Raw genomic sequence first — 72,089 nt, forward strand, 5'->3', positions numbered from 1 at the left:
AGAGGCTCGCAGCCCACTTGAAGGCGGCAAGTCAAATGATAAGTGATCTCATCCACGAAAGATAAGATAAAGATAACTAACTTATCTCAAAGAAGGTCACTCTACACTACTATAAATATACTGGAGCACTCAGGTATAACTCATACTCTGATTCTACACAAAAAACCCGCCTAAAGCCCATGCTAACTTAAGCATCAGAGTCTCTTGTAGGTACCACCACCCTTCGGTGATTGAAGATCAACAAGCACCTCAAGATCCAGCAAATCAGACACAACAACTCTGATCACATCAGTAGATCTCATCCGAGATCGACCTTCAGTTTCAGGTAACCCTCGGAACACTCAGTAAGACAATTATATCACATTCGTGCAGATTGCTCCAGGCCATATAAAGATCTTTGTAAGTTGACTGAGTATAACCCCTATGAATGTTCATTGGATGATTTAGATATCTTTCATCCTTCAGGGACTTTCATGTAGATATCACGATCTAATGATCCATATAAGTAGGCTGTTACCACATCCATTAAATGCATATATAGTTCATGGTATGCGGATAAACTTCTCTGACCAAATAATGTTATTGCATCCACTACAGGAGAATATATTTCTTCATAATCTATACCCAGCCTTGGTGAAAAACCTTATGCCACAAGTCGAGCTTTGTAGCGTACAACTTCATTTTTCTCATTTTTTCTCACAAATACCCATCTGTATCCAACAAGTTTTACATCTTCTGGTGTACGGACTACAAGTCCAAAGACTTCACATTTTGCAAGTGAATCTAACTCAGCCTTTATAGCTTTCCATTTTGGCCAATCATTCCTTTGTCAACATTCTTTGACTGTTCTTGGCTCAAGATCCTTATTTTCATGCATGATATTTAATGCCACATTATATGCAAATATTTCATTGACAATTATCTTATTTTGATTCCATTTTTCTCCTGTAAAGACATAATTTATTGAGATCTCGTCATTTTCACAATTTTTAGTTACCTGAACGTCTTCTGGCGTCAAAACTATATCAGAATTTTGGACAACTGCAAGTGTCTTTACTATGTATTTATCTTTTTCAACAGGAATAGTATTTACCTCTTTTCTTTTTCGAAGATTTTTGTTTTTGAAACTGACAGGCCTACCACGCTTCTGACATGAATTTGTTTCGGTGGCCATTTGTCCGACTGGGACATCAATTCGAATTGGAGCATTTTCAGCTGGTATATAGGATTTAGTTATCTTTTTCGTATCAGAAAATGCATTATGCAATTCATTTGCTATTCTTTGCAAATGTATAATCTTTTGAACTTCCAAAGAAAATAAATATAAAATAAAGAAATGTAAATAAATAAATCTAGTATTATTGTTCACCACAATTAATATCTCAATATAATAGAAATAATTCATATATATATTACTAATATATGTAGTAACGTATATATAAAAGAGAGAGAAGAGTGTTTATATATTATCGTAGCATGTAAAGAAAGAGAATAGTGCTTTGTTATTGTTGTGTAAATTACATCAGATCGTACTCCTATTTATATATGTATAAAGTCCTCATTTTTCACCTTCATTAAATGTGATTTCTTTTGGTAACATGGCATTTCACCATGAAAAAGTTGAGCCACCCATGTTAAATGGGCATCCATCTCATATTTATCACAACACTTTGATAGATTTTTATTCAAAATGCAGAAATTTAAAAGATATATGAAAGATTTTTTTAGTCTCCACAGAAACTAGACAATATTTCCTTAATTGTAATCTTTGTAGCCGTTGCTTAAAATGGTGGAAAAGAATTGAGTTTGAAAATTTAGAACGGGGTAATATTAAAAGAAATAATTTAAAAATTTTGGATAATATTTTAGTATTTTGATAGTTTTATCCAATATAATTTATTTTTTGTGAGCATTCTAAACTTTCGTAAACAGAAATAATAATTTAATCTTAAGCGAATTAATATTATCTCTTTCTAATTAATAATGTTATTTTTATTATATGTTACTATCACAAAAATAATTTTTTGTAAAAAGAAAATAAAGAATAATTAAAAAAATTCACACAAAAAATAAGTAACAATACAATAATAACATTAAAGTACATTTAGTTTGTATTTTTATTATTAATTTTTTAAAATGAAAATAAAAAATAAAAAATCTTATTATTTATTATTTTATTTTAAAAATTTAAAAAATTTTCAAAAATAAAAAATTAAAACAAATATAAAATAGTAAGTAGAGTCAACCATGACATTTTGATGTCGGTACAATGATCAACGTAGTACTTCAGCATCTTTGTCTTTTACATTATGGTGTTTATTTTTATAAAATTAAAAAAAAATGTTTTGGACTAATACTCATTTTTTAGTAAAATTAGTTAATGCTTTGGGTTAATATTTTTTCAATACTATTAAAATTTAAGACTTAAAATATAAAATTTAATATAAAAATATTTTTTAACTAGATGTTGTCAAAAAATAATAGATTTATTAGTTATATAACTGTTGCGGCCCGGCTCGGCTGGTTTCATAACCGATCCGACCGGTACGCGCTTTTGCCGGGTCCGGACGACCACCCTGCGGGGCACCACGCGCCCGATCCTTGACCCGGGCACCTTTCCTCCTGGGTGCCAGCTCACCTAGCAACAGCTAGCAAGAGGAAGCTTCGCAAAAGATGGGTCGGCCCGTGCGGGGTCCACCTTTAACACAGTATATATGGGGGGTCCTACTCCTCCCCCAAGGTATGTCACTAATAGAAGAGAATTTTTGCTAATTCGAAAAACTAGATAAAGTAATTCCGTTGTGAGTATAGTCCAAACCAGCAATGAATCCTCTCAATCAAAATTCAATTCAAGATAATGTCACAATTCAAAGCAAATGTAAACCGAGTATTTCGACTCCCGGGTCGTTCTCCTTAGGAACTAGTGACAACAAGTGCACAATTTTGGTTGCAAGAACAAAGGGGGTTTTCAATGATAAGGGAGCAAACAAATAAAGAGATAAAAGAACGAGACAAAATTGCAATTAATAAACTAATAAAGGAATAAAAGAACTATGTATGTAATATAAACAAGTAAGGCTAAAAAGTAATGGAAAAGTGGTTCAAAACATAAATGAAACCTTGACTTGGGATGAGTTATGAAATCCCTTCCTTGCCATAACCACAACTATGATAATTATGATGGATTAGTCTCACTAAGTCAACCCTCACATCGGAGAGTAAGTCAAGTGAGCATAATTGTTATCAATCCACAAGTCCTAGCTAACTTACTAATTACCTTAGTAAAAAGCTAGCGTTAGTGGAAACAATAACAACTAACAACCCAAGAATTATCACTAAATGTTGGACATTATGGCTCTAGTAGTCCATACACTTATTTTTCCCAAGGCAAGGGGTGGAAATTACCCCAAAACTAAGATTGGCATTTCATCAAACACCTAATAGGCATTGGTGCACGAAATTGCAATCACACTTTTGCAATCCCGCACAACTAACCAGCAAGTGCACTGGGTCGTCCAAGTAATACCTTACGTGAGTAAGGGTCGATCCCACGGAGATTGTCGGCTTGAAGCAAGCTATGGTTATCTTGTAACTCTTAGTCAGGATATCAAAAATTATCAGGATTGATTGTGAAAAGCAAAAGAACATGAAATAATTACTTGTTTTGCAGTAATGGAGAATAGGTTGAGGTTTTGGAGATGCTCTGTCTTCTGAACCTCTGCTTTCCTACTGTCTTCTTCTTCAAACACGCAAGGCTCCTTCCATGGCAAGCTGTATATAGGGTTTCACCGTTGTCAATGGCTACCTCCCATCCTCTCAGTGGAAATGTTCAACGCACCCTGTCACGGCACGGCTATCCAGCTGTCGGTTCTCGATCATGTCGGAATAGAATCCAGTGATTCTTTTGCGTCTGTCACTAACGCCCCACAATCGGGAGTTTGAAGCTCGTCACAGTCATTCAATCATTGAATCCTACTCAGAATACCACAGACAAGGTTTAGACCTTCCAGCTTCTCTTGAATGCCGCCATCAATTCTAGCTTATACCATGAAGATTCTGATTAAGGAATCCAAGAGATATCTACTCAATCTAAGGTAGAACGGAGGTGGTTGTCAGGCACGCGTTCATAGTTGAGAATATGATGAGTGTCACGGATCATCACATTCATCCGGGTTAAGAACAAGTGATATCTTAGAACGGAAGCAAGCATGATTGAATAAGAAACAGTAGTAATTGCATTAATCCATCAAGACACAACAGAGCTCCTCACCCCCAACCATGGGGTTTAGAGACTCATGCTGTAGAAGATACAATGAGAAACGTGTAAAGTGTCATAAGGTACAGATACAATGTCAAAAGATCCTATTAATAGTGAACTAGTAACCTAGGGTTTACAGAATTGAGTAAATGACAGAAAAATCCACTTCCGGGCCCACTTGGTGTGTGCTTGGGCTGAGCATTGAAGCATTTTCGTGTAGAGACTCTTTCTGGAGTTAAACGCCAGCTTTTATGCCAGTTTGGGCGTTTAACTCCAATTTTTATGCCAGTTCCAGCGTTAAACGCTGGGAATTCTGAAGCTGATTTGTAACGCCAGTTTGGGCCATCAAATCTCGAGCAAAGTATGGACTATTATACATTTCTGGAAAGCCCAGAATGTCTACTTTCCAACGCCGTTGAGAGCGCACCAATTGGGCTTCTGTAGCTCTAGAAAATCCACTTCCAGTGCAGGGAGGTCAGAATCCAACAGCATCTGTAGTCCTTTTCAGCCTCTAAATCAGATTTTTGCTCAGGACCCTCAATTTCAGCCAGAAAATACCTGAAATCACAGAAAAACACACAAACTCATAGTAAAGTCTAGAAAAGTGAATTTTAACTAAAAACTAGTAAAAATATACTAAAAACTAACTAAATCATACTAAAAACATACTATAAACAATGCCAAAAAGCGTATAAATTATCCGCTCATCACAACACCAAACTTAAATTGTTGCTTGTCCCCAAGCAACTGAAAATCAAAATAGAATAAAAAGAAGAGAATATACTATAGACTCCAAAATATCAAAGAAACTTAATTCCAATTAGATGAGCGGGACTAGTAGCTTTTTGCTTCCGAACAGTTTTGGCATCTCACTTTATCCTTTGAGGTTCAGAATGATTGGCATCTATAGGAACTCAGAATTTAGATAGTGTTATTGATTCTCCTAGTTAGGTATGATGATTCTTGAACACAGCTACTTTATGAGTCTTGGCCGTGGCCCAAAGCACTCTGTCTTCCAGTATTACCACCGGATACATACATGCCACAGACACATGATTGGGTGAACCTTTTCAGATTGTGACTCAGCTTTGCTAGAGTCCCCAATTAGAGGTGTCCAGGGTTCTTAAGCACACTCTTTTGCCTTGGATCACAACTTTATTTCTACCCTTGCCTTTTGGTTTAAAGGGCTATTGGCTTTTTCTGCTTGCTTTTTCTTTTTTTCTCTTCTATTTTTTTGTTTTTTTCTTTTTCTTTTTTTTTTTGAATCACTGCTTTTTCTTGCTTCAAGAATCAATTGATGATTTTTCAGATCCTCAATAACAGTTCTCCTTTTCCATCATTCTTTCAAGAGCCAACAATTTTAACATTCTTAAAACAACAAATTCAAAAGACATATGCACTGTTCAAGCATTCATTCAGAAAACAAAAAGTATTGTCACCACATCAAACTAATTCAACTAGTTTCAGAGATAAATTCGAAATCCTGTACTTCTTGTTCTTTTGTGATTAAAGCATTTTTCATTTAAGAGAGGTGATGGATTCATATGACATTCATAACTTTAAGGCATAGACACTAAGACACTAATGATCACAAGACACAAACATGGATAAACATAAGCATGAAATTCGAAAAACAAGAAAATAAAGAACAAGGAAATTAAAGAACGGGTCCACCTTAGTGATGGCGGCTTGTTCTTCCTCTTGAAGATCTTATGGAGTGCTTGAGCTCCTCAATGTCTCTTCCTTGCTTTTGTTGCTCCTCTCTCATGATTCTATGATCTTCTTTAATTTCATGGAGGAGGATGGAATGTTCTTGGTGCTCCACCCTTAGTTGTCCCATGTTGGAACTCAATTCTCCTAGGGAGGTGTTAATTTGCTCCCAATAGTTTTGTGGAGGAAAGTGCATCTCTTGAGATGAATTTCTCCATCTCCCATGGCTCGGAGATGGAAGCTTTTGGCTTCCCTTTCCTCTTTCTAGAGGTTTCTCCGGCCTTAGGTGCCATAAATGGTTATGGAGAAACAAAAAGCAACGCTTTTACCACACCAAACTTAGAAGGTTTGCTCGTCCTCGAGCAAAAGAGGAACGAAGAGAGAGAGTGGTGGGGTAGGTGGGGATCCTGTGGGATCCACAGATCCTGAGGTGTCAAGGATAATTCATCCCTGCACCAAGTGGCGAGCAAAAATGCTCTTTCTGCCAATTCTGGCGTTAAACGCCGGGCTGGTGCCCATTTCTGGCGTTTAACGCCAGCTTGGTGCCCATTCCTGGCGTTTAACGCCAGTCTGGTGCCCCTTTCTGGCGTTAAACGCCCAGAATGGTGCCAGACTGGGCGTTAAACGCCCATTTGCTGTCCTTACTGGCGTTTAAACGCCAGCAAGTTTTCCTCCAGGGTGTGCTATTTTTCTTTTTGTTTTTCATTCTGTTTCTGCTTTTTCAATTGAATTTGTGACTTCCCATGATCATCAACCTATAGAAAACATAAAATAACAAAGGAAAATAATAAATATAACATTGGGTTGCCTCCCAACAAGCGCTTCTTTAATGTCAGTAGCTTGACAGTGGGCTCTCATGGAGCCTCACAGATGTTCAGAGCAATGTTGGAACCTCCCAACACCAAACTTAGAGTTTGAATGTGGGGGTTCAACACCAAACTTAGAAGTTGGTGGCCTCCCAACACCAAACTTAGAGTTTGACTGTGGGGGCTCTGTTTGACTCTGATTTGAGAGAAGATCTTCATGCTTCCTCTCCATGGTTACAGAAGGAGAACCTTGAGTCTTATAGTTTGCACTGTCTGCAAGCCACGGAGCTTCCTGAATAGCAAACAATTGCTCATCCGGAAAGGTTTCAGAGATCTCAGTAGGAGGGAGGGATGCTCCTGCTACTGGTTCTCTCCAGGACAGGTGATCAGCCACTTGATTCTCTGTCCCTTTTCTGTCTCTTATTTCTATATCAAACTCCTGCAGAAGCAACACCCATCTTATGAGCCTGGGTTTTGAATCCTGCTTTGTGAGTAGATATTTAAGAGCAGCATGGTCAGTGTACACAATCACTTTTGATCCTACTAAATAAGATCTAAACTTGTCAATGGCATAAACCACTGCAAGTAACTCCTTTTCTGTGGTTGTGTAGTTCTTCTGTGCATCATTTAGAATACGGCTGCCATAATAAATGACGTGCAGAAGTTTACCATGTCTTTGTCCCAGTACTGCACCAATGGCATGGTCACTAGCATCACACATTAGTTCAAAGGGTAATGTCCAGTCTAGTGCAGAGATGACTGGTGCTGTGACCAGCTTAGCTTTCAGAGTTTCAAACGCCTACAGACACTCATTATCAAGAATAAATGGAGTGTCAGTAGCTAGCAGATTACTCAGAGGTTTGGCAATTTTTGAAAAATCCTTTATAAACCTTCTGTAGAATCCTGCATGCCCCAGAAAGCTTCTGATTGCCTTAACATTGGTAGGTGGTGGTAATTTTTCAATTACTTCAACTTTAGCTTGATCCACCTCTATTCCTTTGTTTGAAATTTTATGCCCAAGGACAATTCCTTCAGTCACCATAAAGTGACATTTTCCCAATTTAAAACTAGGTTGGTCTCTTGGCATCTTTTCAGAACAAGTGCTAGATGGTTAAGGCAGGAGCTGAATGAGTCTCCAAATACTGAAAAGTCATCCATGAAGACTTCCAAAAATTTCTCTACCATATCTGAGAAGATAGAGAGCATGCACCTCTGAAAGGTTGCAGGTGCATTACACAGACCAAAAGGCATCCTTCTGTAGGCAAATACTCCAGAAGGACATGTAAATGCTGTTTTCTCTTGGTCCTGAGGATCTACTACAATTTGGTTGTAACCTGAGTAGCCGTCCAAAAAGCAGTAGTATTCATGACCTGCTAGTCTCTCTAGCATCTGGTCTATGAATGGTAAAGGAAAATGATCCTTTCTGGTGACTGTATTGAGCCTTCTGTAGTCAATACACATGCGCCACCCTGTAACTGTTCTTGTAGGAACTAGTTCATTCTTTTCATTATGAACCACTGTCATGCCTCCCTTCTTAGGGACAACGTGGACAGGGCTCACCCAGGGGCTATCAGAAATAGGATAAATAATCCCAGCCTCTAGTAACTTAGTGACCTCTTTCTGCACCACCTCCTTCATGGCTGGATTTAGCCACCTTTGTGGTTGAACCACTGGCTTAGCATGATCCCCCAATAGGATCTTGTGCATGCATCTTGCTGGGCTAATGCCCTTAAGATCACTTATGGACCACCCAAGAGCTGTCTTGTGTGTCCTTAGCACTTGAATTAGTGCTTCCTCTTCCTGTGGATTTAGAGCAGAGCTTATGATCACCGGAAAAGTGTCACCTTCTCCCAGAAATGCATATTTCAGGGATGGTGGTAATGGTTTGAGCTCTGGTTTAGGAGGCTTATCTTCTTCCTGAGGAATTTTCAGAATTTCTTTTATTTCCTTTAGTTCCTCCAGATCAGGCTGAATATCTTTAAAGATGTCATCTAGCTCTGATTCAAGACTTTCAGTCATATTGACCTCCTCCACCAAAGAGTCAATAATATCAATGCTCATGCATTCATTTGATGTATCTGGATGCTGCATAGCTTTGACAACATTCAACTTGAACTCATCCTCATTGACTCTCAGGGTTATTTCCCCTTTTTGTACATCAATGAGTGTTCGTCCAATTGCTAGGAAAGGTCTTCCTAGAATAAGGGTTGCACTCTTGTGCTCCTCCATTTCCAGCACTACAAAGTCAGTTGGAAAGGCAAATGGCCCAACCTTGACAATCATGTCCTCAATTATGCCTGATGGATATTTAATAGAGCCATCAGCAAGTTGGAGGCATATCCGGGTTGGTTTAACTTCTTCAGTCAACCCAAGCTTTCTGATAGTAGATGCAGGTATTAGGTTGATGCTTGCTCCAAGGTCACACAGGGCTGTCTTGGTGCAAGCACCTTCTAATGTGCATGGTATCATAAAGCTTCCTGGATCTTGAAGCTTTTCTGGTAAGCTTTTCAGAATGACTGCACTGCATTCTTCAGTGAGAAATACTTTTTCAGTTTCTCTCCAATCCTTCTTATGACTTAAGATCTCTTTCATGAACTTAGCATAAGAAGGTATTTGCTCAAGTGCCTCTGCAAACGGAATATTTATTTCAAGAGTCCTTAGGTAGTCTGCAAAGCGGGCAAATTGCTTATCCTGCTCCGCTTGGCGGAGTTTCTGAGGATAAGGCATCTTGGCTTTATATTCTTCAACCTTAGTTGCTGCAGGTTTATTCCTTACAGAAGTGGTTGGAGAAGCCTTTTTAGAGGGGTTACTATCAGCACTCTCAGGTGTCTGATTCCCTATTGGCATTTGAACGCCAGGATTGGGTGGAAAATGGGCGTTTAACGCCAACTTTTCCCCCTTTTCTGGCATTTGAACGCCAGAACTGGGCAGGGAATGGGCGTTTAACGCCAGCTTTCCCCCCTTTTCTGGCGTTTGAACGCCAAGAGTATTCCTCTCTGGGCTCTTACTGTCCTCAGAGGGATTTTGGATAGTGGTTTGGCTATCCTCTGTCAATTGTTCCTTTATTGGCTTTTTGCTACTTTGAGCAGTGTTATGCAATGTCTTCCCACTCCTCAGTTAAACCGCTTGGCATTCTTCTGTTATCTGTTTAGATAGCTGCTGTTTTGCCTGATTCAACTGTGATTCTATGTTCTTGTTAGCAATTTTAGTTTCTTGGAGCATCTCTTTAAATTCTGCTAACTGTTTTGTCATCAGGTGTAATTGCTGATTAAGCTCAATCATCTGTTCTTGAGGACTAGGATCAGTGGCTACTGCCATAAATTCTTCTTTTGTAGAGGGCTCACTGCTAGAGTACAAATGTTGATTTCTAGCAACAGTATCTATGAGCTCTTGAGCCTCTTCAATTGTCTTTCTCATATGTATAGATCCACCAGCTGAGTGGTCTAGAGACATCTGAGCTTTTTCTGTAAGCCCATAGTAGAAGATGTCTAACTGTACCCACTCTGAAAACATTTCAGAGGGGCATTTTCTTAGCATACCTCTATACCTCTCCCAGGCATTATAAAGGGATTCATTATCCTCTTGTTTAAAGCCTTGGATGTCAAGCCTTAGCTGTGTCATCCTTTTTGGAGGGTAAAATTGATTCAAGAATTTGTCTGATAACTGTTTCCATGTCTTTATGCTTGCTGTAGGTTGGTTATTCAACCACCTCTTAGCTTGATCTTTTACAGCAAATGGAAACAGTAATAATCTGTAGACATCCTGATCCACCTCTTTATCACGTACTGTGTCAGCAAGTTGTAAGAATTGTGCCAGAAACTCAGTAGGTTCTTCTTGTGGAAGACCGGAATACTGGCAATTTCGCTGCACAATGATAATGAGTTGAGGATTTAGCTCAAAGCTACTTGCTTTAATGGGAGGTATACAGATGCTACTCCCATATGCAGCTGTAATGGGGTTAGCATATGACCCCAGAGTCCTTCTGGACTGCTCAATTCCACTTAGATCCATGATGGAGAAAGGGAGATGATGTGGATATTATTTTTTTTTTATTAAAAGTGACCGAAAGAAAAAAAAATAAAATAAAATAAATGGAAGTTAAAATAAAATTTCGAAAATTAACAGAAAATAAAATCAAAGAAAATTGAAAATTGAATTAATTAGTTAATTAAAAAGATATGATTGAGAATTATTTTGAAAAAGATATGATTGAGAAGATATGATTGCAAATAAAAATGATTGAAAAGATATGATTTTGAAAATCTTTGACTAATTTAATGCAAAATTTCGAAAATTATGAGTAAAACAAGGAAAGGATATTTTTTTATTTTTAAATTTTAATGAGGAAAGAGAAAAACGACACTAAACTTAGAAATTTTAGATCAAAACAAAGAGAACAAACAAGAAAACTTTGAATGTCAAGATGAACACCAAGAACACTTTGAAGATCAAGATGAACACCAAGAACAAATTTTTGAAAAATTTTTAAGTGAATAAAAGCACAAAAGACACCAAACTTAAAATTTTTAGAAAATCAAACACAAATTTTTGAAAACTTAAAGGAAAACACAAAGAAGACACCAAACTTAAAATATAAAACTAAACTCAAATAAAAGACTCTAAACCAACAAAAATAAAACAGTCCTAATCTAAGCAACAAGATAAACCGTCAATTGTCCAAACTCGAACAATTCCCGGCAACGGCGCCAAAAACTTGGTGCACGAAATTGCAATCACACTTTTGCAATCCCGCACAACTAACCAGCAAGTGCACTGGGTCGTCCAAGTAATACCTTACGTGAGTAAGGGTCGATCCCACAGAGATTGTCGGCTTGAAGCAAGCTATGGTTATCTTGTAACTCTTAGTCATGATATCAAAAATTATCAGGATTGATTGTGAAAAGCAAAAGAACATGAAATAATTACTTGTTTTGCAGTAATGGAGAATAGGTTGAGGTTTTGGAGATGCTCTGTCTTCTGAACCTCTGCTTTCCTACTGTCTTCTTCTTCAAATATGCAAGGCTCCTTCCATGGCAAGCTGTATATAGGGTTTCACCGTTGTCAATGGCTACCTCCCATCCTCTCAGTGGAAATGTTCAACGCACCCTGTCACGGCACGGCTATCCAGCTGTCAGTTCTCGATCATGTCGGAATAGAATCCAGTGATTCTTTTGCGTCTGTCACTAACGCCCCACAATCGCGAGTTTGAAGCTCGTCACAGTCATTCAATCATTGAATCCTACTCAGAATACCACAGACAAGGTTTAGACCTTCCGGATTCTCTTGAATGCCGCCATCAATTCTAGCTTATACCACGAAGATTCTGATTAAGGAATCCAAGAGATATCTACTCAATCTAAGGTAGAACGGAGGTGGTTGTCAGGCACGCGTTCATAGTTGAGAATATGATGACTGTCACGGATCATCACATTCATCCAGGTTAAGAACAAGTGATATCTTAGAACGGAAGCAAGCATGATTGAATAAGAAACAGTAGTAATTGCATTAATCCATCAAGACACAGCAGAGCTCCTCACCCCCAACCATGGGGTTTAGAGACTCATGCTATAGAAGATACAATGAGAAACGTGTAAAGTGTCATAAGGTACAGATACAATGTCAAAAGATCCTATTAATAGTGAACTAGTAACCTAGGGTTTACAGAATTGAGTAAATGATAGAAAAATCCACTTCCGGGCCCACTTGGTGTGTGCTTGGGCTGAGCATTGAAGCATTTTCATGTAGAGACTCTTTCTGGAGTTAAATGCCAGCTTTTATGCCAGTTTGGGCGTTTAACTCCAATTTTTATGCCAGTTCCAGCGTTAAACGCTGGGAATTCTGAAGCTGATTTGCAACGCCGGTTTGGGCCATCAAATCTCAGGCAAAGTATGGACTATTATACATTTCTGGAAAGCCCAGGATGTCTACTTTCCAACACCGTTGAGAGCGCGCCAATTGGACTTCTGTAGCTCCAGAAAATCCACTTCCAGTGCAGAAAGGTCAGAATCCAACAGCATCTGCAGTCCTTTTCAGCCTCTAAATCAGATTTTTGCTCAGGACCCTCAATTTCAGCCAGAAAATACCTGAAATCACAGAAAAACACACAAACTCATAGTAAAGTCCAGAAAAGTAAATTTTAACTAAAAACTAACTAAATCATACTAAAAACATACTAAAAACAATGCCAAAAAGCGTATAAATTATCCGCTCATCAGGCATAATCATAAAACATGGTAAAATTAGTAAATTAATGAAAGCTATGAACCATAAATGATCAAAAAAATAAAAGCAACTCAACAAACATATGAAAGCCTTCAAACATCAAGTTAAATAACTAGAAATCCAAAATTGCAAAGCAAAGTAAATATTGACAAGAGAAATGGAAATAAAGGGAAGTGTAGAACAAGTGGTATAATAAAAGAGGAATTAAAGAAGTACTTACAATGAGATAGCAAAATCCAAGAACAAAATTGAAGTATAAAATGCTACATTGAAATCCTAATTAAAAACCCTAAGAGAGAATTGAGAGAAAACCTAAGCTAATTACCCTAAAACAACTCCTAAAATGTCTTTTTCCTATTCTAAGATGGCTCCCTTAATAAGTGTTGAATTTCCCTTGATATAGCACTCTAATTCAGCCTTCAAGTCTTCCAAAATGGGCCAAGAGGCCTCCGAAATCGCGAAGCACATGTTTCATTAATAAAATCACTTGCAGAGACCACACTTGGCTGAAAATCCTCCTGTGCGTACGCACGGGTACTTGTGCGCACGCACACGTCGCTGTATGTGCTTTTCCTTGTTTTCTTCATGTGTTCTCTCTTGTACATACTTTCTTCCACTTTTGTCCATCCATTCTTGCCTCTAAGGCCTGAAATCACTCAACAAACATTGCATGGCATCAAATGGAATAAAAGTGGAATTAAATTTCTCATTTCACGCACAAAATTGCATGTTTTCACATTTAAGATCAAATTAGGGACCAAACACAAAAGTATGCTATTTGGGTGCTTAAGTGTAGGTTTATGTGATGAAATCCATCCAAATTGAGTCAAAATATATCGGAAAATATGGACTCATCAATTCTCCCACACTTAAACAATAGCATGTCCTCATGCTAAACTAACAAGGAGAATAATCAAAAGGGAAACAACTTATTGAATGCAACTATCTATATGCATGCAAATGTATATATACTATCTATACTTATATATCTATCTATAGTTTCCTATGAAATTGGTGAAAACAAACAAACAAATTCCCAAGCGAGTATATAGATATATAGGGCTAAGCAAAGAAATAATCCAATGCACTCAAAATCTAAAGAATTGATTTACTCATCAAAATGAAGCAACTTGCAAGAATGCATGATAAGAAGTATGGAAACATAGAGTTGAGTGATCGAACCCTCACTAGGTGTGTATACACTCTCAACGCTCGGTGTTTTAGGGTCTAATCACTCAAGTCTCCTCCTAATCATGCTTTCAAGGTTTTACTTTTCAACTAACAATCAACAAATATGTGATGCATGAGTGCAAGTATCATGAGGTCTTTGGAGGGTTGTAATGGGGTTAGGGTTAAGGTAGGATAAATATGGCCAAGTGGACTGAGGAATTGGATCTTTGATTAGCTCTAGTTGCTCCACTCAACCTATAACAAAATATGCAACATAACTTCCTATAATCATACTTTTTATACACATTCATGCATTTTTTTCATCCAAATACACATATACAATTCTTATTCATCATCATTTTTTTTTTCTTTTTTTCTTGGGGCAACCTTTGTTCCTTCTTATTATTTTTTTCATATATTATTTTTTTCTATTTCTTTTTCTTTTTATGACAAATGCATATGGTTAAAGCAAATTGATACATGAATGTGTACCCATTTTCTATATTTTTTCTTTTTCAATGTATACCCAATACAAACTTTTTCATTCACTACCAATGTTTTCCAAAATTTCCCCCCACACTTAAATGACACACACACTTCAACCTAAGCTAACCAAAGGTGCAATTCAAGGTACTTTATGGTTTTTCGCTTAGGGTTGTGATGTGCTAACAATTAAAACAAAGGGGCTTAAGAGGCTCAAAAGGGGTTAACAAAGGTAGATGCAAGGGTAGGTCCATATTGGTGAGTGAGTTTAATACAAAAATGGCCTCAATCATGCTAAATGCATTCAAAACATCAAATATTGGAAATAAATAATCAAGCAAAACGAAGATTACAATCATAGAAAGAGCATAGCACTCAATGAACAAAAATAGTGGTTAAAATGTGTAACCACTCATTATAGGCTCAACAACTCACAAGGTTGTTTTGTTCTATCTCTCTTCTATGTTCCATAAAAATCATTCAAGCAAGTTTTAAAAATAATTTTCCAAATCAATTCAATAGAATGCCCTTGAAACAAAATTATTGGAAAATTCTTGTTGTTTTTCACCAAAATTATTTTCTATATGTATGTATGTATGTGATGGATGCAATTTTTAAAATTTTTCCTAGTTCTCTCCTAATTTTCAACAAACAAAAAGTAACATGAACAATTAGGACAAAATTGAACTAGGCACTATGATATTCACATTATCCAATCACAACTTTTATCTATACAATATATACCATACAAAAGATGCAAAATGCAATAGATATAAACTATGAAGAAAATGCAATGCAATGCAACAATTACAAATACTAACAAATATCTACAAGAAACATAATAAAAGAAAACAAAAATAAAAGTGCAAAGTGTTTGAGAAAAGAAAGTTTACTCCCCAAAATGGCGAATCTTCTCCCACACTTAAGCTTTGCACGGTCCTCCGTGTACGAACACAATCTGGGGAGAATAGCTCTACTCTCCTCCACCTTCAGCTGATGTATGCGGGGGCTTAGGTTGTGGCAAAATCTTCAAGTCCAATGCGGGCTTGGCATCCCCATCTTTGGTGTCCTCCTCCTCTCCTGGCTCCTTGCCGTTATGTGTCATCCTCAAAAAGAGTGAATAAGGTATAATTAGGAATCATAGGGCAAGTAGCATAAAAGGGTAAAGGGGTAAGTAAATAGGCATCTAATTGAGGAAGCTTTCATAAAGGTGTGGTATGATAAAAAAATGAGCCATGTGTGCATTCCAATTATGTGCGCAGTTGGAACACACATAACGGCCAGTTAAAACAGCATCCACATGATCAAAAAGGTAAACATGAGTTCCTCAATTAGATGGTTTAAGTTGCAAGCAATAGATGAACATCAATTAAGGACAAGCATACTTAGGCAACTACCAGAAGAGTGAATTGAGTTTAGGAATTATTGGATGTTGAAGTTGTGCATGTGAAAGCGCAAAATTGGTATAGAACAGCACAATAAACAATAACCAATCCAATAATGAGTAGAAAACTCCTTATTCATCATGAAACATAGTGAAATGGTCACATGGTAAAATACTTGTTACAAAAAGTGACAAGCTTGATAAGAATCAAGTTGAGTCACTCAAACAAATGCAAAGCATTAACAAGGAATAAGTATTGGACATGTGATGCATGTAATATGAAAATCATGATGAACAAGTAATTTCCAACTTAAATCACTTGATTCAATGCACCTACATAATTGTCCTAGTGGTACAATTAAAACATGAGTTATCAAACACACTAGATACTAGTAGATTAAGGCAAAGTATAAGTGCATTAATGAAATTCAATCAACAAGCAACCCAATCAAACATCAAACAAACACTTGTAATTTATTTAAGTAGCAACAAGTAAACCAAAACTAATATAACTACTAAAATGAAAATGAAATGCAATAAAGACTAAGTAAAACAAGTAGAAAAACATAGAAAAGCAAGAAAAGAGAGGGGTGGAGAGGGCGAAAGTGTGTTAGCGCTCAAAGAAAAGTGCAATAAAAATTTTGCCCAAAACAGCACTTGTGCGTACGCACAAGTATGTGTGCGTACGCACACTAGGTAAAAAGGGAAGGGGTGCGTCCGCACGAATCGTGCGAATGCTCCGGACAGAAGGCTGTGTAAGAGGTGTGCGCGCGTACAAGGATGTGCACACGCATAGGATTCCTTTTTTTTGTGAAGGATCATGTGTGCGTGCGTACATAGGTCTGTGCACACGCACAAGGGCAAAAAGGTGTAGGGGTGCATGCGCACAGGGCATGCGAGTGCTCCCACAAGAGTGGGTGTAAAGACGTGTGTGTACGTACAAAGGAGTGCGCACGCACAGAGCGCAAAACAGAGGGAGATGCACGCGCACATAGCATGCGAGCGCTCTCAACAAAGGGCGTATAGGCTAGTGTGCGTACGCACAATGTGCATAGTATTGTTGTTGTGTGCATACGCACAAGGGTGTGCGCACGCACAGATGCCATATTTTCCAAAAATTTTCCTTTAAAATCTAAGGTGCCAAGCCTTAGCTCATCCAAAATTCAACCCCAAAACATCCAAAAATCCATAAATGCATGATCCATATGATAATTAACCGACCAACTCAAAATTAAATTAACCTAAGCTAAACCAAGATAAGATAAAATGCAAGAAATCAAAACTATAAACAAAGAGAAAAGGGCAGGAAAGATGTTACCATGGTGGGGTGTCTCCCACCTAGCACTTTAATTTATAGTCCTTAAGTTGGACTTGTTGAGGAGACTCTTGCTAGGGTGGCTTGTATTTCCATTTCTCCTTGAATCTCCACCCAAGCTTGCACTTCATAGGTCCTCCGGATCCCATCTTCTAGTTTCCCGGTCACCTTCTTATTGATCTTTATGCTTCAAGTCGGATGGACAAGCTCTCAAATGAACCTTGAAGTACCCTAACATTTTCCAAAAATCACCCAATTGTGCTCTACACCCCACTTGAACTCCAAGTCTTGAATTGACTTTCTTGAAAAGCCTTGGACTCATTTGGCAACCAACACTCCTTTCTCCACCATGTACCAACCCAAGAAGGACCTTGAGTTGGTAATCCGTCTCCAAGATAGCATATTGGTGAGGGCCAATGAAGCTCAATGGTGAAATTGCCACCCACTCAATGTGTTCTTGGAGCAGAGTTACTTCCTCACCAACTTCCTCTTCCCCATCACTCAAATCATAACAAGGAGGTTGTGAGAAGTCTACCTCCATGTCTCTTTCAAACTCAATTGGAATAAGCTCATTAGGATTATCAAGGGGATTGATCAAGGAGGACAAAAAATCATGAATGATGGAATCCTCATCTTGATTAACCTCCCTCAATTCCTCATTTCTCTCCTCCGGTTCACATACTTCCCTTTCTTCATCTAGTTGTACTTCAAGCTCTAACCCTTCTTCTCTCCCTTGAGGCCCCACATTCTCCTCTTTACTCCACTCTTTAGTTGATCCTTCATATTCTTCAAGAGAAGTGTCTTGATTGGATGAGCATAGGAGGACTAAGCAGTTCACCGCTTCGGCTATGGTTGCCACGAATTGCCCTTGTGTCCTTCGAAATCCTTCTTGCTCTTAGAAAAAGGCTTGGAAGTCTTGATGGCCTTGGGTCAAGGGTGGGAAATGTTCACATTGGTGTGAAAGTTGAGGTTCATAATTTGGGAGAAAGGTTGTATGTGTGGGAGGTGATTCATGTTGGTAAGTGCTTAGAGGTGGTATGTATGGATGTGGTTGTTGGTAGTGGTGTGGTGTTTGAAAATGTGGTAATTGAGGGTTTTGTTGAGGGTAGGGATCATAGGTATATGGTGGTGGAGGTGTATAATCATAGTGAAATCCACCATATTCTTGGGTTGGGTATGCATATTGGGGAGGGTATGGTTCATTATAATATGGAGGAGGTTGCTCCTCCCAAAATTGATGCTCCAATCCCATAATGCAATCCAAAATTGAAGTTATCAAACCCTACAAAATAATCACAACCAAACTCCAAACCAAGAGGGTGATAACTCATAAAGAAAATAGAAAATAAAAACTAAAGACATCAATAACAAAGGAAACAAAAATCCTAATTAATAGCAAAAACAAACAAATAACCAAAAAGTATGTATTCACACTATTCACATATTTACAACAACCAAAATATAGCACTCATGACGCTAGTTCCCCGGCAATGGCGCTAATTTGATAGAAGAGAATTTATGCTAATTTGGAAAACTAGATAAAGTAATTCCGTTGTGAGTATAGTCCAAACCGGCAATGGATCCTCTCAATCAAAATTCAATTCAAGATAATGTCACAATTCAAAGCAAATGTAAACCGAGAATATTTCGACTCCCGGGTCGTTCTCCCTAGGAACTAGTAACAACAAGTGCACACTTTTGGTTGCAAGAACAAATGGGGTTTTCAATGATAAGGGAGCAAACAAATAAAGAGATAAAAGAATGAGACAAAATTGCAATTAATAAACTAATAAAGGAATAAAAGAACTATGTATGTAATATAAACAAGTAAGGCTAAAAAGTAATGGAAAAGTGGTTCAAAACATAAATAAAACCTTGACTTGGGATGAGTTATGAAATCCCTTCCCTGCCATAACCACAATTATGATAATTATGAAGGATTAATCTCACTAAATCAACCCTCACATCGGAGAGTAAGTCAAGTGAGCATAATTGTTATCAATACACAAGTCCTAGCTAACTTACTAATTACCTTAGTAAAAAGCTAGCGTTAGTGGAAACAATAACAACTAACAACCCAAGAATTATCACTAAATGTTGGACATTATGGCTCTAGTAGTCCATACACTTATTTTCCCAAGGCAAGGGGTGAAAATTACCCCAAAACTAAGATTGGCATTTCATCAAACACCTAATAGGCATAATCATAAAACATGGTAAAATTAGTAAATTAATGAAAGCTACGAACCATAAATGATCAAAAAAATAAAAGCAACTCAACAAATATATGAAAGCCATCAAACATCAAATTAAATAACTAAAAAACCAAAATTGCAAAGCAAAGTAAATATTGACAAGAGAAATGGAAATAAAGGGAAGTGTAGAACAAGTGGTATAATAAAAGAGGAATTAAAGAAGTACTTACAATGAGATAGTAAAATTCAAGAACAAAATTGAAGTATAAAAGACTACATTGAAATCCTAATTAAAAACCCTAAGAGAGAATTGAGAGAAAACCTAAGCTAACTATCCTAAAACAACTCCTAAAATGTCTTTTTCCTATTCTAAGATGTCTCCCTTGATAAGTGTTGAATTCCCCTTGATATAGCACTCCAATTCAGCCTTCAAGTCTTCCAAAATGGGCCAAGACATTCAAGCCATTTCCCTGAGTCAGCAAATTCACCAACTACACCCCCTCACCGTCCCCATCGTAGAAGTCTATCAGCAGATAGCTGAGAAGGGAATTCTGTCGAAGCCCCGAACTCTAAGGGATAGAACCGGGGGGGAACAAGAACCTCTATTTTGATTATCACAAGGGCTATAGACACAAAACACAGGATTGTTTTGACCTAAAGGACGCACAAGAGCAAGCGATCCGGGATGGAAAGCTAGCCGAATTCTCGCACCTCATCAGGGAGCCAAGGCGACGAGACCGCGGTCGCGAGGGAGAGGACAAGACCCGCACGGTGAAGCGACGTCAAGAGCCAGAGGACAACGAGCATGGCCTTACCATAGTAAACGTGGTAACAGCAAGAAACGCGGCTCCAAGGTCGAGGTCTGTGATGCCAGGGCATCTAGGTCAGTTTCACTGACCTTTTCTTTACTGTTTTATGGTAGTTTCATGCATTTTCTTAGTAAATAAGGCAAGTTTTGGATGAAATTACACTTATACCTTGATTCAAGCAACTATTGTGAACTTTGCATGATTTCATGAGAATTTTGCTAGAATTGCATGATAAATTGATGATGCATAATCTCATGACTTTGGCTAGAGCTTTGATGCACTTTAATTGCTTGATTTCTGGGCAAAAGGAAGCATGGAAGAACCACGTTACTATTCACGTTAACCTAGTTAACGTAAACACTAACGTGGGATTGTAAAAAGCTTGCAATGTTAAGGAGAAAAGTGATCACCAATAACGCCTGCGAAGCATCCATAACTCACGTTACTTGCCACGTTAACTAAGTTAACGTGGTAGTTAACGTAGAAGCAAAACAGAACTCCAACGTTAAGAGAAAACGTGAACACCAATAACATTTTTCTCCAACGTTAGTGGTAAAAGTGAACACTACTAACGTTGGAAAACTTGGCAATGATCCACGTTAAGAGTCACGTTAACTTAGTTAATGTGAACTCTAACGTGGAAGAGGAAAACAAAAGCCAATGTTAGTGACACTCACTTTTGTCACTAACGTTGGACCAACAAGCATTGCCTACATTAACTTTCACGTTAAGACCATTAACGTGAAAGTTAACGTGGAGTTGAGATCAAGGAGCCAACGTTAGTGACTCTCACTTTTGTCACTAACGTTGTAAGATGGCATCACTACTACGTTAAGAGCCACGTTAACTTAGTTAACATGAGTTCTAACGTAGAGAATTTGGGCATTTGGAGCGTTAGTGACAAAGGTGAGTGTCACTAATGCTCTCGAAGGTGAGACACACCCACGTTAAGAGTCACGTTAGCTACACTAACGTGAACTCTAACGTAGGAACAAAAGGCACCAAGCAACGTTAATGGGAAAAGTGATTCCCAATAACGTTCGCGAAGGGGTATAAGCCAACGTTATTGGGAAAAGTGAGTCCCAATAACGTTGGCCGAAAATTGAGAAGGCAACGTTAGTGGTCACGTTAAGACCACTAACGTTGGAGTTAACGTGGGTACATAAGGGTGGAACGTTAGTGGAAAAAGTGAATGCCACTAACGTTCTCGAACCTACAATGGCACTCAACGTTAATCTCACTAAATACCCAAGCCTAATTCATATTTCTATGCAAGCTGGGCCCACTAAAGATGAGAACTGCTTCAACTCAAGATCCAGAGCCCACATCCAAGACTTGAAGAACTCACTAGAAGATCAAGAGGAGTAGTATATATAGGAGTAGTTTTTAACTATAGAAAAAGCTTAACACTTTTGGGAACTACTCTCTGTATATTTACTTTTCTGCACTTTTAGCATGGATACTTCTTTTCTGCCATTTTTCATTTCTAGAGCTATGAACAACTAAAACCCTTTCATTGGGTTAGGGAGCTCTGTTGTAATTTGATGGATCAATTATAGTTTTCATTCTTCTTCTTCTTTCTTTTCTCTTTATCTTACTAGAAAGCTTTCGATCTTAATTCAATTATTAGTTGTCTTGGAAAAGAAACTCTCCATAATTGGATCTCCTTTGAGCCTTGGAAAAGGGATGAGGAGATCATGCTAGAAATGCTTTCTCATGTTGGACCAAATTGGGGTTTGGGTGGATATAGTGACATGTAATCCTCCCAGCATTTTGATTTGGAAATACATGTGGTATAATCAGTGACCACACTTCATCTCTTCCCGTGAGCAATTAAATCAAGGAGTTGGGCAATCGTTCAAGCTTAGAGAGATTGGATTACCAAGGAATTGGGATCCAATCACTTAAGATTGCCAAGGAGATCAATGAATGCATTGATTGAGGAAGAGATGAGAATGAACTTGATCCGGAGAATGCAACATCTCCTGAACCCAATGATTACCCCATTTCTGGTCTTACCCATTCTCTTTACTTTCTGTCATTTATTTTCATGCTCATTACCCCAATTTCCCATTTAAGATTCTGCACTTTAATTTCTATTATTTACTTTCCAGTCATTTAAATTTCTGCAATTTCCCAATCTAAATTCTGTTTAGCTCAACTAGCATATTCTTCTAACTAAAGTTGCTTGACCAATCAATCCTTGTGGGATTCGACCTCACTCTATTGTGAGTTTTACTTGACGACAATTCGGTATACTTGCCAAAGGGAAATTTGTTGAGAGACAAATTTTCATGTATCAAGTTTATGGCGCCGTTGCCGGAGATTGATTTTGAATCAACAATGATTAAGTTTGAAGATCACTAGATTGAGCATTTTTTTTGTTTCGTTATTTTTTTTATTTGATTTAGTTGATTTCCTTTAGTTCTTTTTAATTTCTTCCTCATCCCCTGCACCCTCTTTATTTTTCGTTCTTTCTTTCTTTGATAATTACAATTCTGCTCACTAACCCACTAACTATTTGATAAGTTGCATCACTCACACTAACAATTACTCTAACAATAATAGTTTCTTCATTTTATCTCCTGTTGTGCAATCTGTCTGTTGTATGACAGGGAGAAGAGAAGGAGTTTCAACATCCTTCGATTCAGAACCTGAAAGAACTCTTTGGAGACTAAGAAGGGAAGTAAGAGGGAAAAGAATTATTGGTGCTGAGGAAGAGGAAAAGTACTTTGAACCCAATATGAAAGAGAATTTGGAGAACAATCATGAAGAAGAAGCTCACAACCATGATAGAGAAGGCCATGCAAACCGTGCTGGGCAAGAAAAGAGAGATCTAGGCTCCTATATCAATCCTAATCCAGGAAACTGTGGAAGTAGCATTTAGAAGCCCACCATACATGCCAACAATTTCGAACTAAAACCCCAGCTCATCACCCTTGTTCAGAACAATTGTTCATTTGGAAGAAGTGCTCAAGAAGACCCCAATCAACATCTAACCACCTTCCTGAGAATTTGTGACACTGTGAAGTCTAATGGAGTCCATCCGGATGTCTATAGGCTGCTCTTGTTCCCTTTTTCACTCAGGGACAAGGCATCCAAATGGCTTGAATCCTTCCCAAAGGAGAGCTTAACAAATTGGGAAGATGTGGTGAACAAAGTTTTGGCAAGATTCTACCCTCCTCAAAGGATCAATAGGCTGAGAGCTGAGGTGCAAAGTTTCAGGCAACAAGATGGTGAGACTCTTTATGAAGCATGGGAGAGGTTCAAAGACTTAACAAGAAGATGCCCACCAGATATGTTCAATGAATGGGTTCGACTTCACATTTTCTATGAATTTCCTATGAGTCAAAGATGGCTGTGGATCATTCATCAGGAGGCTCTCTAAACAAGAAGAAAACCATTGAAGAGGCCATAGATGTCATTGAAACAGTTGCTGAGAATGACTACTTTTATGCCTCCGAAAGAAGTAACACCAGAAGAGTAATGGAGCTGAACCACATGGATACATTGTTAACTCAAAATAAGATGATCACCAAACAGCTAGCAGATCATACCAAGAAGGTGGAGGAAAACCAAGTTGCAGCAGCCATCACTTCATCGTCAGCTCAACAAGGAGCGAACATAGGAGAAGAAGGTGACTGGGAGTAAGCCAACTATGTTGGAAACTCACCTAGACAAGTCCATGATCCATACTCCAAAATTTACAACTCTGGATGGAGAAATCACCCCAACTTTAGATGGGGAAACCAACAAGATCAAGGGCAAGATCAGAGACGCCACAACCTCAATTCCAACAACAATGCAACCCATCAACACTCCTCACAGAGATCCTACCAACATCCATCTAACCAACCTTCTCAACCACCTAATCTCCATCCATCATCAATAACCGAGGAGAGATTATCAAAGATTGAGGCTCTACTTGAAAATCTATGCAAGGAAATTTAAGATAGTAAAGCTTTCTGGGAAGAAGTGCAATCCAACATGCAGAATCAAGATGCTGCCATCAAGAAACTGGAAACACAGATTGAATTCTTATTCAAGCAAACCCCTGGACACAACAATTGCAGCAATGTTAACTCAATACTAAAGGAGGAATGTCAAGCCATCACCCTCAGAAGTGGGAAGGAATTGAAGGAGACCCACAAGAAACCACCAGAGAAAAAATTGGATGAAGAAAACAAGGGACATGAGGAAGCTCAAACCTCAACCCCTAAGTCACATCAAGAAGGAGAAGCGCTCAAACCATGCCTCTCAAAGGCTCCATACCCACAGCAGCTGCAATTAAAGAAGAGGGGAGAGGACAATCAATTCTCAAGATTCTTGGAAATCTTCAAGAAACTACAAATAAACATACCATTTGCTGAAGCAATAGAGCAAATGCCACTCTATGCCAAGTTCTTGAAGGAATTGATGACCAAAAAGAGAAGCTGGAAGAATAATGAGACTGTGGTACTCATGGAAGAATGCAGCACAATCATCCAAAACAAATTACCCCAGAAATTGATGGATCCTGGGAGTTTCCAAATCCCTTGTATCATTGGAGAAATCACGGTGGAAAAGGCTTTGTGTGATCTAGGAGCCAGCATAAATCTAATGTCTCTAGCAATGATGAAAAAAATAAAGATTGAGGAAGCCAAACCAACAAGAATGGCCCTGCAACTAGCAGACAGATCATTCAAATTTCCCTATGGGATAGTAGAAGATTTGTTGGTGAAGGTGGGAGACTTCATCTTTCCAGCAGATTTCGTGGTACTAGACATGGAGGAAGGAGCTAAGACTTCCATCATCTTGGGAAGGCCATTTTTGGCCACTGCCGGAGCCATTATTGATGTCCAAAAGGGTGAACTTGTCCTTAGATTACACGAGGAGAAAATGACATTCAATGTGTTAAAGGCCATGAGTTACCCACATAACTCAGTGGGAGAATGTATGAGGTTAGACTCCGTGGAAGCTTTGGTACAAGAAACTCTTGAAGAAGAGCTTGAGGCATCAACAAAAGAAGAATTAGCAGCAAGCGAAGAAGCTGCAGCCACTGAAATACATGTTCAAGGCATGCTAGAAGAAAAGGAGGAAAGAAAAGAAGTGCCCAAACTAGAGCTTAAAGCACTGCCACCCACTCTCAAGTATGCATACTTGGGAGAAAATAAAAGCTATCCAGTGATCATAAATTCAGCCCTCAGCCAAGAACAAGAGGAAGAGTTGCTTCAAGTCTTACAAAAGCATAAGGATGCCATTGGATGGACACTTGCTGACTTGAAAGGAATCAGTTCAGCCATATGCATGCATAAGATACTCCTGGAAGAAGGTGCCAAACCTTCCATTCATCCCCAAAGAAGGTTAAATCCAGCAATGAAGGAAGTAGTGCAGAAAGAAGTTATGAAGTTGTGGCAGGGAGGAGTAATCTATCCAATTTCAGATAGCCAATGGGTCAGTCCAGTTCAAGTAGTTCCCAAGAAAGGAGGAATCACTGTGGTGCCTGGTGCACGAAATTGTGATCATCAATGGCGCCATAAACATGGTACGCTCAATTGCAATCTCAACTCTTTATCACAACTTCGCACAACTAACCAGCAAGTGCACTGGGTCGTCCAAGTAATAAACCTTATGCGAGTAAGGGTCGATCCCACGGAGATTGTTGGTATGAAGCAAGCTATGGTCACCTTGTAAATCTTAGTCAGGCAGATTCAAATGGTTATGAATGATATATGAATAAAACATAAAACAAGAATAGAGATACTTATGTAGTTCATTGGTGAGAATTTCAGATAAGCGCATGGAGATGCTTTGTCCCTTCCGTCTCTCTGCTTTCCTACTGTCTTCTTCCAATCCTTCTTACTCCTTTCCATGGCAAGCTGTATGTTGGGCATCACCGTTGTCAGTGGCTACAGTCCCGTCCTCTCAGGGAAAATGTTCAACGCACCCTGTCACGGCACGGCTAATCATCTGTCGGTTCTCAATCAGGTTGGAATAGAATCCATTGATTCTTTTGCGTCTGTCAGTAATGCCCAGCCTTCAGGAGTTTGAAGCTCGTCACAGTCATTCAATCATTGAACCCTACTCAGAATACCACAGACAAGGTTTAGACCTTCCGGATTCTCTTGAATGCCGCCATCAATTATAGCTTATACCACGAAGATTCCGATTAAGGAATCCAAGAGATATCCACTCAATCTAAGGTAGAACGGAGGTGGTTGTCAGGCACACGTTCATAGGTGAGAATGATGATGAGTGTCACGGATCATCACATTCATTAAGTTGAGGAACAAGTGATATCTTAGAACAAGAAGGTAGACAGAGCTAAGGTGGAGTTAATTGAAAAGTTACCTCCACCAAGTGATGTCAAGGCAATTAGGAGCTTTTTGGGACATGCTGGCTTCTATAGAAGGTTTATTAAAGATTTTTCAAAGATAGCCAAGCCCTTAAGCAATCTCCTGATGTCTGATACACTATTTATTTTTGATGAGAAATGCATGCTAGCATTTGAAAACTTGAAAAAGAGGCTATCCTCAGCTCCTATCATCACCCCACCTGATTGGAATTTACCATTCGAATTGATGTGTGATGCATCTGATTTCACAGTTAGGGCAGTGTTAGGGCAGAGAAAAGAAAATTTGGTGCATGTCATATACTATGCCAGCAAGGTCCTTAATGATACTCAAATGAATTATACCACTACCGAAAAGGAGTTACTGGAAATAGTTTTTGCATTTGACAAATTTAGATCATATCTTATTGGCTCTAAAGTTATTGTTTTCACTGATCACACAGCACTCAAATATCTATTTGCCAAACAAGAGTCAAAACCAAGACTAATCAGATGGATCTTATTGTTGCAGGAGTTCAACATTGAAATTAGAGACAAAAAGGGTGTGGAGAACAAAGTGGCAGACCATCTATCTAGAATCCCTTGTGAGAATGATGATGCCCATGATACAAGTATAAATGAATTCTTCCCAGATGAGCAGCTAAGGATGATTCATAAAGCACCTTGGTTTGCGGATATTGCCAATTTTAAAGCAGCCGGTGACTTACCCCCTGGAATAAACAAATATCAAAGAAGGAAGTTCATCAATGATGCCAAGTATTTCATTTGGGATGAACCTTACCTCTTTAAGAAATGCTCAGATGGAATCCTAAGGAGGTGCATCTCAGAAGAAGAAGGACGAAAGGTCCTGTGGAGTTGCCATAGTGCTAGTTATGGAGGTCACTTTGGAGGAGAAAGAACTGCCGCAAAGGTGCTGCAATGTGGGTTCTTCTGGCCCACTATCTTCAAAGATGCTAAGGAATTGGTGAGAAGCTGCAACGAATGTCAAAGGACTGGCAACCTGCCCAAGAGAAATGAGATGCCACAGCAATACATTATAGAACTTGAACTGTTTGATGTATGGGGAATCGATTTCATGGGACCATTCCCACCCTTATATTCAAACAAGTTTATCTTGGTGGCAGTAGACTATGTATCTAAGTGGGTGGAGGCAGTGGCGACCCCAACTAATGACAACAAGGTAGTCATAAACTTTCTTCGAAGGAATATCTTCACCAGGTTTGGAGTCCCACGAGCCCTCATCAGTGACGGAGGGAGCCATTTCTGCAATAGACCATTGGAAGCCCTACTCCTACGATATGGGGTGAAGCATAAGGTTGCCACACCTTATCATCCCCAAACAAGTGGGCAAACAGAGATATCTAACCGAGAGTTGAAAAGGATTTTAGAAAAGACTATTGGGATATCAAGAAAGGACTGGGCGAAGAAGCTAGATGATGCTTTTTGGGCATACAGGACAGCCTTCAAAACACCAATTGGGATGTCTGATAAACCCATATTTTATGATATATTTTATGCTTAATCTGAGTGATTTATTCAATCCTTCACCCACTTATTCATATTAATTGTGTGATTTTACTTCTCCTTCCTTAGTATGTGATGTATCTGAAAAACATGTTTTCCTATGCTTTTAAATTAATTATTTTAATCACCTTTAATTCCATTCGATGCCGTGATTAGTGTGTTGAGTAGTTTCAGATCTTCTAAGGCAGGAATGACTTAAATGACGAAAAAGGAAACTGGTGGACGAAATTGTGATCATGCTTGTATCATTTGTGATCAATGTTCTTTATTATGGCACTGGTTGAATGCACAACTCCGTTCAACTAACCAGCAAGTGTACTGGGTCGTCCAAGTAATAAACCTTACGTGAGTAAGGGTCGATCCCACAGAGATTGTTGGTATGAAGCAAGCTATGGTCACCTTGTAAATCTCAGTCAGGCAGATTAAATTGGTTTATGGGTTCGAAAATAGAAATAATAAAATAGACATAATAAAAGGGATAGAATACTTATGTAGATTCATTGGTAGGAATTTCAGTTAAGTATATGAAGATGCTGTATGGCCCAAGGACGCCTGCTCTTCTATTGCTTCAACTCAATCCTTCTTACTCCATTCCATGGCAAGCTGTGTATAGGGGTTCACCATCAACGGTGGCTGATGACAAGTCATCATATACCCATTTTTCAAGCTAATCTCACTTGTTTTGTTAGCATTTATGCACTTTCTTGCATCCTAAGTAAGTGATTTGGAGTGAAAATGCATAAACTCTTTAAATCAAGCAACCACCATGAAATTAATGTTAATCCATGAGGTTTAAGCTAATTTTAATTGAATTTTAATTGATTTATAAGCCTCTTGAATTTAGTGATACTTTGAGTGGTTGTTTGGTTTATTGTAGGTGAAGAAAAGAAAAGAAAAGGAAAAGCGTGGCATAAAAAGTGTAGCCCAAGAAAAGGAAAGCATGGCCAAAGAGGAGAGAAGCGTGCCGCATTACAATGGGGGAAGCAACATTGCCCTCCACAAGGGCAGAATGCCCTCTAGGAGAGCAACATTAAGTGACCAAACAATGAAGGCAACTCTGCCCTGCCCACTACAAGGGCAGAGCACAAAATGGTGCCTTGGGACCAAGAGAAAGCAAACTCTGCCCTGCCCTTGTGGAGAGCAGAATCGGGCTCCATAAGGAAGAAAATCAAAGAGAAAAGGTCACCCATGCATGCCACAAGGTTCGAACAAGGAACCATGAGGAAGCCAAGCTCTAAGACCCATTGCCGTGCCAAGAAATCAAGAAAATTAATGAAGCGTGTGTATTCGCCCAGGTTCGAACACGGGCGTGCAATATGGCAACTCTGCCCTGCCCTTGGCGCGAGCAGGGCAGCAATTGGACTGGCGCACCACACAAAAATTTCTGGCGCACCAACTTTGCTTCCTGGCGCACCTAACTATCGTCCTGGCAAGCATCTGACGCGCGCGTTCCTCCCCTGGCGCACCAAAGCCTTCCTGCCCTGCCCTTGGCGCGGGCAGGGCAGCGACCCACGCACCAACAAGCATCTCGCGCGCGCACGCTCGTCCCTGGCGCATCAACCTTTTCCCGCCCTGCCCTTGGCGCGGGCAGGGCAGCTTCTCAAGCACCACGCCGTGCCAGACGCGCACCACGCAGCACCAACTTGCACCAAGGCCGCACCAAGCTTGTGCACCATACATCAATTTTCTGCCCTGCCCTCCACAAGGGCAGGGCAGCCTCCTGGGAGTGACTTTTTGGGCCAGAATTCAAATTAAAAATTCATTTGAATTCATTTCTTCACCAATTCAAAAGCCCATCCAAATCCCATTATCCAAGAATAGAAAGTGTATAAATAGGAGTTAGTTTGATGTAATTAGGAACCTTTTTAGCTACCTTTACTTTGAGCTTTGAATTTTTACTTTTATTTGGAGCTTCACTTTCTTTGAGTTTTCTTGAGAGAATTGACCGAGCACTAAGAGGATCAAGGGAGAATTGACTGATCTCCTTCCTCATTTCCCTTGGGCAATTCTACTCTTCTGTTTTTGAGTTTTGGGTGTGTGAAATTGGGGAAATTCTGTCCCAATTCCCATTCAAACTCTTCTCAAATTGTTTTCTGCATAATTCAGTTTCAATTCTGTTCTTCTATTGCTTCTTCTTTAATTTTCTGTCAATTGCTTAGATAATTCAGATCTGGGAAGGAAATTGGGTTTTAGGCTCTGCTACCTAAGCCTTGGGATCCTGACATCACAATTCATTTTGGGTTCTTCTGTGAACCTTTGCTGCATTTTATTTTCTTTCTGTTTGAATGCTCTTTGCTTCTGATTCAAATTCTGCTCAATCAATTGCTGCAATTTACTTCTTCTTTGTTCAGATCGTGTAATCCCATTCCTCAATTCCCTTTTATATTCAAGCCATTTATCTTTCTTGCCATTTAAGTTACTGCAATTTAAGTTTCTTGCACTTTAAGTTTCAGTCATTTACTTTCTTGCTCTTTAAGTTTCTGCACTTTTACTTTCCTGTTCTTTATTTTACTGCACTTTTCCCTTCCCCCTTTACATTTACTGTCATTTACTTCCTATTAAACACAAATCACTCAATCAAAACTTGATTCGCTTGACTAAACCACCCACTAAACTAAAATTGCTCAATCCTTCAATCCCTGTGGGATCGACCTCACTCATGTGAGTTATTATTACTTGATGCGACCCGGTATACTTGCCGGTGAGTTTTGTGTTGGATCGTTTTCCACACATCAAGTTTTTGGCGCCGTTGCCGGGGATTGAAATAGATTGACAATGATTAAGTGAAGTGGAGGTCTAGATTAAGCACTTTTTCTTTTCTGTTATTCTAATTCTTACTAACACACTAACTGTTTGAATTTTTGCTTAAACTAACTAAAACTTCATTCTAAGCTACAGATTGAAGTTCCATTGTATTTCTGGGTTTGTGTGTTTATTGTTGTGTGTTTGTATGTCAGGTATAGGAAGATCTTCTCCTGTCATCTCTGAAATTGATCAAAGGACTCTTCGGAGAATAAGAAGAGCTGAAAGAGGGAAGAATATTGTGGGAGAAGAAGAATCTGAGGAGGAATTCCAAGACATGGAAGGAGATACCAATCAACCTGAAGGAGGAGCCAATAATAATCAACATCAGAGAAGAGTCTTGGCTTCATACACATTTGCAAATGCTAGGCATTGTGGGAGTAGCATTCTTCCTCCCAATGTCAATGCAAACAACTTTGAACTCAAGCCACAACTCATAACTCTGGTTCAAAACAATTGTTCTTTTGGAGGAGGGCCTTTGGAGGATCCAAATCAACATTTGTCCACCTTCTTGAGAATCTGTGACACAGTGAAAACAAATGGTGTACCTCCTGATAGTTACAAGTTGCTACTCTTCCCATTCTCTCTCAGAGATAAAGCCACTCAATGGCTAGAGACCTTTCCAAAAGAAAGCATCAACACTTGGGATGACTTGGTGAGCAAGTTTCTTGCCAAATTCTACCCCCCTCAAAGAGTCCTAAGGTTGAAGACAGAGGTTCAAACATTCACTCAATTGGAGGCCGAGAACTTATACGAAGCATGGGAAAGATATAAGGCTCTATTGAGGAAATGTCCCCCAGAAATGTTTACTGAATGGGATAAGTTGCAAAACTTCTATGAAGGACTCACTCTTAAAGCTCAAGAAGCTCTTGATCATTCTGCAGGAGGATCCTTGCAACTCATGAAGACCACAGAGGAAGCTCAAAACCTCATTGAGATGGTGGCCAACAACCAATATTTCTTTGCTCATCAAAGACAACGCCAACCATCACAAAGAAGAGGAGTAATGGAGTTAGAAGGAGTTGATTCTATTCTGGCCCAGAACAAGATGATGCAGCAGCAGATCCAACAACAATTTGAACAAATGGCTAAGAGAATTGATGGCTTGCAAGTGGCAGCAGTGAGCACCACAAGCCAACCTCCAACCACTTGGGTGCAAAGTGAAGAAACTCAAGAAGAGCAACAACAAGAGCAGGTCAAATACATGCACAACCAAAATCCTGGAATAAATGAAGTCTATGGTGATACCTACAATCCATCTTGGAAGAACCATCCCAACCTCAGATGGGGAGACAACCATAATCAAACCCAACAACCATGGCAAAGAAACACAGGCCAAAACAATTGGAAAAACACAAACCACAACCCCCAGCCAAACACTAACCAAAACTCATACAGAAAACCACAAAACAACTACCCAAATTCTAACCAATACCCACCCAATAGCCACCCAACTAACCAAAACACTTATCTTCATCCATCAACACCACAAAATCAAACCATCTCCCAAGACTCACAAAGAATCACCAATCTAGAGCTACTCATGGAGAAACTAATGAAGAGCCAAGAATTGACAACCAAGAACCAAGAAGCCTCCATGAAGAATCTAGAGAGGCAGATTGGACAAATCTCCAAGAAGATTTCTGTTGAGAAGCCATCAAGTTCACTACCTAGTGACACCATTCCCAACCCAAAGGAAGAATGCAAGGTTGTGCAACTGAGAAGTGGAAGAGTGTTAACAGATAGTAGCCAAGGAGCAACAAAGAAGCTTATGGAGAATGACACTGAGCCAACAAAGAATGATGAAACCATCAACCAAGACAAGATAAGCAAGAATGCTCCAGAAAAGCTCACAGAGGAAGACAACACGCCACAGAATTTGAAGAAAGGAAAGAAGATCTTGGAGGAACCAACTCCAAAACAGCATCAAGTGGAGAAGAGCTCAACACCACTACTACCTTATCCACAAAGATTTCACAAGGAAACAAAGGACCAGCATTTCCACAAATTTCTTGAGACTTTCAAGAAGTTGGAAATTAACATACCTTTGGCAGAGGCTTTGGAACAAATGCCCCTGTATGCCAAGTTCTTAAAGGAGCTCATCAACAAGAAAAGAGATTGGAATGAGAAGGAAACGGTGATGCTTAGTGAGGAATGTAGTGCCGTGCTCCAAAAGGGAATCCCACCAAAACTCAAGGATCCAGGGAGTTTTGTAGTGTCATGCACTATAGGCAAACTATCCTTGGACAAAGCTCTTTGTGATCTTGGAGCTAGTATCAACTTAATGCCCTTGTCCATGATGAAGAAGTTGGCCATAGAAGAACTCAAACCCACCAAGATGTCACTAGTCATGGCAGACAGATCAATCAAGATACCAAATGGAATTGTGGAAAATTTGCTAGTAAAGGTTGGAGAGTTTGTCTTCCCTGCAGATTTTGTAATCCTAGATACCGATGAGGAAGGCAACAATTCAATCATCTTAGGCAGACCATTTCTAGCAACTGCAAGAACCATTATTGATGTGGAAAAAGGAGAGATGATTTTCAGAGTACACAATGAGCAAATGATCATCAATGTTTTTAAGTCAATGCAACACCCCCCAGAGAAAGAAGATCATTTGAGGGTGGACATGATAGAGAGACTGGTGGAAGAAATGTTAGACATCAATCAGCATGAGCAAGAAAAAGATAATCAAGAGACAACAGAGGAACATGTGGCTGAAGCTTTCATAAACAAAGAGGTGGAACTAAGCAAGAAAGAAGAGGTGCAAAAGCAAGAACTGAAGCCATTACCCTCTCATCTCAAATACGCATTCCTTGGCACTTCAGAAAGCCTCCCGGTGATCATCAATTCGGCTTTGACAAAGAAAGAAGAAGGAGAGCTTCTTGATGTTCTCAGAGCTCACAAGGATGCCTTGGGATGGACCATTGATGACCTGAAAGGCATCAGCCCCACAGTATGCATGCATAAGATTCTTTTGGAGGACAATTCCAAAGCAGTAATCCAACCTCAAAGAAGACTCAACCCTGCAATGAAGGAAGTTGTCCAGAAGGAAGTAATGAAATTATGGAATGCAGGAATCATATATCCCATCTCTGATAGCCCATGGATAAGCCCAGTTCAAGTGGTACCAAAGAAAGGTGGGATGACAGTTATTATTAATGAGAAGAGTGAACTCATTCCCACCAGAACTGTGACAGGGTGGAGAATGTGTATTGATTATAGAAGGTTGAATGATGCCACACGCAAAGATCACTTCCCACTTCCCTTCATTGATCAAATGCTTGAAAGGTTGGCTGGCCATGCTTATTATTGCTTCCTTGATGGCTATTCTGGGTATAATCAGATAGTGGTGGATCCAAAAGACCAAGAAAAGACTTCATTCACATGCCCATTTGGAGTTTTTGCCTATAGAAGAATGCCATTCGGATTATGCAATGCCCCAGCCACTTTTCAAAGGTGTATGCTTTCCATTTTCTCAGATATGGTTGAAAAATTTTTAGAGGTTTTCATGGATGACTTCTCTGTTTTTGGTGACACTTTCAATACTTGTTTAAACCATCTAACTCTTGTCTTGAAACGGTGCCAAGAAACTAATTTAGTTTTAAATCGGGAGAAGTGCCATTTCATGGTACCTGAGGGGATTGTTCTTGGTCATAAAGTTTCAAGAAGAGGAATAGAGGTTGACAAGGCAAAAGTGGAAATAATAGAAAAACTCCCTCCACCAACTAATGTGAAATCTGTTAGAAGTTTCTTGGGGCATGCAGGATTTTATAGAAGGTTTATCAAAGATTTTTCTAAAATAGCCAAACCTTTGAGTAACCTTTTGATGAATGATCAACCTTTTGTTTTTGATAAAAATTGCCAGCATGCTTTTGAAACTTTAAAACATAAACTCACAACAGCACCAATCATCACACCCCCGGATTGGAATTTACCATTTGAACTTATGTGTGATGCAAGTGAAATTGCAATTGGTGCTGTACTTGGACAGAAAAAGGGAAACTTGCATCATGTCATATATTATGCAAGTAAGGTATTAAATGAAGCTCAAAAAAATTACACCACAACAGAGAAGGAATTGTTAGCTGTGGTCTATGCATTTGATAAGTTTAGATCGTACTTGATAGGAGCTAAAATTGTGGTTTATACTGATCATGCTGCTCTCAAGTATTTGATGTCAAAACAGGATACTAAACCAAGGCTTATCAGATGGATTCTACTCTTACAAGAATTTGACATTGAGGTGAGGGACAGGAAAGGCACTGAAAATCTGGTTGCTGATCATTTGTCAAGGCTACCACCAGAGACAATTCAACAGGCTTCATTACCTGTGAATGAAAGCTTCCCAGATGAACATCTCATGCAAATCCAACAAACACCATGGTTTGCTGATATAGCTAATTACAAAGTGGGAAGGAAGATACCTCAAGAATTCACTAAGCAACAAATGAAGAAGTTAATCAATGAAGCAAAGAAGTTCTTGTGGGATGAACCTTACTTGTTCAAAAGATGTTCTGATGGAATAATTAGAAGATGTGTCCCTGAGAGTGAAATAAAAGATATATTGTGGCATTGCCATGGCTCTGCGTACGGCGGACACTTTGGTCCAGAGAGAACAGCAGCAAAGATACTACAAAGTGGGTTCTATTGGCCAACCATTTTCAAAGATGCCAGGGAATTTGTCCATCAATGTAATGAATGCCAAAGAGCAGGAGGAATAACAAAAAGGAATGAGATGCCACAAAACTTCATTTTGGAAGTAGAATTGTTTGATCTATGGGGCATTGATTTCATGGGACCCTTTCCTCCTTCTTATTCATTCAGATATATCTTGGTAGCAGTAGAGTATGTTTCAAAATGGGTGGAAGCCATAGCCACAACTACCTGTGATGCACAAGTGGTTCTTCAATTCTTGAAAAAGCACATCTTTACTAGGTATGGAGTACCCAAGGGTCTCATCAGTGATGGTGGTGGCCATTTTTGTAATAGACAAATGGAGAAACTTCTCCACAAATATGGAGTTATTCACAAGGTAGCCACACCATATCATCCCCAAACCAATGGTCAAGCAGAATTAGCAAACAGGGAACTAAAGAAGATCCTAGAAAAAACAGTTGGTAGCACAAGAAAGGATTGGGCTAGGAAGTTGGAAGATGCACTTTGGGCATACAGAACAGCTTTTAAAACTCCTATTGGGAAGTCTCCATTCCAACTACTATATGGCAAATCTTGTCATCTCCCTGTAGAGCTTGAGCACAAAGCCTTTTGGGCCACTAAACTTCTAAATTTGGATTCTGAAGCAGCAGGAGAGAAAATATTGTTGCAGCTGAATGAGCTAGATGAGTTTAGGCTAGAAGCCTATGAAAATACCAAGATATACAAGGAGAAAGCTAAGAGATGGCATGACAGGAAGATTTTGAAGAAATAGTTCAAACCAGGACAACAAGTACTCTTGTATAATTCACAGCTCAAGATATTCCCTGGCAAGCTCAAGTCTAAATGGACTGGTCCATACTTGGTGACCAAGGTTTTTCCTTATGGGAGTATTGAGTTGCTCGATGAAGCAACAAAGAGTCAATTTACAGCAAATGGTCATAGAGCAAAGCTGTACTTAGGTGGGCAATGGAACAAAGAAAAGGAGGTCCAAAACCTGAATCCCTCTTGAAGCAAAAATGAAGATGTAAAGCTAATGACAATAAAAGAGCGCTTGTTGGGAGGCAACCCAACCTGAGGTAGTTGTCTTTTTCATAGCTTTTCAATAAAAATGTTGAATAATTGGTATGCATTGCAAGGAGCTAAGTTTGGTATTGCACACCAAAACAATTTGAGGGAGAATGAAAACTTCTAAGTTTGGTGTTCCACCAAAAATATCATTTAAAAACACATTCTCACCTCTTGCATGATTCTAGCTCCAAGCAATCAAACATATTATTCAACTATTGAATTGTTTTCTAGCTTTAATTCCATTAACCTTTAGCAAGGATACATGGTTTCAAATATGGTTAACTTGTTGTATCTGAGACAGTGGCAAACAATTAAGTTTGGTGTTCCCACACCAAAATAAATCCAAGAGCCACATTTAATGTATGCATATTAACCATGCACTTAAAGGCTTGAGAAGCAAGCAACTTTGAGGATTATGCAGGACAAGAGTCAATAATTGAAGACATTATGCATCTTAACTCAAAGAGGACACAACAGAAGGAAAAATCAAAGAGCTGCAACTTCAAAGGTTGTATCTGAACTTAATCCATGCTGTTGTGTGATGTTTTGAATTTGGGAACCTTTGTAGGTCTTGCTAAAGTGTTTATATAGTTGCAAGTGAAATTGTTTGTTGAAAATGCCAAGTCTGCATAATGCTTGTATCCATCACTTAGCTTAAATATTGCTTTGTTTCCCATATGCTTAAATAAAAGAGTTTGGTTTGAATTGAAAAGTAAAATATCCAATGTTGCATAAGTATGAATGGAAGTTGGTGGTGGCATATGTGTTTGATTAAATGCATGACTCATGAAATAAGTGTTGCATAATATCATTCTCATTCAATTGTGAGTTAGCTTGCTGTTATAAAAACCCCTATCAAGAATGAAACAACCCTTGGTAACTGTTCATACCCTGACCGAGCTCTCCAAACTCGGTAATGCTGATAGAAGGCCCGACCTCGACCCAAGGCCCACGTTCGAGGTCGGACCTCGGACAAACAGGCCAAAGAAAGGCCCATCAGAAGGAACTAAGCCCAAAACCTAAAGGCCGAAAGGGCCTGGGAAAGGCGGTTCCGCAAAGATAGAGATGAATCTCCCAAAAGATAAGATAAGATAAGAATATCTTATCCAGGGATGATCACAGCCAACTACTATAAATACACTGGAGCACCCAGGTATAACTCATACTCTAATTCTACTTGATATCTGCTTGGACCCATGCTAACTTAAGCATCGGAGTGTCATTGCAGGTACAACCCCCCGCCGTTCAGCACAACCAGCTCGGGTCACAGACCCCCCACCTCGGGCCTTGCCAGAAGACCGAGCTACACGTTTCAGGTAACCCTCGGAACATTGGCGCCGTTGCCGGGGAACCTGGAAGTCATCCCTTTACCATGGCGGACGACCCTCCCAACAATAACCACGCTACATCAGAACAAGAAGAGGAAGTTGACACCGGAGAACGGCCGGACAGCCCTCTATCACCACGCACTCCAGGAGGAAACAAACAGAATCGCCCAAAGACATCACCCCCAGACAAAGATCCACAAAATCCCGAAAGAGAAAAAAGTTCGGAGATTCTGGAAACAGTTCGGGCACAACAAAGCCGGCTGAGACAACTCGAAGAGGACGCAAAGAAGCAGAAGGAAACTGAACAGGATCTGAGAAGGGAAGCTCGCAAACGCAGAGAATTGGAAGAAAAACTGCGGAAGATAGAGGCCAACCTAAAAGATAGGACGGAACACGGCACCACTCCCGAAAGCAACCATGATCCCTTCACACAAGAGATCATGAAAGAGAAGGTACCGCGAAACTTCAAACCACCAGATATGGACCTCTACGACGGCACCACCGATCCAAGTCATCACCTCAGCAATTTCAGAAGCAGAATGTACTTAGTCGACGCCTCCGACGCGATTCGATGCAAAGCCTTCCCCACCACTCTCACTAAGTCAGCCATGAAGTGGTTCGACAACCTGCCACCAGGATCAATCTCCAGCTTTGAAGACCTGACCAAAAAATTCTTAACAAGGTTCTCTATTCAAAAGGACAAGGCAAAACATGCCCCCAGCCTACTCGGGATCAAACAAGGCAACCGAGAAACTCTCAGAGAGTACATGGAGCGATTCAACAAGGCCTGCCTGGACATACAACACTTGTCCACGGAAGCAGCCATCATGGGACTAGCAAACGGCCTAAAAGAAGGACCGTTTAGCCAATCCCTATCCAAAAGATACCCGACTTCCTTATACGAAGTACAAGAACGGGCAGGAAAGTATATCAACATGGAAGAAACCTCCCAGCTGAGAGACTCTTCCAGGAAGGAGTCAACCTACCCGCCCCGAGATCGAGATCGGGAACAGAAAAAGAAAGAAGAATCCAACTCGGACAAGCCACGAAAATACCACAGCTACATTCCCCTCCGAGTCTCCCTGGTAGACGTCTACAGAGAAGTATGCCACACCGAGAAGATCCCACCACCCAAACCTCTGAAGCACAAGAGAGCAGGAAGAGATCGGTCCGAGTACTGCGAATATCACAGACTCTACGGCCACTCTACTAACGACTGCCACGACTTAAAGAATGTTATAGAAAAGCTAGCCAGAGAGGGAAAACTCGACAGATACATAGCTGAGAAAGGAGAAGAAACCAGAAAGAGAAGACGGGGAGATAACGAAGATCGGGCCGAGCAAACACGAACCCCGCGAACTCCTGAAAGGCACATACACATGATAAACGGAGGTTTCGCAGGGGGAGGGACATCCAAATCCTCACGGAAGAGACACCTCAAAGAAGTCTACCATGTCCGAGAAGACAGCCCCTTACCCGAGTTACCCACTATCTCATTTACCCGAGAAGATGCTCTTGGAATAATACCCGGACACGACGACCCTATGGTGATCACCATCATCCTAGCCAACGCCAACTTACATCGAACCCTGATCGACCAAGGAAGCTCAGCAGATATCCTGTTCAAAGCAGCCTTCGACAAGCTCGGACTCGAAGAAAAAGAGCTAAAAGCCTATCCCACTGACCTGTTTGGACTAGGAGATACCCCGATCCGCCCCTTGGGATACATCTCATTACACACTACCTTTGGAAAAGGCGAGCAAACCAAAACACTAAGCATCGACTACATTGTAGTCGACGTCACTTCAGCATACAATGCCCTCATCAGACGACCAACCCTAAACAGACTAGCGGCTATAGTCTCGACCCCACACCTCTGTATGAAGTTCCCTACCGCAAAGGGAATCGCTACCCTAAAAGGCGACCAAAAACTAGCACGACGATGCTACAACGAAAGCCTGAGCCTAAAAGGGAAAGAGGTCAACACAATAGAACTCGGGCGAGTCCAAGCCCGAGAAGATCTTCGGCCACAACCAGAAGGAGAGACCGAAAAGATCCAGATCGGGAACACACCCGAGAAAGTAACAAACATAGGGGCAAACCTCGAGGCAGGCCTAAAGGAGGAACTCACAACCCTCTTAAGGGAGAATTCCGACCTCTTCGCCTGGAAAGCCTCCGATATACCAGGCATAAGCCCCGACCTGATGTGCCATAAGCTATCAGTATACCCGGGATCCCGACCTGTCCAACAAAGACGCAGGAAGCTCGGGCCCGAACGCATGCAAGCAATAGAAGAACAAGTGCAAGCACTACTAGATGCAGGGTTCATTAGGGAAGTAAAGTACCCCCTATGGCTCGCAAACGTGGTCCTAGTGAAGAAGCCCAATGGAAAATGGAGGATGTGCGTCGACTACACGGATCTCAACAAAGCCTGCCCCAAAGATCCATATCCACTACCGAACATCGACGCCTTAGTCGATGCCGCTTCGGGCTACAGATACCTCTCCTTCATGGATGCATACTCGGGATACAATCAAATCCCGATGTATGGACCCGACCAAGAAAAGACCTCGTTCATAACCCCAAGGGCAAACTACTGCTACGTAGTAATGCCCTTCGGGCTGAAGAACGCAGGGGCAACCTACCAGAGGCTAATGAACAAAGTGTTCTCAGAACACATCGGGCTACAGCTAGAGGTGTACGTCGACGACATGCTAGTAAAGACACAAGAAGACAGAAACTTGGTGGCCGACCTCAGCAGTATCTTCGACACCCTCCGGAAACACAACATGAGACTTAACCCGACAAAGTGCACCTTCGCCGCAGAAGCCGGGAAGTTCTTAGGCTTCATGCTGACTCAGAGAGGCATCGAAGCAAACCCGGACAAATGCCAAGCAATACTCAATATGAAAAGCCCGACGTGTGTCAAAGAAGTACAACAACTAAATGGGAGACTAGCCGCCCTATCAAGATTCTTGGCAGGATCAGCGATAAGATCACTCCCTCTCTACTCACTCCTAAAGAAAGGGAAACCCTTCTCTTGGACCCCGGAATGCGAAAAGGCCTTCCAAGAATTCAAGGAATTCCTCGGGCAGCCACCAATCTTAACCCGACCTCTAAAAGGGGAAGAGCTCGTACTATACCTGTCGGTCGGACATCGGGCAGTCGCCTCGGCACTAATACGAGAAAATGAGGAGGGGCAACACCCCATATACTTCGTAAGCAAAGCACTACAAGGGGCCGAATTAAACTATCAGAAAATAGAGAAATTCGCCTATGCACTAGTGTTCACAGCTCGGAGACTCCGCCCCTACTTTCAAGCCCACACCATCAAAGTCCGGACAAACCAACCCATGAGACACATCCTACAAAAGACAGACATGGCAGGACGAATCCTACAATGGGCGGTGGAATTGTCCGAGTTCGACCTCCACTATGAAGCCCGGACTGCCATAAAATCTCAATACCTAGCCGACTTCGTCGCAGAATACACTGAGACCCCGGGAACCCCACTCTCATGGAATCTGTATGTCGACGGATCCTCAAACAAAACAGGAAGCGGGGCCGGTGTTATACTCGAAAGCGATCAAGGAACACGGATTGAGCTATCCCTAAATTCGAGTTCCAGGCCTCAAATAACCAAGCCGAATACGAAGCCCTACTAGCGGGACTAAAACTAGCCGAAGAGGTCAGAGCAAAGAGGATCACGATCTTCAGCGACTCCCAGGTCGTCACATCACAAGTAAATGGAAGCTACCAGGCCAAAGACCCTACTATGAAAAAATACCTGGACCAAACACAGGCGCAATTACGACACTTCCCGGAAATACAAATCCAGCACATACCCCGGGAGCAAAATGCCCGGGCAGACGCCCTCTCAAAACTTGCTAGCACCAAGCCCGGAGGGAACAACAGAAGTCTCCTCCAAGAAACTCTACAATCCCCCTCCGTGTTAAGGGAGGAAGAAATACTAAATATATCCGGGCAACAACAAGGATGGATAACCCCCATACTCAACTATCTGAAATCGGGAACTCTCCCCGCCGAAAGAAAAGAAGCTAAAAGGCTTACAAAAGACGCCCAGAACTACACGTTAATCCACGACGTATTATACAGAAGAGGATTCTCAAACCCCTCCTGAGGTGCGTCCCGACCACAGAAACAAAGAGCGTCCTCGAAGAAGTCCACAAAGGCATGTGTGGGAACCATCTCGGAGCCCGGGCCCTGTCCAAGAAAATAGTCAGAGCCGGGTTCTACTGGCCGACCTTGCAAAGAGACGCGGCAGAGTTTGTGAAAATATGCCCCCCTGCCAAAAAAACGCCAATTTTCACAAAGCACCGCCCGAAGACCTCATAAGCATCACCGCACCATGGCCCTTCGCAAAGTGGGGACTCGACCTACTCGGCCCATTCCCACAAGGACCGGGCAAGTCAAGTACCTCATAGTAGGGGTCGACTACTTCACAAAGTGGATCGAGGCTGAACCCTTAGCCACTATTACGGCTCAGAAAAGCCGTAAATTCCTATACAAAAACATTGTCACGAGGTTCGGAGTCCCCTACTCCATCACAACAGACAATGGAACACAGTTCACAGACACAAGTTTTCAGAACTTGGTGGCCGAGCTAAAAATCAAACAGCAGTTCACATCGGTCGAACACCCGCAAGCCAATGGACAAGCAGAGGCCGCAAATAAAGTCATCTTGGCCGGGTTAAAACGAAGACTCCAAGAGGCCAAAGGGGCATGGGCCGATGAACTCCCCCAGGTATTATGGGCATATCGGACAACCCCGCACTCTACAACAGGAGAATCCCCATTCCGACTAGCCTAGGAATGGAGGCAATGATTCCCGTCGAAATAGACGAAGGATCACCCAGAACCATCTTCTACAACGAAGGAGGCAACCCTCAGGCACAAAGGGAAGAACTCGACCTCCTACCCGAGGTCCGAGAAAGAGCCCGAATCAGAGAAGAAGTCTTAAAACGACGAACGGCCCTCAGATATAACCGAAAGGTGATAAAACGAAGCTTCTCCACTCACGACCTGATTTTAATCCGAAACGACATCGGAACACAAAAATCGGGAGAAGGAAAGCTAGCCGCAAATTGGAAGGGGCCCTACAAAGTAACAGAAATCTTAGGGACAGGCTACTACAAGATATCCGACCTAGAAGGCAATGAGCTGCCCAGAACCTGGCACGCCTGTAACCTAAGACGATACTACAGCTAGAATAACTTAACCCGAGGTGTACTCTTTTTCCCCACGAGGGTTTTTTAATGAGACACCCGGTTAAGTAGGACACCCGACCTAGTCAAAAGGGTAAACACTTTGTACATATTCCTCTTTTTAATACTAATCAAATTTCTTTATTTTCTCTTTCTCGTTATAAAGCATATCCTAAAAAGTACCCCACCAAGGCGCATTAATTTATGCTCGGCAAAACGCAAAAAATCATTTGCCAAAGGCCATACGAGGTCGGCAAAGATGAAGCGACGAGGTTCAAATTAATGTGAGAAGTTATAAAAGTAACTCTGAAATGGCTCAAAAGCCAAGTAGAAAAGAAGTTACAAAAATAACTTAAAAAAGGCCGACCAAACAACGAAGTCGGACCTGACCAAAGGGGTACTCAAGGATCCCGATGTCCGAGAGTAAACTCGGACCCAAGAAAGAAGCTGGCAAAAGAACCAGGACTTCGAGAAACGCTAGCTAAAAAGTTGTTACCCAAAAACAACTAAAAAGTAAAAAGCGAGAAAGTCAAGGCGCTAGCTAAAAAGTTGTTACCCAAAAAAACTAAAAAGCAAAAAGCGAGAAAGTCAAGGCGCTAGCTAAAAAGTTGTTACCCAAAAACAACTAAAAAGCAAAAAGCGAGAAAGTCAAGGCACTAGCTAAAAGGTTGTTACCCAAAAACAACTAAAAAGCAAAAAGCGAGAAGTCAAAGCGCTAGCTAAAAAGTTGTTACCCAAAAACAACTAAAAAAGCAAAAAGCGGGAAGTCAAAACGCTAGCTAAAAAGTTGTTATCCGAGAACAACTAAAAAGCATAAAAGCGGAACAAGACAAATCGAAACACAAAGCATGGCATAATAAAGCTACAAGAGTAGCTAAAATAGCAGAACAGGTGTCCAAAATGTTTGCAGAAAACATCCAAAAAACAAAAAGCCCACAGGTCGGGCAAAAGCACAAAAGTACAAAAAATTACAGAGGATCAAGGCCCTTTCCAGACTCCGCATCAACACCTGGCTGAAACATGGATATCGGGACTGCAGGAACAGCACCATCGCTTGGAACCTCCATACCAACTCTATCCTCGGCCAAAGGTGAAGTCGGGTTCACGACCGGAGCCTCGGGGTCGGACACCGGAGCCTTGGGGTCGGACATCGGAACCTCATCCTCAACAGGGGCAGGAACAATCTTCCCCTCCACAACCATGTTATCCGTACTGAACAAACTGAGATCCAATTCGGGAGCAAGAACCCGGACCTGATCCCTCAAATTCACAAACATAGCATCCATACCCTTGGCCACATTATCTTCCAGCTCATAAAAGTCATCCCGAGCAGATTGCAGCTTCTCCTTCGTCTCCACAAGCTCAGCATACAGCTTGGTATAGTTCTCCGTCGCCACCCTCGCCATCTCCTCAGACGTCTTCGCCACCGCCACAGCCGCGGCAGCCCTAGTCTTCTCTTCCTCCAAAGACTCCTCCAGCTCGGCAATCCTAGCATCCTTCAGCTGACTAACCTTATCAAGCTCGGACCGGGCCTTCTCAAGTCGGGAGCTGGTCGCCCCAAGGGGAGCTTTCTTAAACTCCCGAGCAATGGCGGCATGAAGGCTAGCCATCCGAACACAACTCCGCGCCATATACTGAAAGTGATGCTCCATGGACGCATCATCAGTAGAAATAAAAGTCTGAGGAAGAATGTGCTGCTCAACCCAACCGAGAGCATCGAAATCCTTGTCATTGAAACCAGCAGGCTCTCGGGAAGTCTTCTGTTTCTTGGGGGGAGGACCCGAGGTCGAGGTCGGGGAAAGCTGACCGGGTCCGGAGGTCGGAGGATCCTGAGTTATAGCTCGGAACTGAGGGACCGGAATGGTCTTCGACCGAGTCTGAACACCAATTGTAGTCTTCTGCGGAGAAGGTCGGGGAGAAGCTTCAGCCTCGATATTCCGAGATGCCGCAGATTTCTTCGCTCGACGGAGAAACTTCATAGAATCAGCCTGAGAAGACATCTCTGCAGAAACGAAACAAAGAGGTTATCAAACAGAAAGATCAAAACAAAGTCAAAATATGAAAATGAAATCTCAAAAAGAGGTCGGGAACTACCTAACTCGGAACGGAGAAGGCTTGGATCTCCCAACATTTTCTTCGTATCCAAGTGAGGTGCCCGACCCCATAGACTGCTCAACACACCAACGAAAGCCTGTTCCACTTCATCTAGACTCTCGAAAGTGTACTTAACCGACACCACACTCTCTTGCCAACAAAGAGGAAACGAAGGCTCCCCACTCTCATCTAAGAAAAAAGGTCGGACATCTCCAACAGCCCGGACTTTGAAGTAATAGTTTTTGAAATCGTGAAACGACTCATCATACAAAGTGCAAAATTTCCTACCCTGGTTAGCCCTAAACGAAACCCAGGACACCTTCCCAGCACCCGACCCCGGCTTCGTCAGTACAAACAGATAAGAAAAAGAGAAACAGAAGGGGAGACGCCTAAAATCTGACACAAAAGTTGGAAAAGCTTTAAAAACGCCCAAGAGTTCGGATGGAGTTGTGTAGGGGCAAGGTTACAAGACCAAAGGACCTCGGATTCCAGGTCGGTGAAAGGAAGACGGACACCTAGCTTGGAGAAGAAACAATCATAAGCATAGAAGAAAAGTTTCTCGGAACTCTCTAACGGCGGAAAACATACCCTCTCCTCGGACTCCGGGGCTGCTAACTCGTAATCCCGCTCAGACTCCCTGTTCTCACAAATACTACACTCCCTACGGAACCTAATCAGATACTCAGAATCTACAACAGACGGGACCCTTAAAGGAGCAGGATCTACCCAACCTAGACCACTCGGAATCTTGGTCGACATTGCTTGAAACACCTTTCGAGACATAAAAAAAAAAAAAAAAATCTTGCCTACAAAGAAAGAATACAACAGCAAGACAAAAATCACACAAAGGCAGAAAAACCAAATTCAACAAAAACAAAAGAAAGCAAAGTTCTTTTACAAACAAGAAGGCAGCAACTCGAATAACAAAAATGGATCGGAGAAAAGAGTCCCCCCACACACACACATACAAAGCAATAGCGGCGCCTCTTTTCGGGGCAACCCGGGCATAGAAGATATCAGAAAAAAGAAGCGTACAAAGAATAAAAGCGAAAAAAGCAAACCTGGAAAAGAAGAAAGCGACGAGCTCCGACGAAAGGAAAAATGGCGGCGCAGAAAAGAACTCTGAAAAAACGCACAAAAAATGGAAGACGAAGAACAGAGAGAAAGAAGAGAAGATGCTCGAAAAGAAGTGATGAATAAACAAAGAAAAATGAAGAAAGGGGCAAATAAATAAAGCCTCCACAGAACGCCGCACGGAAATCGAGGAAGAAAACGGTAACAAGCAATAAATGCTGAAACGACCGTTTTCAAATTTTGAAAAACTACTATGCCCGAGCTCGACCTTCCGAAAAAAGACGAACTCGGGCAGGGGCACTGTTCATACCCTGACCGAGCTCTCCAAACTCGGTAATGCTGATAGAAGGCCCGACCTCGACCCAAGGCCCACGTTCGAGGTCGGACCTCGGACAAACAGGCCAAAGAAAGGCCCATCAGAAGGAACTAAGCCCAAAACCTAAAGGCCGAAAGGGCCTGGGAAAGGCGGTTCCGCAAAGATAGAGATGAATCTCCCAAAAGATAAGATAAGATAAGAATATCTTATCCAGGGATGATCACAGCCAACTACTATAAATACACTGGAGCACCCAGGTATAACTCATACTCTAATTCTACTTGATATCTGCTTGGACCCATGCTAACTTAAGCATCGGAGTGTCATTGCAGGTACAACCCCCCGCCGTTCAGCACAACCAGCTCGGGTCACAGACCCCCCACCTCGGGCCTTGCCAGAAGACCGAGCTACACGTTTCAGGTAACCCTCGGAACAGTAACAAAAACAGAAAGAAAAAGGGAAAGAAAAAGCCAAAATGGCAAGAAAAACAAAGAATAAAGGTTGGACACCAATAGCTTGAATCTTAGGACATATGCCTGTGGTGTTCTTGTACTAAGATCTGCTTGGATGAGTAAATTCTAAAGGGTATTTTGAAACCTGGTCACTTAGATCAACTGATTTGGGATGGCCAATTGAAAATCCACAATAAAGAGCAACTTAGATACAAAGCATTTAGTTATCCAAAGAGATGCTGGGCATCAATGATCCTAGGAAGAATTAGCAAGCCAAGTGTCTGTGGTGGAGAGATGTTGAGCAAAAAGAAAGAAAAAAATAAAGCCAAGGGCTATGCTGCAGCATTTGACACCCAACCTATGAAAGAATAATAAGCTTGTTAAGCTTTGTAAGCCAAGAAAAGTTAGCAAGGGAGAGAGTAACAAAGTGAGTCTTATAACAGCAAGTCTAGCAAACCTTTGATGCAAATGTGTATTATGCAGCAGCAACAATAAATGAGTTGTCATTGTCTGCATAAATACCCATAGATCAAGTTCTGCTATCTGCATAATAAGGATATGCATTCTTTTCTTGTTCATCTCATTTACTCTTAATTTTGATGCTTGCTTGGGGACAAGCAAGGTTTAAGTTTGGTGTTGTGATGACAAGTCATCATATACCCATTTTTCAAGCTAATCTCACTTGTTTTGTTAGCATTTATGCACTTTCTTGCATCCTAAGTAAGTGATTTGGAGTGAAAATGCATAAACTCTTTAAATCAAGCAACTACCATGAAATTAATGTTAATCCATGAGGTTTAAGCTAATTTTAATTGAATTTTAATTGATTTATAAGCCTCTTGAATTTAGTGATACTTTGAGTGGTTGTTTGGTTTATTGTAGGTGAAGAAAAGAAAAGAAAAGGAAAAGCGTGGCATAAAAAGTGTAGCCCAAGAAAAGGAAAGCGTGGCCAAAAAGGAGAGAAGCGTGCCGCATTACAATGGGGGAAGCAACATTGCCCTCCACAAGGGCAGAATGCCCTCTAGGAGAGCAACATTAAGTGACCAAACAATGAAGGCAACTCTGCCCTGCCCACTACAAGGGCAGAGCACAAAATGGTGCCTTGGGACCAAGAGAAAGCAAACTCTGCCCTGCCCTTGTGGAGAGCAGAATCGGGCTCCATAAGGAAGAAAATCAAAGAGAAAAGGTCACCCATGCATGCCACAAGGTTCGAACAAGGAACCATGAGGAAGCCAAGCTCTAAGACCCATTGCCGTGCCAAGAAATCAAGAAAATTAATGAAGCGTGTGTATTCGCCCAGGTTCGAACACGGGCGTGCAATATGGCAACTCTGCCCTGCCCTTGGCGCGGGCAGGGCAGCAATTGGACTGGCGCACCACACAAAAATTTCTGGCGCACCAACTTTGCTTCCTGGCGCACCTAACTATCGTCCTGGCAAGCATCTGACGCGCGCGTTCCTCCCCTGGCGCACCAAAGCCTTCCTGCCCTGCCCTTGGCGCGGGCAGGGCAGCGTCCCACGCACCAACAAGCATCTCGCGCGCGCACGCTCGTCCCTGGCGCATCAACCTTTTCCCGCCCTGCCCTTGGCACGGGCAGGGCAGCTTCTCAAGCACCACGCCGTGCCAGACGCGCACCACGCAGCACCAACTTGCACCAAGGCCGCACCAAGCTTGTGCACCATACATCAATTTTCTGCCCTGCCCTCCACAAGGGCAGGGCAGCCTCCTGGGAGTGACTTTTTGGGCCAGAATTCAAATTAAAAATTCATTTGAATTCATTTCTTCACCAATTCAAAAGCCCATCCAAATCCCATATCCAAGAATAGAAAGTGTATAAATAGGAGTTAGTTTGATGTAATTAGGAAGCTTTTTAGCTACCTTACTTTGAGCTTTGAATTTTTACTTTTATTTGGAGCTTCACTTTCTTTGAGTTTTCTTGAGAGAATTGACCGAGCACTAAGAGGATCAAGGGAGAATTGACTGATCTCCTTCCTCATTTCCCTGGGCAATTCTACTCTTCTGTTTTTGAGTTTTGGGTGTGTGAAATTGGGGAAATTCTGTCCCAATTCCCATTCAAACTCTTCTCAAATTGTTTTCTGCATAATTCAGTTTCAATTCTGTTCTTCTATTGCTTCTTCTTTAATTTTCTGTCAATTGCTTAGATAATTCAGATCTGGGAAGGAAATTGGGTTTTAGGCTCTGCTACCTAAGCCTTGGGATCCTGAGATCACAATTCATTTTGGGTTCTTCTGTGAACCTTTGCTGCATTTTATTTTCTTTCTGTTTGAATGCTCTTTGCTTCTGATTCAAATTCTGCTCAATCAATTGCTGCAATTTACTTCTTCTTTGTTCAGATCGTAATCCCATTCTCAATTCCCTTTTATATTCAAGCCATTTATCTTTCTTGCCATTTAAGTTACTGCAATTTAAGTTTCTTGCACTTTAAGTTTCAGTCATTTACTTTCTTGCTCTTTAAGTTTCTGCACTTTTACTTTCCTGTTCTTTATTTTACTGCACTTTTCCCTTCCCCCTTTACATTTACTGTCATTTACTTCCTATTAAACACAAATCACTCAATCAAAACTTGATTCGCTTGACTAAACCACCCACTAAACTAAAATTGCTCAATCCTTCAATCCCTGTGGGATCGACCTCACTCATGTGAGTTATTATTACTTGATGCGACCCGGTATACTTGCCGGTGAGTTTTGTGTTGGATCGTTTTCCACACATCAGTGGCTACTTTCAATCCTCTCGGGAAAATGGTCCTCTGCGGCTGTCACTCGCATGGCTAATCGTCTGGAGGCATCACCCATGGTTGATGGCTACATCCCATCCTCGCAGTGAAAACTACGCTCACGCACTCTGTCACAGCACGGCTAATCTCTGGTTGGTTCCTGCGCCTACTGGAATAGAATCCCTTGATTCTTTTGCGTTTGTCATCACGCCCAGCACTTGCAAGTCTGAAGCACGTCACAGTCATTCATTGCCGGAATCCTACTCGGAATACCACAGACAAGGTTAGACTTTCCGGATTCCCAGGATCCTACTCGGAATACCACAGACAAGGTGAGACTTTCCGGATCCTCATAAATGCCGCCATCTATCTAGCTTATACCACGAAGATTCTGTTGGGGAATCTAAGAGATATACATTCAAGCTCTGTTGCATGTAGAACAAAAGTGGTTGTCAATCACGCGCGTTCATAAGTGAGAATGATAATGAGAGTTATCTAATCATCACATTCATCATGTTCTTGGGTGCGAATGAATATCTTGGAATAAGAATAAGAGAGATTTGAATAAAAGAAAATAGAATTTCATTAATACTTGAGGTACAGCAGAGCTCCACACCCTTAATCTATGGTGTGCAGAAACTCCACCGTTAAAAACACATAAGCAAAAGGTTCAGGCATGGCCGAATGGCCAGCCCCCTTGTAACGTGATCAATAGCCTCTTAGGATGAAGAATAAAACAAAACTGAGACCAAAGATGTAACGTGGTCAAAAGACATCTAATACAATAGTTAAATGTTCTATTTATAATAAACTAGCTCCTAGGGTTTACATGAGTAAGTAATTGATGCATAAATCCACTTCCGGGGCCCACTTGATGTATGTTTGGGCTGAGCTTGATCAATCCACGAGCTGAGGCTTCTCTTGGAGTTGAACTCCGAGTTATGACGTGTTTTGGGCGTTCAACTCCGGATCATGACGTTTTTCTGGCGTTTAACTCCAGACAGCAGCATGTACTTGGCGTTCAACGCCAAGTTACGTCGTCATTCTTCGAATAAAGTATGGACTATTATATATTGCTGGAAAGCCCTGGATGTCTACTTTCCAACGCCGTTGAGAGCGCGCCAATTGGAGTTCTGTAGCTCCATAAAATCTATTTTGAGTACAGGAAGGTCAGATTCCAACAGCATCAGCAGTCCTTTTGTCAGCCTTTTTTCAGAGTTTTGCTCAAATCCCTCAATTTCAGCCAGAAATTACCTGAAATCACAGAAAAACACAAAAACTCATAGTAAAGTCCAGAAATGTGAATTTAACATAAAAACTAATGAAAACATCCCTAAAAGTAGCTCAATCATACTAAAAACTACCTAAAAACAATGCCAAAAAGCGTATAAATTATCCGCTCATCACAACACCAAACTTAAATTGTTGCTTGTCCCCAAGCAACTGGAAATCAAATAGGATAAAAAGAAGAGAATATACTATAAATTCAGAAATATCAATGAATATTAATTATAATTAAATGAGCGGGACTTGTAGCTTTTTGCTTCTGAACAGTTTTGGCATCTCACTTTTTCCTTTGTAGTTTAGAGGGATTGGCGTCTCTGGAGAACTTAGAATTTGGGATAGTGTTATTGACTTTCCTAGTTAAGCATGTTGATTCTTGAACACATCTACTAATGAGTCTTGGCCGTGGCCCTAAGCACTTTGTTTTCCAGTATTACCACCGGATACATAAATGCCACAGACACATAACTGGGTGAACCTTTTCAGATTGTGACTTAGCTTTGCTAAAGTCCCCAGTTAGTGGTGTCTAGAGCTCTTAAGCACACTCTTTTGCCTTGGATCACGACTTTAACCACTTAGTCTCAAGTTTTTTACTTGGACCTTCATGACACAAGCACATGGTTAGGGACAGCTTGATTTAGCCGCTTAGGCCTGGATTTATTTCCTTGGGCCCTCCTATCCATTGATTCTCAAAGCCTTGGATCCTTTTTACCCTTGCCTTTTAGTTTTAAGGGCTATTGGCTTTTTCTATTGCTCCTTCTTTTTCTATATACTCTTTTTAGCCATTTTTTTTTACTGCTTTTTCTTGCTTCAAGAATCAATTTCATGAATTTTTCAGATCATCAATAACATTTCTCTTTGTTCATCATTCTTTCAAGAACCAACAATTTTAACACTCATAAACAACAATATCCAAAGACATATGCACTGTTCAATCATTCATTCAGAAAACAAAAAGTATTGTCACCACATCAATATAATTAAATTAAATTCAAGAGCTATTTTCGAAATTTATGTACTTCTTGTTCTTTTGAATTAAAACATTTTTCTTTTAAGAGAAGTAAAGGAGTAATGGATTTTATTCATAGCTTTAAGGCATGGTTACATACTAGTGATCATGAAATAAAGACACAAAACATAGATAAACACAATAATTAAAAACCGAAAACAGAAAGAAATAAAGAACAAGGAATGAATCCACCTCTAGTGGCGTCTTCTTCTTGAAGGACCAATGGTGTTCTTCAGCTCTTCTATGTCCCTTCCTTGCCTTTGTTGCTCCTCCCTCATTGCTCTTTGATCTTCTCTTATTTCTTAGAGAATGATGGAGTGCTCATGATGTTCCACCCTTAATTGTTCCACATTATGGCTTAAATCTTCTAAGGAGGTGTTGAGTTGCTCCCAATAGTTGTTAGGAGGAAAGTGCATTCCTTGAGGTATCTCAGGAATTTGTTGATGATGAGCTTCCTCATGTGCTTCTTGAGGGCCGTGAGGAGCTTCTCTTGCTTGCTCCATCCTCTTCTTGGTGATGGGCTTGTCTTCTTCAATGGAGACATCTTCCTCTATGATAACTCCAGCTGAGTAACATAGATGGCAAATGAGGTGAGGGAAGGCTAGCCGTGCCATGGGTGAGGGCTTGTCGGCTATTTTGTAGAGTTCATTGGAGATGACCTCATGAACTTCTACTTCCTCTCCAATCATGATGCTATGGATCATGATGGCCCGATCCACAGTAACTTCAGATCGGTTGCTTGTAGGGATGATGGATCTTTGGATGAATTCCAACCATCCTCTAGCTACAGGCTTGAGGTCCAGTCTTCTTAGTTGGACCGGTTTACCTTTGGAGTCTATTCTCCATTGGGCGCCTTCCACACATATGTCCATTAGGACTTGGTCCAACCTTTGATTAAAGTTGACCCTTCTAGTGTAGGGGCGTTCATCACCTTGCATCATAGGCAAGTGGAATGCCAACTTTACATTTTCCGGACTGAAATCCAAGTATTTCCCCCTAACCATTGTGAGATAGTTCTTTGGGCTTGGGTTCATACCTTGGTCATGGTTCCTAGTGATCCATGCATTGGCATAGAACTCTTGAACCATTAAGATTCCAACTTGTTGCATGGGGTTGGTTAAGACTTCCCAACCTCTTCTTTAAACTTCATGTCGGATCTCCGGATACTCATTCTTTTTGAGCTTGAAAGGGACCTCGGGGATCACTTTCTTCTTTGCCACAACATCATAGAAGTGGTCTTGATGGCTTTTGGAGATGAATCTTTCCATCTCCCATGACTCGGAGGTGGAAGCTTTTGCTTTCCCTTTCCCTTTTCTTGAGGAAACTCCGGCCTTAGGTGCCATTGGTAATGGAAAAACAAAAAAAAGCTTATGCTTTTACCACACCAAACTTAAAATTTGCTCGTCCTCGAGCAAGAAAGAAAAGAATAGTAGAAGAAGAAGAAGAGAATATGGTAGAGAGGGAGAGAGTATGTTCGGCTATATGGGAGAAGAAGGGGTTTGTGTTGTGTGAAAATGAAGAAGAAAGGAAGGTTATTTATAGGGAGAGGGAGGGTGGGAGTTCGGCCATTTTGGGTGGGAATGGGTGGGAAATTGAATTTGAATTTTATGAGGGTAGGTGGAGTTTATGGGGAAGAGGAGGTTGATGTGAATGGTGAATGGGGTAATTGGCAAGATGACTTGAGGTGATTGGTGAAGGTTTTTGGACGAAATTGTGATCCATGTTCTAACTATTTTGAGATGAAGGCTTCTAATGGCACTGGTTAAATTCACAACTCCGTTCAACTAACCAGCAAGTGTACTGGGTCGTCCAAGTAATAAACCTTACGTGAGTAAGGGTCGATCCCACAGAGATTGTTGGTATGAAGCAAGCTATGGTCACCTTGTAAATCTCAGTCAGGCAGATTAAATTGGTTTATGGGTTCGAAAATAGAAATAATAAAATAGACATAATAAAAGGGATAGAATACTTATGTAGATTCATTGGTAGGAATTTCAGTTAAGTATATGAAGATGCTGTATGGCCCAAGGACGCCTGCTCTTCTATTGCTTCAACTCAATCCTTCTTACTCCTTTCCATGGCAAGCTGTGTATAGGGGTTCACCATCAACGGTGGCTACTTTCAATCCTCTCGGGAAAATGGTCCTCTGCGGCTGTCACTCGCATGGCTAATCGTCTGGAGGCATCACCCATGGTTGAAGGCTACATCCCATCCTCGCAGTGAAAACTACGCTCACGCACTCTGTCACAGCACGGCTAATCACTGGTTGGTTCCTGCGCCTACTGGAATAGAATCCCTTGATTCTTTTGCGTTTGTCATCACGCCCAGCACTTGCAAGTCTGAAGCACGTCACAGTCATTCATTACTGGAATCCTACTCGGAATACCACAGACAAGGTTAGACTTTCCGGATTCCCAGGATCCTACTCGGAATACCACAGACAAGGTGAGACTTTCCGGATCCTCATAAATGCCACCATCTATCTAGCTTATACCACGAAGATTCTGCTGGGGAATCTAAGAGATATACATTCAGGCTCTGTTGCATGTAGAACGAAAGTGGTTGTCAATCACGCGCGTTCATAAGTGAGAATGATAATGAGGGTTATCTAATCATCACATTCATCATGTTCTTGGGTGCGAATGAATATCTTGGAATAAGAATAAGAGAGAATTGAATAAAAGAAAATAGAATTTCATTAATACTTGAGGTACAGCAGAGCTCCACACCCTTAATCTATGGTGTGCAGAAACTCCACCGTTAAAAACACATAAGCAAAAGGTTCAGGCATGGCCGAATGGCCAGCCCCCTTGTAACGTGATCAATAGCCTCTTAGGATGAAGAATAAAACAAAACTGAGACCAAAGATGTAACGTGGTCAAAAGACATCTAATACAATAGTTAAATGTTCTATTTATAATAAACTAGCTCCTAGGGTTTACATGAGTAAGTAATTGATGCATAAATCCACTTCCGGGGCCCACTTGGTGTATGTTTGGGCTGAGCTTGATCAATCCACGAGCTGAGGCTTCTCTTGGAGTTGAACTCCGAGTTATGACGTGTTTTGGGCGTTCAACTCCGGATCATGACGTTTTTCTGGCGTTTAACTCCAGACAGCAGCATGTACTTGGCGTTCAACGCCAAGTTACGTCATCATTCTTCGAATAAAGTATGGACTATTATATATTGATGGAAAGCCCTGGATGTCTAATTTCCAACGCCGTTGAGAACGCGCCAATTGGAGTTCTGTAGCTCCAGAAAATCCATTTCGAGTGCAGGGAGGTCAGATTCCAACAGCATCAGCAGTCCTTTTGTCAGCCTTTTTCAGAGTTTTGCTCAAATCCCTCAATTTCAGCCAGAAATTACCTGAAATCACAGAAAAACACATAAACTCATAGTAAAGTCCAGAAATGTGAATTTAACATAAAAACTAATGAAAACATCCCTAAAAGTAGCTCAATCATACTAAAAACTACCTAAAAATAATGCCAAAAAGCGTATAAATTATCCGCTCATCACAACACCAAACTTAAATTGTTGCTTGTCCCCAAGCAACTGGAAATCAAATAGGATAAAAAGAAGAGAATATACTATAAATTCAGAAATATCAATGAATATTAATTATAATTAAATGAGCGGGACTTGTAGCTTTTTGCTTCTGAACAGTTTTGGCATCTCACTTTTTCCTTTGTAGTTTAGAGGGATTGGCATCTCTGGAGAACTTAGAATTTGGGATAGTGTTATTAACTTTCCTAGTTAAGCATGTTGATTCTTGAACACAGCTACTAATGAGTCTTGGCCGTGGCCCTAAGCACTTTGTTTTCCAGTATTACCACCGGATACATAAATGCCACAGACACATAACTGGGTGAACCTTTTCAGATTGTGACTTAGCTTTGCTAAAGTCCCCAGTTAGTGGTGTCCAGAGATCTTAAGCACACTCTTTTGCCTTGGATCACGACTTTAACCACTTAGTCTCAAGCTTTTCACTTGGACCTTCATGACACAAGCACATGGTTAGGGACAGCTTGGTTTAGCCGCTTAGGCCTGGATTTAATTTCCTTGGGCCCTCCTATCCATTGATGCTCAAAGCCTTGGATCCTTTTTACCCTTGCCTTTTGGTTTTAAGGGCTATTGGCTTTTTCTATTGCTCCTTCTTTTTCTATATACTCTTTTTAGCCAATTTCTTTTTTTTTTTACTGCTTTTTCTTGCTTCAAGAATCAATTTCATGAATTTTTTTCAGATCATCAATAACATTTCTCTTTGTTCATCATTCTTTCAAGATCCAACAATTTTAACACTCATAAACAACAATATCCAAAGACATATGCACTGTTCAATCATTCATTCAGAAAACAAAAAGTATTGTCACCACATCAATATAATTAAATTAAATTCAAGAGCTATTTTCGAAATTTATGTACTTCTTGTTCTTTTGAATTAAAACATTTTTCTTTTAAGAGAGGTGAAGGAGTAATGGATTTTATTCATAGCTTTAAGGCATGGTTACATACTAATGATAATGAAATAAAGACACAAAACATAGATAAACACAATACTAAAAACCGAAAACAGAAAGAAATAAGAACAAGGAATGAATCCACCTCTAATGGCGTCTTCTTCTTGAAGGACCAATGATGTTCTTCAGCTCTTCTATGTCCCTTCCTTGCCTTTGTTGCTCCTCCCTCATTGCTCTTTGATCTTCTCTTATTTCTTGGAGAATGATGGAGTGCTCATGATGTTCCACCCTTAATTGTTCCACATTATGGCTTAAATCTTCTAAGGAGGTGTTGAGTTGCTCCCAATAGTTGTTGGGAGGAAAGTGCATTCCTTGAGGTATCTCAGGAATTTGTTGATGATGAGCTTCCTCATGTGCTTCTTGAGGGCCGTGAGGAGCTTCTCTTGCTTGCTCCATCCTCTTCTTGGTGATGGGCTTGTCTTCTTCAATGGAGACATCTTCCTCTATGATAACTCCAGCTGAGTAACATAGATGGCAAATGAGGTGAGGGAAGGCTAGCCGTGCCATGGGTGAGGGCTTGTCGGCTATTTTGTAGAGTTCATTGGAGATGACCTCATGAACTTCTACTTCCTCTCCAATCATGATGCTATGGATCATGATGGCCCGATCCACAGTAACTTCAGATCGGTTGCTTGTAGGGATGATGGATCTTTGGATGAATTCCAACCATCCTCTAGCTACAGGCTTGAGGTCCAGTCTTCTTAGTTGGACCGGTTTGCCTTTGGAGTCTATTCTCCATTGGACGCCTTCCACACATATGTCCATTAGGACTTGGTCCAACCTTTGATTAAAGTTGACCCTTCTAGTGTAGGGGCGTTCATCACCTTGCATCATAGGCAAGTGGAATGCCAACCTTACATTTTCCGGACTGAAATCCAAGTATTTCCCCCTAACCATTGTGAGATAGTTCTTTGGGCTTGGGTTCATACCTTGGTCATGGTTCCTAGTGATCCATGCATTGGCATAGAACTCTTGAACCATTAAGATTCCAACTTGTTGCATGGGGTTGGTTAAGACTTCCCAACCTCTTCTTTGAACTTCATGTCGGATCTCCGGATACTCATTCTTTTTGAGCTTGAAAGGGTCCTCGGGGATCACTTTCTTCTTTGCCACAACATCATAGAAGTGGTCTTGATGGCTTTTGGAGATGAATCTTTCCATCTCCCATGACTCGGAGGTGGAAGCTTTTGCTTTCCCTTTCCCTTTTCTTGAGGAAACTCCAGCCTTAGGTGCCATTGGTAATGGAAAAACAAAAAAAAGCTTATGATTTTACCACACTAAACTTAAAATTTGCTCGGCCTCGAGCAAGAAAGAAAAGAATAGTAGAAGAAGAAGAAGAGAATATGGTAGAGAGGGAGAGAGTATGTTCGGCTATATGGGAGAAGAAGGGGTTTGTGTTGTGTGAAAATGAAGAAGAAAGGAAGGTTATTTATAGGGAGAGGGAGGGTGGGAGTTCGGCCATTTTGGGTGGGAATGGGTGGGAAATTGAATTTGAATTTTATGAGGGTAGGTGGAGTTTATGGGGAAGAGGAGGTTGATGTGAATGGTGAATGGGGTAATTGGGAAGATGACTTGAGGTGATTGGTGAAGGTTTTTGGGAAGTGTGATATGGGGAAGGGTGAAATGAGATTTGGATTAGGAGAGTGTGATTAGGATTAATAGGTAAGGTGGGGATCTGGTAGGTGGGGATCCTGTGGGGTCCACAGATCCTGAGGTGAGGATCCTATGGGGTCCACAGATCCTAAGGTGAAAACAAATACCATTCCTTCACCATATAGGCATGTAAAATGCCTTCATGCATCATTCTGGCGTTCAAACGTTCATTGGTGCATGTTCTGGGCGTTCAACGCCCATGTAATGCATGTTTCTGGCGTTGAACGCCAGTTTCATGCTTGCTTCTGGCGTTCAGCGCCAGTTTATCCTCTCTGTGCACGTTCCTGGCGTTTAACGCCAGGTTGTTGCTTGTTTCTGGCGTTCAGCGCCAGAATGGTGCTCTGTTCTGGCGTTGAACGCCAGTCTGCGCTACCTCCAGGGTGAAAATTTTTTTCTTCTATTTTTGACTCTGTTTTTAATTTTTTTTATTTTTTTCGTGACTCCTCATGATCATGTACCTAATTAAACACAAAAATAACAAAGAAACAAAATAAAATAAAATTAGATAAATAAAATTGCGTTGCCTCCCAACAAGCGCTTCTTTAATGTCAATAGCTTGACAGTGGCTCTTCATGGAGCCACAAGGTGATCAGGTCAATGTTGTATAGTTGTCCACACCAAACTTAGAGTTTGGATATGGGATCTTAACACCAAACTTAGAGTTTGGTTGTGGCCTCACAACACCAAACTTAGAGTTTGACTGTGGGGGCTCTTCTTGACCCTGAACTGAGAGAAGCTCTTCATGCTTACTCTCTTCTGTCACAGAGGGATGGCCATGTGCCTTAAAGACAAGGTAGTCCCCATTCAATTGAAGGACTAACTCACCTCTGTTGACATCTATCACAGCTCCTGCTGTGGCTAGGAAAGGTCTTCCAAGGATGATGCAATCATCCTCTTCCTTTCTAGTGTCTAAGATTATGAAATCAGTAGGGATGTAAAGGCTTTCAACCTTTACTAACACGTCCTCTACTATTCCATAAGCTTGTCTCAATGACTTGTCTGCCAGTTGTAATGAGAACAAGGCAGGTTGTACCTCAATGATCCCCAGCTTCTCCATTACAGAGAGTGGCATAAGATTTATCCCTGACCCCAGATCACACAGAGCTTTTTCAAAGATCATGGTGCCTATGGTACAAGGTATTACGAACTTGCCAGGATCTTGTTTCTTTTGAGGTAGAATTTTCTGAATCCAAGTATCCAGTTCATTAATGAGCAAGGGAGGTTCACTTTCCCAAGTCTCATTACCAAATAACTTGGCATTCAGCTTCATGATAGCTCCTAAATATTGAGCAACTTGCTCTCCAGTTACATCCTCATCCTCTTCTAAGGAAGAATAGTCTTCAGAGCTCATGAATGGCAGAAGGAGATTTAATGGAATCTCTATGGTCTCTGTATGAGCCTCAGATTCCTTTGGATCCTTAATAGGAAACTCCTTCTTGCTTGAGGAACGTCCCAGGAGGTCTTCCTCACTAGGATTTTCGTTCTCCTCCTCCTTTGTGCATTCGGCCATATTGACTATGTCAATGGCTTTGCACTCTCCTTTTGGATTCTCTTCTGTATTGCTTGGGAGAGTACTGGGAGGAGTTTCAATGACTTTCTTACTCAGCTGGCCCACTTGTGCCTCCAGATTTCTAATGGAGGATCTTGTTTCACTCATGAAACTGAAAGTGGCCTTTGACAGACCAGAGACTACATTGGCTAAATTAGAGGTGTTTTGTTCAGAATTCTCTGTCTGTTGCTGAGAAGATGATGGATATGGCTTGCTATTGCCCAGCCTATTACGTCCACCATTGTTAAAGCCTTGTTGAGGCTTTTGTTGATCCTTCCATAAGAAATTTGGATGATTTCTCCATGATGAGTTATAGGTGTTTCCATAAGGTTCACCCATGTAATTAACCTCTGCCATGGCAGGGTTCTCAGGATCATAAGCTTCTTCAGAAGCTGCCTCTCTAGTACTGTTGGATGCATGTTGCAATCCATTCAGATTTTGAGAGATTATGTTGACCTGTTGAGTCTACACTTTGTTCTGAGCCAATATGGCATTCAGAGTATCAATTTCAAGAACTCCTTTCTTCTGAGGTATCCCATTGTTCACGGAATTTCTCTCAGAAGTGTACATGAACTGATTATTTGCAACCATGTCAATGAGCTCTTGAGCCTCTTCAGGCGTTTTTTTCAGGTGAATAGATCCACCTACAGAATGGTCCAATGACATTTTCGAAAATTCCGAGAGACCATAATAGAATATATATAATATGGTCCATTCTGAAAACATGTCAGATGGACATCTTTTGGTCAGCTGCTTGTATCTCTCCCAAGCTTCATAGAGGGATTCACCATCTTTTTGTTTGAAGGTTTGAACATCCACTCTCAGCTTGCTCAGCTTTTGAGGAGGAAAGAATTTATCTAAGAATGCAGTGACAAGCTTATCCCATGAGTCCAGGCTATCCTTGGATTGTGAATCCAACCATACTCTAGCTCTGTCTCTTACAGCAAAAGGGAAAAGCATGAGTCTGTAGACTTCAGGATCAACTCCATTCGTCTTTACAGTCTCACAGATCTGCAAGAACTCAGTTAAAAACTGATAAGGATCTTCAGATGGAAGTCCATAAAACTTGCAGTTTTGTTGCATTAAAGCAACTAGTTGAGGCTTCAGCTCAAAGTTATTGGCTCCAATGGCAGGAATGGAGATGCTTCTTCCATCAAACTTGGACGTTGGTTTTGTGAAGTCACCAAGCATTCTCCTTGCATTATTATTATTATTTTCGGCTGCCATCTCCTTCTCTTGTTCTAATGTTTCTGAAAGGTTACCTTTAGAATAATTTAATTTAGCTTCTCTTAATTTTCTCTTCAGAGTCCTTTCAGGTTCTGGATCAATTTCAACAAGAGTGCCTTTATCCTTGTTCCTGCTCATATGAAAGAGAAGAAAACAAGAAAAGAAAGAGGAATCCTCTATGTCACAGTATAGAGATTCCTTTATGTTAGTAGAAAAAGAAGGGGGTAGAAGAATGAAGAAGAATTCGGATTTTTAGATGAAGGGAGGTGAAGAGAAGTGTTAGTAATTAAATAATTAAATAGAATAAGAAGAGAGAGAGAGGAGAAATTTCGAAAATAATTTTGAAAAAGGAGTTAGTATTTTTCGAAAATTAGAGATAAGTTAAAATTAAAACATGAAACAATTAATTAATTAAAAAGAATTTTTGAAAAAGAGAGAGGTATTTTCGAAAATAGAAGAGAGAAAAGTAGTTAGGTGGTTTTGAAAAAGATAAGAAACAAACAAAAAGTTAGTTAGTTGATTGAAAAAGATTTGAAATCAAATTTGAAAAAGATAAGAAGATAGTAAGTTAGATAAGATATTTTGAAATCAAATTTTGAAAAAGATAAAATTTTTTGGAAAAGATAAAACAAAAAAAGAATTAATTTAAAAATTTTAAAATTATTTACTTCACTAACAAGAAACTACAAGATAAGATTCTAGAACTTAAAGATTGAACCTTTCTTAACAAGAAAGTAACAAGCTTCAAATTTTTGAACCAATCACATTAATTGTTAGCTTATTTTCGAAAATATGGTATAAAAGATAAGAAAAAGATTTTTGAAAAATAATTTTTTTTTAAATTTTCGAAAATAAAGTAGAAAAATGAAAAAGATATGATTTTTGAAAAGATTTTAAAAAAGATAAGATTTTTAAAATTGAAATTTTGACTTGACTTGTAAGAAACAACTAATTTTGAAAATTTTTGACCAAGTCAACCCAAAATTTCGAAAATTTGGAGGGAAATATGGAAAAGATATTTTTTTTTATTTTTGAATTTTTAATTATGAGAGAGAAAAACAACAAAAATGCTTAATGCATGAGATTTTTAGATCAAAACCATGAATGCATGCAAGAATGCTATGAATGTCAAGATGAACACCAAGAACACTTTGAAGATCATGATGAACATCAAGAACATAATTTTGAAAAATTTTTGATGCAAAGAAAACATGCAAGACACCAAACTTAGAAATTTTTAATGCTTGAAAAATATGAATGCAAAGATGCACATGAAAAACAAGAAAAGACACAAAACAAGAAAACATCAAGATCAAACAAGAAGACTTATCAAGAACAACTTGAAGATCATGAAGAACACTTTGAATGCATGGGATTTTCGAAAAAATGCAAGAAAATTTTTTAAAAGCATGCAATTGACACCAAACTTAAAAATTGACTCAAGACTCAAACAAGAAACACAAAATATTTTTGGTTTTTTTTTATGATTTTATGAATTTTTTGAATTTTTATTAATTTTTTCGAAAATAAGGTTTAGAAAAAACGAAAAATAAAAGAAAAATTTTGAAAAAGATTTTTGAAAAGAAAATTACCTAATCTGAGCAACAAGATGAACCGTCAGTTGTCCATACTCGAACAATCCCCGGCAACGGCGCCAAAAACTTGGTGGACGAAATTGTGATCCATGTTCTAACTATTTTGAGATGAAGGCTTCTAATGGCACTGGTTAAATTCACAACTCCGTTCAACTAACCAGCAAGTGTACTGGGTCGTCCAAGTAATAAACCTTACGTGAGTAAGGGTCGATCCCACAGAGATTGTTGGTATGAAGCAAGCTATGGTCACCTTGTAAATCTCAGTCAGGCAGATTAAATTGGTTTATGGGTTCGAAAATAGAAATAATAAAATAGACATAATAAAAGGGATAGAATACTTATGTAGATTCATTGGTAGGAATTTCAGTTAAGTATATGAAGATGCTGTATGGCCCAAGGACGCCTGCTCTTCTATTGCTTCAACTCAATCCTTCTTACTCCTTTCCATGGCAAGCTGTGTATAGGGGTTCACCATCAACGGTGGCTACTTTCAATCCTCTCAGGAAAATGGTCCTCTGCGGCTGTCACTCGCATGGCTAATCGTCTGGAGGCATCACCCATGGTTGATGGCTACATCCCATCCTCGCAGTGAAAACTACGCTCACGCACTCTGTCACAGCACGGCTAATCACTGGTTGGTTCCTGCGCCTACTGGAATAGAATCCCTTGATTCTTTTGCGTTTGTCATCACGCCCAGCACTTGCAAGTCTGAAGCACGTCACAGTCATTTATTGCCGGAATCCTACTCGGAATACCACAGACAAGGTTAGACTTTCCGGATTCCCAGGATCCTACTCAAAATACCACAGACAAGGTGAGACTTTCCGGATCCTCATAAATGCCGCCATCTATCTAGCTTATACCACGAAGATTCTGTTGGGGAATCTAAGAGATATACATTCAAGCTCTGTTGCATGTAGAACGAAAGTGGTTGTCAATCACGCGCGTTCATAAGTGAGAATGATAATGAGGGTTATCTAATCATCACATTCATCATGTTCTTGGGTGCGAATGAATATCTTGGAATAAGAATAAGAGAGATTTGAATAAAAGAAAATAGAATTTCATTAATACTTGAGGTACAGCAGAGCTCCACACCCTTAATCTATGGTGTGCAGAAACTCCACCGTTAAAAACACATAAGCAAAAGGTTCAGGCATGGCCGAATGGCCAGCCCCCTTGTAACGTGATCAATAGCCTCTTAGGATGAAGAATAAAACAAAACTGAGACCAAAGATGTAACGTGGTCAAAAGACATCTAATACAATAGTTAAATGTTCTATTTATAATAAACTAGCTCCTAGGGTTTACATGAGTAAGTAATTGATGCATAAATCCACTTCCGGGGCCCACTTGGTGTATGTTTGGGCTGAGCTTGATCAATCCACGAGCTGAGGCTTCTCTTGGAGTTGAACTCCGAGTTATGACGTGTTTTGGGCGTTCAACTCCGGATCATGACGTTTTTCTGGCGTTTAACTCCAGACAGCAGCATGTACTTGGCGTTCAACGCCAAGTTACGTCGTCATTTTTCGAATAAAGTATGGACTATTATATATTGCTGGAAAGCCATGGATGTCTACTTTCCAACGCCGTTGAGAGCGCGCCAATTGGAGTTCTGTAGCTCCAGAAAATCCATTTCGAGTGCAGGGAGGTCAGATTCCAACAGCATCAGCAGCCCTTTTGTCAGCCTTTTTCAGAGTTTTGCTCAAATCCCTCAATTTCAGCCAGAAATTACCTGAAATCACAGAAAAACACACAAACTCATAGTAAAGTCCAGAAATGTGAATTTAACATAAAAAATAATGAAAACATCCCTAAAAGTAGCTCAATCATACTAAAAACTACCTAAAAATAATGCCAAAAAGCGTATAAATTATCCGCTCATCAGAAACATACAAAAATGGAAGGAAAGTGCAAAATGGAGTTTCTGAAGGAACTGGCATCCACGCGATTGCATGGACGACGCGATCGCGTTCCAGAAGCGAAGAGGCAACGATGCGACCGCATGACTGATGCAACCGCGCGACTTGAGCAAATCGCATACGACGCGGACGCGTGACCGACGCGACTGCGTGACAAGGAGAACTCCGAATGACGCGACCGCGTGATCCACACGGACGCGTGACAGAGGCCACGCATAAGAAATTGCAGAAAACGCTCATAGCGGATTCTGAAGCCTCTTTTGGCCCAAATCCATGTCCAGAAGTCATAGACCAGAGGTTATGAAGTGGAGGAATGCATCCATGGGGAGACTCCGAATTTTCTGTTACTTTTCCATGATTTAGATCTAGTTTTGAGAGAGGTTCTCTCCTCTCTCTCTTAGGATTAGGATTTAGGATTTCTCTTAGTTTCACGAGTGACTCTCAATCACAGGTTCTTTATTTTTATTGAATTTATGAACTCTTCCATGTTACAGATTACTCTTTTAAATTAATGTTATTTGAGGTATTTCAGTTTAATATTGCTTTCTTTTATTTACATGATTATTACTTCCCATCTAAAAGTATTTTTATTCCAGCAGCTTCAATTTCCTTTCCTTTTGGTCTTGGTTAAATAATTGGTAACTCTATAGTTATCAAACTCATTATTGATTGAAAATTGGATTTCTTCATTTCATTAATTCATATTCTAATAACTCTAGTCTTTCCCAAGGAAAGACTAGGACTTGAGGATTTGAATTAATTCATCCATTTAACTTACCTTCACAGTTAGAGGTTAACAAGGTGGGAGAAGAATCCAATTCTCTTCATAATTGATAAGGATAACTAGGATAGGACCTCCAGTCTTTATACCTTGCCAAGAGTTTATTTTACTGTTAATTTATTTTACTTGTTATTTAAATATGCTTGTACCCATTGCCCAAATTCCAAAAACCCCAATTTTACCTTTTTCATAGCCAATAATAAGAACATACCTCCCTGCAATTCCTTGAGAAGATGACCCGAGGTTTAAATACTCGGTTATCAATTTTAAAGGGGTTTGTTACTTGTGACAACCAAAACGTTTGTACGAAGGGATTTCTGTTGGTTTAGAAACTATATCTACAACGCGACTAGTTTTGTAAAATTCTTTACTAGCAAAAATTCCAACGTCAAAATGGCGCCGTTGCCGGGGAATTGCAAACGTGTGCCTTGTTATTTGTTATTGTAAATATTTTTCAAAAAAAAATCTTTCTTTTACTTGTTTATTTGTTTTCTCTTTTTCCCCCTTGTTTCTGATAGCTACTATGAATTCTCACCCCTCTCGCTTTGAATTCAGTTCTAACTTTGTTAAAGGAAATAGAAATCACAGTAGGAATATGCATCAAGGTCAGACCAATTAAGGATGGATAAAGTCAAGAGGATATAATCAACCCTTTAGACAACAACACCCTTCTAGATATCATGGACAACGACCATTCTACAATGCATACCCAGCTGAAAGATATGGTGGACAACCTTGTAACTACCAACAAGCCCCACCCCGTGCCTATAGACCATCCTCTCAACATGACCTCGAACCACCACACTCACAAGCTTCTTTTCGCCATTTGCCACCATACGATCCTTATCCGCCCCAATACCAATCCAATTACTCCTAAGAACCACCACTCCCCCATACGTATTACCCATATCCATCAAAGTCAAAATCACAGGTTAGCCTCGAAGAATCAATGAAGCAATGTACTGCAATCCTTCATCAACTAGAACAAGCAATGGTGGAGAAGTTAAAGCAATTATCTTCCAGACGTTCAGCCCCTCAACAGACCCCCATGGCTTTATGTGGAGAATCTAATGAAGAACGCAGTACCGGGGAGACGCTGGAAGCTCCAGTGAACAGCATAGAGCATAACTTCGCACCAGAACAAGTAGAGAAAGCCATCATTGCAGAAGAAGAAGAGTCGGTTGTTGTGGAGAACTCCGTCAAGGATGTTACAATTAACGCTGAGGAGGATTTTGCACCGCCTCCACTGCAAATATCTTATGAAGAACTGAACGGAATAACCCATGACACAGGTTTCCTTGATGATGATGATCACGAGACCTATTCTCTTAGGAGCGAACTTACATCCACAAGTGATTTCTTTGAGACAGAAGAATCCTCCCCGAGTAAATATGAAGATGATGCTAAGGTAGATCTTTCTCAACCTACAATATATGACTTGAGCGATGATGAGGGAGAAATTGAAGACTCTGATCAAGAGATGGTTGAAGTGGAAGAATTCACAGAAGATTATAATGGAGTAGAACTTACAAAACCACTGGAAACACCCATCCCAAGGTCGTTACCGTCCACCACAAACTGCAAGTGGGTAAAATCCTTATCTTTTATCTTCAATATTCTACTTGAATATGGTTTGCTTGAAACAGATGGCCAGCTTAGAGCTCTCTGCGGCTTTAAGAATAAAAGGGAAATGGCTCATACTCAGAGCCGGTGCACAAGGTTCAATAAGGTTCCACACTTCAACTCGAAGTGCAAGGATTGGTATCATGCTCAATTGAATGGATCACAGAGAACGTTTGGCTACCGTGGTGAGGATCTAATTTCCAAACCGCCCAGATGGAAAAGTATAGATCACAACGAAAGCGGATTTGGAACCAGAGTTTAGGATCCTGGAAAATATTCTGATATTCATCACCCCGGGAGCCTGAAAGTCTGTTTGAAGCTGCTCAGAAGCTTCACATGCCTAGTTTGGGACCCCGGAGGCCATTGGCATTCCAAGCATTGGTGGAGATTTCTGGATGAATTCAAACACAAGCCGCCATAACAGGAAGCTCAACCAACGTCCAACTTAAGGACTTTAACCAAAAGTGCTAGGTGGGAGACAACCCACCATGGTATGATCGTTCCTTTTTCATTTTTTTTATTTAGTTTTAGTTGTTTTCAAGTTTTATTTTATTTTTCATTGAACCTGGGATTACTCATAACATTCATATCATTTTTCACTCTGCATACTGCATAATTACATTTTTTTTTAAAAAAAAAAAGTGGCGTGCGACGCGACCGCATCAATCATGCGATCGCGTCAATTGCGATAAAACACCTCCCCCACGCGTCCGCGTCACTCATGCGGTCGCGTGCCCTGGAGATCGGCGTATAACCCCAACGTCCAGAAAGTTGGGCTGGAATCGTGCTTCCTTTGTGCTTTTCGCGCAAAAGACCCACGCGATCGCGTCACATGTGCATAACCAATTCCACGCGACCACGTGAGCGACGCGACCGCGTCGCATGGACTGCACAACACCCTAAATAGAGACAGAGAGTTACACTGAAACGACGCTAGAATCATGCGTCCAGCACAAATTCCAGCGACGCGATCGCGTCCACCCCTCTCATGCCTCTCCCATGGGATCGCGCGACCCACGCGATCGCATCCACTCATTTTTCACCCCTACGACGCGACCGCGTGCCCCACGCGGCCGCGTGGATTTCAAAATATAACCCCCCCAGCCACGCGAACCCTATTAGTCACGCCCACACCTCCACCCCCTTCCCCCTCTCTCCTTCCTCTATCCGCCGCCGCCACCACCCAGCCACCACCGACACCACCCATACGCCGCCGACCACCCAGATGCCGCCGCCACCTACCCTCCATCTCTCCTCTTCCCTTCTTTCTTCCTCTCTCTTCTTCCCCCCTCCTCCTCCGCCACTGCCCCCTCCGCGCCCCCATACGCCGCCGCCACCGTCAACCACAACCCCCCTCAACCAGCAACAGCCCCCCATTTCCCCATCCCCTATCCCCTCCCTTTCCCCCCTGACCGAACTGCCCCTCTGCGCCGCCGTGCCCTCCACCGCGCCGGACGCCGCCACCACCACCACCCAGCCGTTTCCTACCCGTTCTACTTCTTTCGCCCTCCCAGGTTCCGCAACACGCAGTCCCTTTTATCCCTTCGTCGTTTTTCTTCATTTTTCCATTTTATGTTCATGTTTAGGCTAGTTAGATATGCATGTTGTAGTGAATTTTAGGTTGTTAGGTAGCCTAGGATTTGGTTAGTGGATTTAGGTCTGTTTACTTGCACTGTTCATGTTTCTGTTTTATCAAATCTACAATTCTGCTGTTGCTATGCCCTTGTTCATATGCTGTGATTTCCTGCTTTACTGTTTATTACTCTGAATTTTCATGTTTATATTCATTATCTGTACCTGCAGCTTACTTTTTAATTCATATGCACTGCTTTGATTGCTGTTTATTTTCCAGGATAATCCATATTTAGCCGGAATGCTGCCCAAATTTCTATAAAATATTTTCATTCATGTTTTGGTTTAGCATTTTGAACTCTATTTTTCTCTGTTTTACCCGAACCATTTCATGAATGCCAGGGCATGCTTTATTATCTTCTTTGATTTCCTGGTTTATAAACTGCATCTGTGATGCTCTGATTCCATTTCTTCTTTCTATCTCTTTGAATCAGCATCAAATTGTTTTCCTTGTTTGGTTATGAGTTACTTCTATTCCTACCTGTGAATCCTTGTTACTTAGACTATTTTCTTTATGCCACTTACTTTACCCACCTTTTACTGACTCACTAATTTTAATTTACTAACTTCTTTTTCATATTCTAACCATACTAACTTTTTATAACATATTTTCTGACTTTCACTTTCCTCTAACTTTTTCACCATGGCATAATGACAATTTCTCTATTTAACTTGCATTCTAATACATTTTGGATTGTAAATTATTCCTTTCAAACTTTTAAACTGCTATACAATCCTTAATGCACATTTACCTAACTCATTTACCTCATTCTCATTCTCCTTTGCTGCTTTGAGTTTTCTTTGTTTAATTGCCTATTTGTTTTCCTATTTTTATATTTCTTGGTTTTCTGTTTTTCAGGATGTCTGCCTCACAGAGAAAAGGAAAAGGCAAGGCTACTAGCAAGCGCAAAAGAGGAGACCCCTCCCAGTCCATCATAGATCTAATGCATGATTCTTCATGGCGGAAGAAGAACTTTACCCAGCAGGAAAAAGCTGACCAGCTACTCCCTGCCACTGATCTGATAAAATTTGCTAACCGGTACTGTGAGCTGAAGTACCCGGTGTTTGCAACCTCCAGGAACCTGTACCTGGAGAGGACTCTGAGGATCCCAGGAGAACTCCAGCAATACACCACTGAGCAAATCAAACAAAGAGGCTGGTTCTTTCTGGAAAGAGCACTGACAGAGGTAAATGCATCTTGGGTTAGGAAATTCTACTGCAACTACTATCTCACTACCCTAGATGCAGTACATCTACGGGGCAAGCAGATTCTGGTCACTGAAGAGGCCATTGAGGACATCCTACAGCTCCCACCTAAGTCCGATCAGCCTGATGGTTACAAAAAGGCTGAGGAGGACATGCGTTTCTTGAGGTTTGATTGGGATGCTGTCAAGGCTAGGATAGCCCTGGACCCGACTGTTCCTTGGGAGATGGGTCAGGACACCTCCCTGCCCAAGGGTATCAAGAGGGCGTACCTAAATGATGAGGCTCGGTTATGGCATCAGATCCTGAGTAATTATGTGATGCCGAGTACTCATGAGACAGAGATTCCAACTGCTATGATTACTGATGAGCGGATAATTTATACGCTTTTTGGCATTGTTTTTAGGTAGTTTTTAGTATGATTGAGCTACTTTTAGGGATGTTTTCATTAGTTTTTATGTTAAATTCACATTTCTGGACTTTACTATGAGTTTGTGTGTTTTTCTGTAATTTCAGGTAATTTCTGGCTGAAATTGAGGGATTTGAGCAAAACTCTGAAAAAGGCTGACAAAAGGACTGCTGATGCTGTTGGAATCTGACCTCCCTGCACTCGAAATGGATTTTCTGGAGCTACAGAACTCCAATTGGCGCGCTCTCAACGGCGTTGGAAATTAGACATCCAGGGCTTTCCAGCAATATATAATAGTTCATACTTTATTCGAATAATGACGACGTAACTTGGCGTTGAACGCCAAGTACATGCTGCTGTCTAGAGTTAAACGCCAGAAAAACGTCATGATCCGGAGTTGAACGCCCAAAACACGTCATAACTCGGAGTTCAACTCCAAGAGAAGCCTCAGCTCGTGGATTGATCAAGCTCAGCCCAAACATACACCAAGTGGGCCCCGGAAGTGGATTTATGCATCAATTACTTACTCATGTAAACCCTAGGAGCTAGTTTATTATAAATAGAACATTTAACTATTGTATTAGATGTCTTTTGACCACGTTACATCTTTGGTCTCAGTTTTGTTTTATTCTTCATCCTAAGAGGCTATTGATCACGTTACAAGGGGGCTGGCCATTCGGCCATGCCTGAACCTTTTGCTTATGTGTTTTTAACGGTGGAGTTTCTGCACACCATAGATTAAGGGTGTGGAGCTCTGCTGTACCTCAAGTATTAATGAAATTCTATTTTCTTTTATTCAAATCTCTCTTATTCTTATTCCAAGATATTCATTCGCACCCAAGAACATGATGAATGTGATGATTAGATAACCCTCATTATCATTCTCACTTATGAACGCGCGTGATTGACAACCACTTTCGTTCTACATGCAACAGAGCTTGAATGTATATCTCTTAGATTCCCTAACAGAATCTTCGTGGTATAAGCTAGATAGATGGCGGCATTTATGAGGATCCGGAAAGTCTCACCTTGTCTGTGGTATTCCGAGTAGGATCCTGGGAATCCGGAAAGTCTAACCTTGTCTGTGGTATTCCGAGTAGGATTCCGGCAATAAATGACTGTGACGTGCTTCAGACTTGCAAGTGCTGGGCGTGATGACAAACGCAAAAGAATCAAGGGATTCTATTCCAGTAGGCGCAGGAACCAACCAGTGATTAGCCGTGCTGTGACAGAGTGCGTGAGCGTAGTTTTCACTGCGAGGATGGGATGTAGCCTTCAACCATGGGTGATGCCTCCAGACGATTAGCCATGCGAGTGACAGCCGCAGAGGACCATTTTCCCGAGAGGATTGAAAGTAGCCACCGTTGATGGTGAACCCCTATACACAGCTTGCCATGGAAAGGAGTAAGAAGGATTGAGTTGAAGCAATAGAAGAGCAGGCGTCCTTGGGCCATACAGCATCTTCATATACTTAACTGAAATTCCTACCAATGAATCTACATAAGTATTCTATCCCTTTTATTATGTCTATTTTATTATTTCTATTTTCGAACCCATAAACCAATTTAATCTGCCTGACTGAGATTTACAAGGTGACCATAGCTTGCTTCATACCAACAATCTCTGTGGGATCGACCCTTACTCACGTAAGGTTTATTACTTGGACGACCCAGTACACTTGCTGGTTAGTTGAACGGAGTTGTGAATTTAACCAGCGCCAT

The 72,089-nt window shown here is 40.9% G+C and overlaps 2 non-coding genes across 2 annotated transcripts; one reads left to right on the forward strand and one right to left on the reverse strand.

Annotated features, from left to right (window-relative positions):
• Positions 1-23,548: 23,548 nt before the first annotated feature.
• LOC130971459 (small nucleolar RNA R71) lies at positions 23,549-23,655 on the reverse strand. The gene has a single exon (XR_009082677.1). It is a non-coding gene; the product is annotated as a small nucleolar RNA R71 (small nucleolar RNA).
• Positions 23,656-60,700: 37,045 nt separating this feature from the next.
• On the forward strand, positions 60,701-60,804 carry LOC130971591 (small nucleolar RNA R71). Its single transcript, XR_009082802.1, has one exon. It is a non-coding gene; the product is annotated as a small nucleolar RNA R71 (small nucleolar RNA).
• Positions 60,805-72,089: the final 11,285 nt, after the last annotated feature.

This window comes from Arachis stenosperma, chromosome 3 (assembly GCF_014773155.1).
Source record: "Arachis stenosperma cultivar V10309 chromosome 3, arast.V10309.gnm1.PFL2, whole genome shotgun sequence".
In the NCBI taxonomy this organism is placed as follows: Eukaryota; Viridiplantae; Streptophyta; class Magnoliopsida; order Fabales; family Fabaceae; genus Arachis; species Arachis stenosperma.